Below are 72,089 nucleotides of genomic sequence, written 5' to 3'. Positions count from 1 at the left end.
GTCATTAGTTTTTACATTTTTATTTTCTGAACTGTACATTCACAGCGTATGTTTCGTTGTGTAATAGACATTAGGGGAAAACACCACTTTAGGAAACGTAGAGTGAGAATCTGACATTTGATTAGCACCATTTCTTACTTGAATTCTGCCTCCATTATACAGGCCCTTCCCGAGCTCCAATGCTGTAAATGAAATGGAGGCGTGTGGACCTTATTACATCTTCTTTCATTGTCACAATAAAATGCAGGTTGGAAAAAACTTTACTAAACTGACTGCATTCTTTAGACCTCCTCATCCTGCAGTTCATTAAAGATTCATTTTGTTGAGTCCTTACCAGAAACAACTGTCTGGATCATGACAGTTTCCACCCACCTAATGGCAGAGCTCTGTGACTTCCGAGTATGCTACCAGGTTGGTACTTTTACACTTTGTCTATCTTGTTTTTGCTTTAAAGATAAGACTTATCTGTAACAACATTTCTCTCCCTAGATTTTCCCTTTGAACCATAGGACTTCACCTTTACTTAAACCGATGACACAAGCAGCTAGTAACCATTTTTTGGTTTCTGCCTGACCTTGTAAGAAGTCTCTATTAAAGCCAATTCTCTGGCTGTTTCAACTAACTGTAGCTCTTTTTCTTTCTATGCTGGCATACCCACTTTCTCTACTTGTGGCACACAGTAGGTATGTATTTACGTAATTGGAAAAATCTAGATTTCTGAAGGCAAAGGGTTAAAGCCTCTTTGATTTCACTGCAATGATATACAGCCACTATTCTTTTTTTTGATCAGTGGCATTTGACCATTTTTTAATTAGGGTACTGAACATCACTGTCAGTACTAGAGGTTTTGTTTTTGTTTTTCTTGGATCTTTTTTGGCACATGTGAATTTTGTTTTGTATGAAATGACATGACTTTCTCTTGATCTCTGGTGATGCGTTTAAAATTAAAGGAACATCTGGTTTTGGTGTGTGGATAAGCCAGGATTATACTGTGATTGATGTATATTAGTTACTTGTACATTTTGTTTTGATCTTTACAAGAGTAAAACTACAAATAACAAGTTTTATATAATTAATTTAAATTTGTTACAGGTTTTCATGTTCAGGATAAACAATTTTTCAACCTTGGGTAAAAATACTTGGAATAGTTTAAGGTGACTGTTTCACTTTAGACCAACTGTTGTATGCTAATTTGTGTGTGTGTGTGTGTGTGTGTGTGTGTGTGTGTGTGTGAAGAGAGAGAGAGAAAAAACACTTTGAAATTGAATTAAAATATATACATTTAAAATTGGTTGTCTAATCTGCCTCAGGTTCAGTAAATAAATATTTTTTAAAAACAAACATGAAAAGGAATATAACAGATTTTCATCATTTGAATCTATCCTCAGAAAAACTTAACATGTATAAAAAAGTCTAATTCTTCTCATTTATTTTATCTTTAAATGGGTTTCTTAATGGGAATAAGGACCCCAGTCAAATAAAGTAAGGAAATTATTTTTAGAAAACCCATTTGTCTGTCTGAGAATTATGTATTTGTTTAGACCTAAAATATCTAAGCAAATTGTCTTTATGTTTCTAAATTCTCCCTTTATCATTAGCAATTGTCACAATTCCAGAGTTGTTAACAATTTGGCTGTGCTTTATGTAAGCCTTTTTATTTTAAGCTTATTTATGTCAGTTCCCCTGTGTCTAATTACACTGCAGAATTTATATATGCTTTCTTTTCTAATGTGTTTTTACAAACCAAAACTGAGTCCCTGATCACACACTATGCTTGAAATCTTTGAAGTCTACTCCTATACTTTTTAGTTGCATGAGTCAACTCATTCCATGCATTGATTACACCAATTTATTTCATTAAGCCAATCACTTGTTAGAGGAAATTCTCTTTTTTAAAAAAATATTTTTTATTGGGGAACAATGTGTTTTTCCAGGATCCATCAGCTCCAAGTCAAGTCGTTGTTTTCAATCTAGTTGTGGAGGGCGCAGCTCACTGGTGTATGTGGGAATTGGACCGGCATCCTTGTTGTTATGAGCACTGCACTCCAACCACTGAGCCAACCAGCTGCCCAGAAAATCCTCTTATAAAATTTTAACTTGGTCACTTTTCAATACTATGTCTCATTGGAGTAGAACCATTTACTCTTGTGACTTGTAAGCCCTGGAGAAATTTTGATGGGCAGAACAAACCTAAGATGAACAAAAGGTGTTAAAAAAGGACACAGGCAGACATCAGGCAGAGACAGTCCATCATGAATATTCCACAGCTAACCTCTAAGGTTTTCTAGAGAATTCCTAAATAACTCACATGGTTGCAAGCTTCTTCTAATCACCATTTACCTAAGAAAAGGAAAACAGCTCATTTTCCCCAAAATATGTTTTTGCTTCCACCTCTTTCCCATTTTCTTTATACAAATCCTGTTCTTTTTTTATTAGATAGACTCAATCTGTCAATTTATCTTCCTCGTATACAAATAAAATAGCACACTAATCATTCATTGTTTGAATTGTCCTTTGATTTTTCTTTGACCATCTTATTCTCCAGTAGCTAATTTATTAACATTCTGAGATACAAGGAATCTTTCTTTGGTGCCTGCTGTTTGTCACATTATAAGCACTTTACCTCAAAGCAAATTAGATGTTGCTTTGTACCTACTTGGCTTCAGGTCATGGCAGATAGGTACCACCATGACCGTGTATATACTCAGTTATGGAAAATATTAATTTTTCACCTTAGTTATAATTTTGTGGCCCTCTTGTAAAGAATTCATGGAAGGCCAGACACACACGTTTGGTGTTAATCCCCAGCACAATTTTAGAATAGATTACTATAATATGTGAATACCTGGTAAATTCTAATACTGGGTGGTTGACAATAAGAACCAGTAGAGGTTTATTAAGAAAAGTCATTTTAATTGTTGATTGGTTTAATAGACAAAAAAACGAGACATGCAGTAAAAGGCCAATTCAACGAAGGAATCCAACATGGTTTTTCATAATATTTTGATGGCAAAAGAAAGTAACACGGACCATTACATGCAGTTAATTGAACAACCCCCCCCCAAAAGTGTCAATTTTTCATTTAATTTAGATAAACATTTATTAAGTGTCTACTATGGATTGAGCACTGTGTCAGCTTGGGTGTACAGGAGGAGATTGCACCTTGCCCACATAAAAAAAAATGATGCAGAATAAATGCCTTGTTAGAAATCTTAACACAACAATATGTGAGCACAGAGGACAGGCATCAAATACAGCCTGGGTATAACCACTCAATGAACTATTAAATATGACGGTTAAGAAAATACATGATAATATTTAAAAAATGCTTATACTATATATGCAAAGGGAGAAAGTGGGATACAAAGTTATAGATAGCTTTTCATCTTAATTATGAAAATCGAACCAAAAAACGCATAGAAAAATACTAGAAGAAAATGCACCTAAATTTTAACAGTGGTTATCTCTGAGTGATGAGCTCTATTATTCTAAGAGTAATAGATTACACTTTCAGGTGGTACAAAGCCAACACTAGCAAGTCTCTAGTCAACTCTTTTTCCTAGAGGTCCTCAAAATTTATGAAAATATCTATAATGCTTAACAAAGCCTTTTTCTACAACACTGTGATTTATCAGACCAAATCAGCAATGGAAAGCATTCCTGTCTCATAATTTTAACCCAAGAGTAAACAGCAATCATTTATCCTTAAGAATGCCCAAACGGGTTTGAACAGGTCTATCTGTTTCTCTGTAGCAACTTTACATTCCAAGATAAAATCTCATCCAGATACTCAAAAGGAAATTCAAATTTTCTGCACTATGTGATAAATGGAGATGCCATGTTACCAAAATTATGTGAGGTAATCCAATATGAGTTAGTCCACTTGAGCATATTTAGGTTTCTTTGCCATTGGAGATGACCAATCCATCATCAATGACAACACTTTTAGGTGCCAACCCATTGCGTTTGTAATTTAGGGCGGGAACTCAATTCAACTTTAATGTTTCAATTATCTTTGTTTACCTGAACAAATATAAGGAAATGATCACATTTCCAGAAATGTTAATGCAGACCATCTAGGTGAACATGGTGACTTTTATTCTGATAATTAAGGAGAATAAGGAAACGGGGGAAGGGGCGTAAGGAAGAAACAAGTATAAGATCTGATCATCTTAATGCTCACCTTAGTTAGAACATCACAAATGAAACAATAAAAAGGAACATGAGTTTTAATGTTATAATTGTGATTTGTAAAGGAATTATAATAGACAGTCACATATTTTATAAATTAAAAGAGTAATTCATTTATTGGGGGCAAAAACCAAACAGAATGGTGTAAAGTGAGAAAAGTTTTAAAAAGGGGCCAGAATCACAAAGCCAGGGCTTCTTAAAGTGAATACCAGAATCCAGGTCTTCTAAGTCATGGTTCAGTATGCTTTCCACTAAATTCGTTATTCCATGATATAAGTATATTAATTACTCATCATTTAACTTTTCTGTACCTCAGTCTACTCATTTTTAAAATAAGGGGGTTGTAACAAATCTAAAGGTGGTCACTGGCATCCTAGGCCTATTTTTAATATTCTGCAAAAGAACAGTGATACTGCTATTTCACAATAGTGATACTGATTATTACAGGGTGTGTCACAACAGTTATTGAAGCACATGTGAGACACGCAGATTACGTGCTCTGCCTGGCAACAGTTCAGGGCAATAGCCAAAATTAAGCAGCAAAGTATAGTCAATGGAAACCACTGGACTGGATGGCTGTGTTGCTTTAACAGTGGCAGAAAGAGAGTTAATTCCCTGCTCACTCTTCTTGCTGTCTACCCCCTATCTGAAAAGCTAGGACTAGGAGATGAGTCAGAGTTTGAAGAGGGTTCGTGCCTTCATCTGGGAGTGATAGGTGAAGATCTCAACTGACTCATAAAAGACCATAATACAGATAAGAAGTCATCCTGGAAGGTAGAAGAAACAGACCTTAGGCCTCCAGGCCAAAGCAAAAGGCAGGGTTTGTGCTTAGTCTTAGGTTTTATTTCTATTTCCACGAACTCCCATATTTTTGTTTTGTTAGGCTTTAAGGCCTGAAACAGCATGTGACTTGTTTGTTAGGCTTCAAGGCCTAAAACAGCATGTGACAAAAGCTCATGCTGTTCCACACTTTGCTGTTGGGGGATTTGGCCATGAATATCTCCCTTTTTAATCTTTCATTAGAGATCTAAATTTATCATTGCCCCCATAAGCCTCGTGTTTCTTTTCTTTTCACTAACAAACGATTAACAGGAGATCTTAATCACAAGGTTGAAGTAACAATATCTTATTTAGGTTAAAGATATATCAATTCTGAGTTTAATCAAATTTTATGCAGTTTGATCCAGATAATTCGAATGATTCTTAAATTGAAATTTTGCTCTTCGGATCATTTACTATTCTTTCGGTGATGACAGATCCTTTGGAGGTCAGGAGCTTATATTTTGATGTTGGACACTGTTGTCAGGCACACTTTGCCCCCCTAAATTACGTGAATAGAGAAACTCAAACCTACTTGGTTATTTAAAAAACTATTTAAGGGCGCTAAACCCTTATTAAAAAGTCATTTATTAATAGTCAAATTCTGAGAGCATTGACAGCCTCAGGCAACAACATAAATGAATGAATCTCACAAACATAACATTAAATGAAAGAAATGAGACAAGAGTATATACTGTAATGATTCCATTTACATAAAATCAAAACAGGCAAAATTAATCTATGTTGATAGAAGCTGGGTAGTGTTTTCCTTTGGGGTGGAGAGGTGAGACAGTGATTGAGAAGAGGTGTGGGGGTATCTTCTGGGGTGCTTGTAATATTGTAATTCTTGACTTGGGTGTGATTACATATATGTGTTCACTTAGTGATGTCTTGTGTTGTAAATGTATAATTTGTGTACTTTTCTGCATGTGAATTATACCTCAAAATTTATTTTAAATTCTATATACTTTTTTAAACATTTATTTTTAATTACATGATAAACACATAAAGACATTCCTCCTGTTTTAAAAAAAACCTGGAATATTTCAGTTAAGTCCTTTTTGCTCCCTTTCAAATCTTGTACTCTCCCAAGAGGGTATCAGTTTATCTTTTTTTTTACATACATTTACATAACTAAGTAAGGACATATAGAAAATATTTAGTATCACTGTGTGTATTTTAATTTTACGTTCTGTGCTCTTTTAAAAACTATCTGGATTAGTAGACTTTGCGTTGCTTCTTTCAGTAATGCAGGGTATCAACAATATCTCACTAAGAAACCTCTAATAATCTTAACTAAAATGATATATATTATGTAATAGGCCCTATAGACATAAGTTTTTATCATATATATGTTATATTGGATATATGTTTACTTTTATATATATTATACATGATATAATTTTATTATAGTGGAACTCTATATTGTTTATGTCTAGGAGTGGAATTGCTGAGTCATATGGTAACTCTGTGTTTAACATTTTGAGGATCTGCCAAACTGCTTTTTAAAGTCACTGTATCATTTTACATTCCCACAAGCAATGTATGAAGGTCCCAATTTCTCCACATCCTGAACAGCACTTATTATTATCTGTCTTTTTGAATACAGCCATCCTAGTGAGTATGAAGTGGAGCCTCACTGCGGTTTTCATTTGCATTGACCTGATGATTTCTTTGAAGCTAATGATGCTAAGCTTCTTTTTATGTGCTTGTTGGCCATTTGTATATCTTCTTTGGAGAAATGTCTATTGACATCCTTTTCCCATTTTTAAACTGGGTTGTTTGTATTTTTTTAGTTGAATTTTTTATTGAATTTTAAGAGGTCTTGATACATGATAGATACACAGCCTTTATCAGGTATACAATTTGCAGATATTTCCTCCCATTCTGTGAATTATCTTTTTACTCACTTGATGGTGTCTTTTGCAGCACAAATGTTTTTAATTTTGGTGAAGTCCAATTTATCTATTTTTTTTTCTTTTGTTGTTTGTGCTTTAGTGTTACATCTAAGAAACCATTACCTAATCCAAAGTTGTGAAGATTTATCCCCTATATTTTCTTCTATGAGTTTTGCTCTTAAATTTACATCTTTGATCCATTTGGAGTTAATTTTTGTATTTGGTGAAGTGGGGAGAGAGGGAAGATTAACCCATTGAATGAGACATATCACAACTAAAATGCTAGCTAAAATTATAGCTTATACATACTTAAGTGCCTATGAGATTTGTTTTTTAATTTTAAAATTATTTAACTAACCTAGTTTCAAAACTATAATTCTTCTACTTGAAAGCAACTGCAGTGGCTAATTAGGTCAAAACCTATCAGATTTGAAAATGAGAATTTGTGGGTCAGGCAAACTGTACTTGATTGTTTTCTGGGCCAATCAGGCAAAAATCATTGATGGTTGCTTAAACTGTTAAGTGACAAGTTCATGGGGAACTCTGTAATAGATCATCCAATAATACCAAAATCCACTGAATAATCTTAACGTCACTTAACATTGGACACCCAGACATTATGTTCCTTCACATGTGATGCAGTAAAAATACAAACTACTGTTATGAAGTACTTTTGCCAAAATAATTGAACCTAAATCTAATCAAGCTTTTAGATCTGACTACAAACTTACAGAAAATATGGAGGTTAGAGGAACAAGAAAAACAACAGTGTGTGGGATACAGTCAGTCCAGAATGTAGGCAATTCTACAGGACAAGTGACCCAGTTTCTTTAACAACAACAACAAAAAAGTATAAAAAAGGCAGAGGGGGTCCTTTGATCCTTTTGAGCCTTGCTTTTGCTGGAGCCTTGCTTGAGCCATTCTCTGCTGCTTGGGTCTGCTCCTATTTCTTTGGAGTGTACTATCTCTTCTAATAAACTACTCTTTCACCACTTAAAAATGAAAAAAACAGAGGGAAGTGTTATAGACTAAAACAGTCTTAGAGACATATCAACCAAATGCACCGTGAGGAACTTGTTTACATCCTGATTGAACAATACCAACTATAAGAGGACATTTTTGAGACATTCGGGAAAAACTGAACATGGATTATTAGAAAAAAATAAGAACTTATTAATTTTGTTGGCTATAATAATGGTGTTGTGATTATGTTTTTAAAGTCTGTTAGGAACACATACAGAAGCATTTTAAACAGACAGAGTATGATGCCAGAGATTTGCTTTAAAATACTCTAGCAAACAAGAAGAACAAAACTGTATGAAGGGAAATAAATGAAAGAAAAACAGCAGAAAGCTGATGGCTGCTGAAGTTAGATGATGGGCTCCTGGGATTCATTTTACTATACTTTTATGTGTGTTTGAAAATTTCTACAAAAATAGTAAATTGATTATTACTTTAAAAATAATTTAAAACTATTAAAGTATAAAACACATATAAATTATTCAGAATTATTTTCCTCCAATCCTAAAACTGTACTTATGTATACAGGGAATGTAAAACCAAGCAAGAGGCGAAATAAAATTAGGAAATTGGATTGCAAAATATTCATTTAACTTTTAACTTTCATAATATTTTAATATTTATTCCCTTTGCCAAGCATAGATACCAAATCACAGATCACAGATCCCTACTTTTTTTATTTTGGCATAACAGTTTTACTCTTCCTAGGCTACATTTAAATCAGGACAATAGCAATATTTATAGTATTGAAAGATTTTCACGTGGTTCTGATGTCAATACAATATTAATTTTATATTTTCAAAAGCAAAGAATATCCGTATGATACTTCCTTTCTATAGTATCAAGTGTCATAACATTATTTATAAATGTCACCTAAAATTTAATTAACCATTAGGAAACAGACAAATGGAGAACATGGAACATTTCTACAGCCAAATGACATGAACTCTTCAAAAAGTCATGAAGAAATGTCATGAAGAAAAAAGTGGGAAGACTGTTCTAGATTAAGAGATTAAAGAGGCATAACAACAAAAACAATGTATGGAATATAAAAACTGTACCCTGATTGGATCTTGGTTGGGGGAAAAACAGCTATAAATACTTTAGGGAGGAAAAAGGCCTGGAAGTACACATTGTTCCCCAATAAAGTCCTGTTCCCCTTCCCCAATAAAATCTTTTTAAAAAAACCCCAAAACTTTAGGGACAACTGGGGAAATATGAATATGGACTGGGTAGTAGATGATAGTGAATTATTGCTAATTTTTCTTAGATATGATAACGATATTATGGTTTTGTAAGAGACTCCATTTAAAATGAGCATGCTGAAGAATTTAGGAGCAAAGTAACATGATTTCTAAAAAGCTTGCAAATGGATAAACTCACGTCCAACTAACTTGATTTAATAGTGCTAACATAAACATTTATCTTAGCAACATAAATGAGAATAACTTGGAAAATTTTTGATAATTGACAAGATAGAGAAGTACTTTTCTGGGAGAAGTGCAAAATTTTTGACAGTGACTTTCTAAAGCAAATAACTAAATAAAAGATGTGGATGTCTTCTCCCTGAGTTCTTCAAGTAGAGAATAAGGTATAATATATGTGGTAACATGATCAGTTTCTAAAATGAGGGAGCATCTTTGGAGTGAATTAAAGTTCTGCTCAAAACATTCCCAAGGAGCCACTGTGCTCATTAACTTCGTTAACTTCGAAGCAACATATACAAATAACTGCATTTTAAGGGAATTCAAGGAAATCATTCTTACCTATAAATTCTGGAGATAAATAAGTTAATTATTTTTATTATTTTACTTCAATTACTAGTGGACACTGTTTTCCTTCTCAACTCAAGTATGAGACATAGCTATGAGGAGGGGTGTATTTTAACAGCCATGGAATTATTCCATAACCCCGAAAACATACTCATCCCTTTCCATGAAAGCACAGAAGCTAAATCAGGGCCAAGTGAAATGCTAGAATCCCTCCAGGAGTCATCCTCACCTGGGATACTAACTGGGGCTTCAGGTTTTCATGACAGATCTGGAGTTTCCAAAAATCCTGAGTAAACAGTTTGGGCTTTGGAGTCAGGCACACTTGTGCCTAATCCTAGTTCTGATACATGATAAGTAAACTCGAGCAGGGATCTTAAATTTTTAAAAGAACATTGGTGAAGTTACAAAGTATAATTCCCATGTCTCAAATGTACAGTTTGATGATTTTTAGTAAATTTATATAGTTGTGCAGCCATCACCAAAATCTAGTTTTAGAACATCACCCAAAAAGTTCTCTCATGACTCTTTGCAGCCAAACGTGGCTCCCAGTTCCAGCAATCACTGATCTGCTTTCTGTATCTACAAATTTGCTTTTTCTAGAAATTTCATATAAATGGAATCATACAATACGCAGTATTTTGCATCTGGTATGTTTTTTAGGTTCATCCATGTTATAGCATGGATTGTTTCTTTTTTATTGCCGAATACTGTTTCGTTACGTGGATATACCACATAGTTTACTCATTCACAAATTGATGGACATTTGAATTGTTTACACTTTTTGCCTATTACAAGTAATGCTGCTATGAACATTTGTATACAAGTCTATGGATATATGTTTTCATTTCTCTTGGGTATGTACCTAGGAGTAGAATTGCTGGGTATGGTAATATTATATTTAACATTTTTAAAAACTGCCAAACTGTTTTCCACAATGGCTGCATCATTGTACATTCTCACCAGCAATGTATCAGAGTTCCAGTTGCTCCACATTTTTGCTAACATGTTATTTTCTGTTTATTATAGCCTTTCTAATGAGTATCTAGTGGTATCTTATTATGGTTTTAATTTGAATTTCCATAATGATTAATGATGTTGAGCATCTTTTCTTGTGCTTATTGGTCATTCATAAATATTCTTTGGTAAAATTTATGGTAAATATTCTTTTGGTAAATTTATTCTTTGGTACAATTTTGTCTATATAAATATTTTGCCCACTTTTAAAATAGGTATTGGTCTTATTATTATGTGTTCTTAATTTGTTATGGATACAAGTGTTTTGTTGGATATGTGACTTGCAAATGTTTTCTCTTAGTCTCTGGTTTGTCTTTTTATTTTCTTAATACATGAACTAAAGTTTTTAAATTTCTGTTGAGTCCAATTTATTGACTTTTTCTTTTATGGATCAGGATTATAGTGTCATGTGTAAGTAATCTTGGCTTAATGTCAAAAGATTTTTCTCATCTGTTCTTTCAGAATTTAGAGAGTTTCGGCTCTTTTATATTTAGGTCTATGATACATTTGAATTAATTTTTGTATATGGTTTGAGGTTAGGGTCAAAGTTCTTCACCATTCTCCTGCACTCCCCACATGGATAGCCAATTGTCCCAGCACTATTCGTTAAAAAGATTACCCTTCTTTCATTGAATTATTTTAGCACATATGTTGAAAATCAATTGACCAGGGTGAGGATGAGCACCTGGCCCTGGGAAAGTTGGAGAGGCTGGGCTGGGTGGGAGTCCATGGCCTGGGGAGACTCAGAGCTCCAGTTTTCAAAAGAGTAAAGTCAAGATGAAAAACCATTTGCTTTTCTGGGGAGTCCTGGCTATTTTTGTTAAGCCTGTTCTTGTGACAGCCCAAGATGAAGATGAAAGGACTGTTCTTGTTGACAACAAATGTACGTCTGTCCACATTACTTCTAGGATCATCCCTTCTGTAGAAGAGCCTAGTCAAGGCATTGGAGAGAAACATCAGAATTAATGTTCCTTTGAACAACAGAGAGAATATCTCTGATCCCACCTTACCACTGAGAACCAAATTTGTGTACCATTTGTCTGACCTCTGTAAAAAATGTGATCCTGCAGAAGTGGACCTGGGTAATCAAGTAGTTACTGTCACCCAGAGAAATATCTGTGATAAAGATAATGAGACCTGCTACATTTGTGACAGAAACAAGTGCTACACAAATGAGTGCTACAAAAGTGCTCTTTTGAATGGTGGTAAAACCATAATGGTGGAAACAGCCTTGACCCTGGATTCCTGCTATCCTGACTAGGTGACTGCACAGCTCCTTGTCTTGAAAGGCTCTCCATTTTGATCCAGAAAGTTAATATATTTACTACCAATGAACTTGAAACCACAATTTTTTTTGATAATGTAAAACTAACTTCCCCCCAAATAATTTAAATGGTAGTAGTTATTTTTAAACGGTAGCGGTAAATACTTCTTAACTATATGTTTATAGTCTAAGTATTGAATCTTTCTTTTATCATCCTTGCCTGAAGGAGTATACATCCTTAAGAATATAATTTCTAGCATGTAAAGAAAATACGTAAGGAGAGAAAATACAACTCAAGGTTAAAAAAAAAAAAAAGATCAATTGACCATAAGTCTAATAATTTATTTCTGCTCTACCTATGCTGTTCCATTGATCTGTATGTCTATCTATCCTGATGCCAATACCACACTGTCTTCATTAGTAAACCTTTATAATAAATTTTGAAATCAGGTGGTGGAGGCCCACCACCTTTACTTTTCTTTTTCAAAATTGTTTTGGCTATTCTGGTCCTTTTGCATTTCCATATAAGTTTTAGGATCAAACTTGTCAATTTAAACCTGCTGGGATTTTGATAGAGATTACATTGAATATATAGATCAATTTGGAGAGTATGATCATCTTAACAATGAGTGTTTAATCAATGATTATGGTATGTTTATTTACCTAGATCTTCTTTGATTTCTCTCAGCAATGTTTTGTAGTTTTCAGTATATAGATCTTCAATTATTTTATTAATGTATTCAGATTTTCTAACGCTCTTGTGAATGGAATTGTTTTCCTAATTTCATTTTCAGATTGTTCACTGATGGCATATTTAAATATACTGATTTCTTATGTAGATCTTATATCTTATGACCCTGCTAGATTTAATTATTGTTTTTAGACTTAATTTTTTTATTGGGGTGACAATTGTTAGTAAAATTACATAGATTTCAGGTGTGCAATTCTGTATTACATCATCTATAAATCCCATTGTGTGTTTACCCAGTTCTCCTTCCATCACCATATATTTGATCCCCCTTACCCTCATCTCCCACCCCCGCACCCCACTTACCCTCTGGTAACCACTAAACTATTGTCTATGAGTTTTTGTTTCTCATTTGTTTGTCTTGTTCTTTAGTTGTTTTTGGTTTGTCTACCATATATCAGTGAAATCATATTGTTCTCTGCGTTTTCTGTCTGAGTTATTTCGCTTAACATTATGCTCTCAAGATCCATCCATGTTGTAACAAATGTTCCTACATCATCTTTTCTTACCACCGAATAGTATTCCATAGTGTATATATACCACAACTTCTTTATCCATTCATCTATCGAAGGACATTTTGGTTGTTTCCACGTCTTGGCTACTGTGAACAAAGCTGCAATGAACATTGGAGCACAGGTGTCTTTATGGATAAATCTTTTCAGATTTTTTGGGTAAATACCCAGGAGAGGGATTGCTGGGTCATATGGTAATCCTATTCGTAATTTTTTGAGGAACCTCCACACTGCCTTCCATAACGGCTTCACCAGTCTACATTCCCACCAACAGTGTATGAGGGTTCCTTTTTCTCCACAGCCTCTCCAACACTTGTTACTATTTGTTTTGTTGATGAAAGCCATTCTGACTGGGGTGAGGTGATATCTCATTGTGGTTTTTATTTGCATTTCTCTGATGATTAGCGATGTTGAGCATTTTTTCATATGTCTATTTGCCATTTGTATATCCTCTTTGGAGAAATGTCTCTTCAGGTCGTCTGCCCATTTTACAATTGGGTTGTTTGTTTTTTTGTTGTTGAGTTTCATGAGTTCCTTCAAATTTTGGATATTAGCCCCTTATCGGAGGCACTGTTTGCAAAAATCTTCTCCCATTCAGTTGCTTGCCTCTTTATTTTGTCGATGGTTTCTTTTGCTGTGCAGAAGCTTTTAAGTTTCATATAGTCTCATTCGTTTATTTTATCTTTTACTTCCATTGCCTTTGGAGTCAAATTCATAAATTGCTCTTTGAACCCAAGGTCCATAAGTTTAGTACATATGTTTTCTCCTATGCAGTTTATCGTGTCAGGTCTTATGCTTAAGTCTTTGATCCATTTTGAATTAATTTTGGTACACGGTGACAGATAGCAGTCCAGTTTCATTCTTTTGCATGTGGCTATCCAATTCTCCCAGCACCATTTATTGAAGAGGCTGTCTTTTCTTCATTGTATGTTTTATCCTTATTTGTCAAAAATTATTTGTCCATATTTATGTGGTTTTATTTCTGTGTTCTCAATTCTATTCCATTGGTCCATATGTTTCAGCAGTTCTGTTTACTCCTTCAGGGATCCGCTCAGATAGGTGGGGCCAGGGGTGGGGTGAGTTGTGAGAGGTAGCCCAGAGCAATGGCGGTGACCACCGCCACAGCCGATCCTGCTTCCACCAGTCCCTCTCCTTTGCCAGAACTAGTTGGGTTGCGAATCTGTGTCTGCGGTCCACAGTTCTCAGAACAGCAAATATTCTGTTGTTTTGATCTGACACTGCTACTGTTCCGCTTCTAACACCGGACAGGTGGGGACGAGGTGAGCTCTGGGAGGGTGGGGAGGGGGTAGCTAGTCTCAGTGCCTAAGGCTTCCCTCGGCAGTGAGGGCTTAAACTACCGTTTTCAGCCTCTTCCCTCAGTCTTTTCTCCGAGGTCTCGGCCATGAGCGTTGGGTTCAGCCATGTTATATGCTGTCCCCTCAGCCCTGTGGGCCGTAAGCGGAGCCCTAGCAGTCCGAGTTCTTCCCTCTCCCGCAACTGCGGTAGTTCCGGGATGCAGCAAGCTCTGAGCACTGAGCTAGGTCTGCGTCCTGCGCCCATCCGGCTCCGTCTCCACACTTCTCCCTTCCCTCCTCCCCCGCTTGGCCAATTTGCCCACCTTTAGGTGAATTTGGTAGTGGGCCTCTTTGTCCTGACTGTCTGCTGTGCAGGGAGTCCTTTGTGGAGTTATAGTTGTTTGATTAGTTGTAAATTCCAGGAGAGATTTACAGAGGCTCACCTCATACCACCATTTTGATGACGTCTCTTATTCCAGACTTTATTTTTTAAAGCCCCCATTTTCTCATGTGTAAAATGGAAATATTTGCCTACCAATATTTTTGTGTGGAATAGTTTACATAAAATCTGAACAGAAGGCTAGAAATGAAGCCCTCCTCAAAAAAAAATTAAAAAATCAATCACTTAAAATGTGGGATCACATTATTTTGAGGAAAGTGAAATGACCAGAATGCACTTGGTCTAGAAGTTAGGAGACAGTCACCAATAGTATTACACCTGAATTTGCACATAATCAAAAGTTTTGCTGCATTTTTATTACTGTAGTTTGTTGGTATTTTCTATCATCTTGCGTGTATTGCTTTTATAGTCAGAAGAGAACAACAGAAGTCATTTCTTAAAAAGTAAAAATTAGTAATACATTTAATTTCATAAACACGGAAAGTAAAAATATATAGAAATTCATGAGTTCAATTTGCTGAGACCAACTATATGTACTCCCAGGAAAACCGCATAGTGCTAGGGGCCACAAAAGTCAGATGTATAATTTATGAACTTAATGCAGTTTAGCAGGGTGAGGTACCGCAATGAAACTGGTGTATGGAAGACATGTTCCCCTGAGGCCTCCTCTTCTACCCATCCTAACCTTCAAACTTCCAACTACAGCTATGGCAGATTTACTTTGATCTATTTTATATTTGGGGGTGCCATATAAAGTTAAATTTGAAGAAAGCATTTTATGCCTTTATAAAGGTTTGAAAGGACAAGGTTAAAACTGAGAGTCAGCCTAGTATTGTAATACTGGATGGGACGGGGGGGTTCTTGATCCAAGTTTTATTCTAGTCATATACAGCCATTTGGAAGGCACAATTTTAGTTCTTACCTCTCAAAAACAATGGCATTTTTTTCTAGATGAATTTTAATGTCATTTATCCAATAAATATTTGTTGAGTGCAATAAACACAATGTTATTCATATATCCATGGTAAAGTAATAACAAATAAAGGGAGTAAAAAGCATCTTAAGGGTTATCAGCAAAATCTTCAGACGTGTGACAACTGGGTCTTAGAGCATGAGTAGATGTCTCCCCATTGATTAAAACGAAAAAAGATAGGGGCATTAAAGATAGAACTGCATGTTTGAAAGTATGAAACATAGTGAGGAATAAAGTGAAGAAAGAAAATGGAGTCATGATGGTTAAGCTGCTAAATTACGAGAATCAAGTAGTCTGAGGCATGAGGAAATGCTTCTATTTTTGCTTTAACTAGCCTGAGGACTTAAACTTTTAAATTTCTCAGTTGTGTGTCAATGCCTGGATGTACATTCTTCCATAGATAACCATCTGAACAACTCAGGAAAGAATGTTCCATTATCCAGACCACCAGACACTTGGAAGATTATCATCCTAGACCAACCCAGAGGCTAAATATGCATGACTGATTGTTCTCAAGAATGTAATGTACTTTTTACTGTAAGAACTCACCTTTTCTTTCTCCTTTGGAACACTCTGGATATTAACTAGTTAGTTGTGTTTTCAGTTCGCAAACCCTAAGACCTTGAGCAACTTTTTGTCATTTATAGCCAAAGTCTCCTGACTTTTTGCGAGTTTGGTAGACAAAAGTTACCACTGAATGGATGCTTACTCGACACACATAATTGTATCCTCACAACAACCATATTATCCGCAGGCACAGATAAGGGGATGCCCAGATCACAAAACTCTTGAGTGGTAGGGTCAGATTTGAAACGGGGGGTTTATTTTAAAGCCAAGGTTCTGGGTTCAAGTAGGTATGTATTCTGAGAAAGTGTGAAGCAACAGGGTACTGAGAGAAGGTGTGTGATGAGGCTGGAAATGTAGGCATTTAAGGGCAATTTCATTTAAGGGCAATTTGAGCCAAGAAGGATTGGGCTGGAATTAGAAGTATCTGTATGACCGCATGATTTCAAATACGTGTGTGTATCCATTCCAGCTCTGTCGGCTGAAAAGGCCTAGAATCGAGAGCACTCAGAGCCATTTTCAATAGTGGGATTGGCAGGGACCTCCAGGTTTGCTCCGGTTCCAGGCTGCCTTCTCCGCCACATTCCACTGCCATCTCGCGACAGACCCGTTGTCCTGCCTGCGCCTTCCGCAGCCAGGTAAGAGTGTCCTCAACTCCTGAGACGACTCTTGGAAAAAGCTGCACAACCCACCAGCTCGGCTGCGTTAAACGCCGGAAACCATACGCAGAGAGCATCACTGGAGTAGGCAGCCACCGTGAGGGCGGGGGCGGAGCCGGAGCCGGAGCTGCGAGCCCGGACTTGGAGCTCCTCCGCTTCTTATTGGGGCTCACCGCCGCCAATCTCTGTCTCCTCTCCCTTACCCGCCTGTTCCGCGCAGGCCGTGGGCGGGACGGGGCCGGGAGGCGACTTCCGGTTGGGGAAGAGAACAGAGCCCAAGGAGGGGCTGAGAAGAGGGAGGAGGAGGAAGAGGAAAAGGCCGGGCGGCCGAGGCTGTAGGCGGCGGCTGTAGGTTGTGCGGCGGCAGCAGAGGCGGCTCTCTTCCGGGCGGACGATGGACAGCCAGGGCAGGAAGGTGGTGGTGTGCGACAACGGCACGGGGGTAAGCGGCGGGCAGGGAGGCCGCGATGGCCACAGGTCGGGGTGCGGATGTGCGGGGGACGCGCGGGCCCTCGGCGCCGGGGGCTGCACCCCTGGGCCTTCGGGCCACCGGGGCCGAGGGGCTCGGTGCAGCCCTTTGCCGCCTCCGCGGGCGTGGGTGCGGGCGGGCAGGGTCCGGCCTGGGCTCCCCGAGCCTGCCATCCCCATCAGCCTCCGGGTGAGGGCGGCGGGCGAGGCCGGCACTGGCTGCGGATCTCGCCCGCTGCTCGGCGGGGACGGGCTCCGCTTTCCTGCTGGGGCAATTTGGCTAAAGGGTCGGAGGGGTAAAAGACTACGTTTGTCTGTTCGAGAAGGGCTCCGTTCTCCAGGGTCGCGGGTGTATAAAAAGGGGAAAGACCCAGAGGCCTTCCTCTTCCTGTATAGATACTGAACGGGAGGCAGGAAACGGGTTTAAAGAAAAAAAAGGGAAGTGCTGTCAGTGCAAGCCTCAGCCCTTTGGCAGTTTTGAATTTTTTTTTTTTTTTTTGAAGAAAAGAGAGGCCAGGTCGACTGCTCATCATTTAGTTTTTGTTCTGCATGCCGGGATTTTGGCCCAGGTGCAGCCCCGCGGAGACCAGCATGTTCCATTGAATGATCTTGGGACATCTAGTCGGACCCGTCAAGGCCCAAATGTTAATTCTACTGATTGGGCTTGGGGGAAGTTAATCAGTTTTGGTACTTATTTTGGATGAGTTCCATAGTGATCATTTTCTCGTATATTATTATTACAGTGATGCCTCACCGTTTTGTAGTTGCATATTTGTGACTTTTCTTTCCCTTTCATAAACGTGATATATGAATTAAAATAGATTTCACTTGAACTTTTAAAACACTTTGGAAACTGGGTTGTGGGGGAGAGAGCTAATATTCACTGCCATAATACTTCCCCTGATTAAATTTGTTACAGACTTTTACAAGCAATAATTATACTAGTTTATCTCAAATGGACTTGAGTAATGAATGTTATCATATAATGGGACATCCTTACAAAATGGAGTACTTAAATTAAAAAAAACAGAGGCCCGTCTACTGCTATGGAAACATATCTAAGATTTATTGTTAAGTTTAAAAAATGATCTTATTTATGTTTGTGTTCTTTATTAAATATATTTATATGTCCACAAACCTGTATGTGTAAGTTTTGGGGGGATACTTGAGAAATGTGCATAGTGGTTATCTGTGAGACTACGGATAACGGAGTGAGGGAAGATGAAGACTTCATGACTCTTCCAAACTATTGGAAAAATGGTTTTTGTTTTTTAACAAAACATGTATTGTTAAACTATCTTGAAACTAATGAAACTATAAATAGTTATTACTTTTACAGTTAAAATTCAATTAAAGGTGCTTTTTAAAAGGTATTAGTCTCAAATTGACCTCTAAATAAAATTAAAGATTTGAAAATTGAATTTAAAACATTTTGTTTTGTGAATATGCCTGATATTCTTTTTAGAAATCTGAGCCATTTATATTTTAATGGATTCCTCCTTTTCGAAGGGTAATGAACCCTGTTTTTGTAATGAGTTTTGTGATACTGTTAGAATAGGAATGTTAACCATAAACTCATTTTTATGTTACTATTTCATCAACTTAGCTATGTTAGGAAGCTGATTGTATATTATTTGTCTTATTCTAATCCATAATTTAAGAATCTTGTTCCTTAAGACAAAAGATCAGTTGCTAGGGAATAAATGTGAAAAGTGTATTTAGTTCAAACAAAATTTTATATATTTGGTGTTAATTTCTTTTTAAAAATTATATTTGGATTTTGCATAGACATGATTGACTTCAGATTAAGAAACACTGATGTAATATGGAATGCTGTGATATTTCTGAAAATTTAGAGAATTAAGAACCACTTAGATTCTATATTTTGTTTCATAGTCTTCTTGATTTTATTGAGGTATCTGATTTTATTTAATCATACCTTTACAATATTTAATTAAATATTAAACAAGATATTCATATTTAATTTCTAAAAATTTGTGGGAATAGTTGTTACCCTAAAGCAGCTTGCCTCTTACACGTTTTAGGTTAAAATTATAAACAATTTGAGAAGTTGATTTTTTTCTTTTTAACTCCTCTGGCAGGCCTTAAGTTGAATAGTAGGTGAGTTTTTATGATCACGTGCTAGATGTTGGTCCTGCTCCTCTTTCTCACTATCCCCCAACTAGACCAGAGTCTCGTTCGGGCAGCCTAGAGGAGGAAAATGCATCCAATTCCAATAATTTGTTTGTTTCATCTTCATAACCAGTCAAACCTACGACCTACAGTAGAGCCACTGAACATGGCCAGATAGGTGAAAATCTGGAGATCTGCTTCGGTTCAGGTGCCTTTTAAGAGTTTTGCCCAGGCCCCTGGTGTATGTTCTGTCACCAAACTTGGGTGATTTCATCAGCAGTGAGCACCCACTACAGGGAAGACAACTGCCTCCTGTGTGACTGGTACAGTTTTTAAAGTCTAGTGATACAATGTAGCTTATAGTGCTAGGATAATTATATTTTCATTTATAATTCATGATTATGGCCTGCTTTATCAGGCTTATGCTAATTTATAAGTTGGATTTAGGAGCAATTGAAACAGAAATAAACCAAAAACAAACTTGGCTTTACCCTGCAAAATGTTTTGGAATAAATAGAGTAAGTATTTTGGTTATGTAAGATCAAAATAATTACTATGCAATTAAATTAACGCATCCGTTCCTTCAGATAAAATTAATGCAGGAAAAATACATATACAATCCCAAGTGAAGCTTAAATCCATTTATCTTTTTGAGAGGGGAATGGTACTTTTAGAGCAAATGTAGATGGACGTTTTCTTCATGTTTCTGGAGAGAACATTATACTTACTGTTCATGTTCTCACCAGTTGATGACTCAGTGGGAAGTAAGGGAACCAGTTTAAACCACAGTGCTATGAAGAGGAAACTATATATGGTAAAATCTATTTCTTAAACACAGCCTTATTGCACATCATGAGAGAACCAAGTCACCAAGTCTTAAAATGATTGGAGTGGGGGAGGAATTTCAAGGATTAAAATATACCAAAGAGAAAACATTTTCTTTGTATTTTATCACCTCATGGTTTAGATTTTTTTGAATACTGACTTCTTTTGCAAGAAAGGAAATGCCTGATTGTCCATTACTTTTATGTTATTGATAAATAGGTTATTTTAATTACATTCTTGTTATTATAGCTATTAATGCTTCACATTTGAAATAATGTGAAATAGTGCAATTATTGCCATTTTGACCGAAAGTCTGACACCGTGTAGGAATGTTAGCACTGGATTACTGTGGCAGCAAATGTTTCCAATAAACTACTACTTAAGCAGAATAAATAATTTCATTAATAAGTGAGTGATATCTTTAATTTGAATTAAAAGCCAAATTTCCCTTTTTTATAAAGCACAGAAGTAGTAGGTTTACAATTGTTTTTGTAATTATGAGGGGGTCTCAATTTTTGTCTTCTTACCTCAGGCACTTGGTAAATATTTTGTCCCTTAAAATATACTTGGAGAAGAATTTTAAGATATGAATTACCCATCTGAACAATTATAATCAGAAAACATTGAGTGATGTGATGGTTCACAGATTTGCCGTGCTACGTGTTTCTGAATGGCTGGCTCAGAATGAAAGGGGAGGTGAATCAAACTTTCTAGCCTCCTCCCTGTACCAGGACTTGACTTCTGCCCCATCCCAGGCAGGCTCTTCCTCCCACATTCAGCTTCTATTATGATTTCTCTAAATCATTTGTTTACATATTATATGCTGAAAATGACCCTTACAAACATATCAATTCTTTTTTTCAGTCATTCATTCTATAATTTCCCTTGATAACATTTATACTCACGTAAGTGAGCATTGGTAACCTGGAGTATGAACACTTTTGATCCATCCAGTGTCCATTCATATCTGTTCATTACTTTGAGGTAAACATAAGAACTTCATATCCACATGGTATTTACTTTCTATATTTGGAATATGTGTGTAAATTATGACTAATGCTGATGTTAGGCTGGGGATCCTGACAAATTTTATTTATGTCGAAATAGTCAGAAAGGTTGGGGTAGGAATGAGATTCTGTACCTTTCTGTATCATTTCAGTGCATATCAAGTGAGCTGGCTTTTGTCTTAAGGACAAAAGAGAGTGAATGATTTAGAGAAGTGTGAGAGGTTTTTGTTTTTTCTTTCTTTTAGTTTGATTATACTAGATGTTATTCTTTTCCTCTGTTGTAATTATCCACCTCTTTCCGGGTCACATTGATAAACTTTTTGAGAAGACGTTGTGGAAGAATGGGCTAGCGCTGCTGAATTCTGTTGAACATGTTTAGGGCAGGAAGTAGGTTCTGGATCTTCACTATCAAACACTATTCAAATGGAGAGGTAGGTGTGAGCAAGCAGGTTATTGTTGCATGTGGTATCATATCACACTAACTTCTGCCTTGAAAGGTAATCCAATAACAGTTGTGTTACGGTTTTAGAAATGCCTGGCTATACCTGAAAAATGCCCTGGCCTTGGTGGCTCAATGGTAAACTGACCAGCACTAGGTTTTGTGGGTTTGGAAGAAAACATATATGAGCAGTATGTTTTATGTAAGTTCTAAATTGTACACATGAGCGGAGAGGATAGGAATTCAGCTGGTATAGGGAATATGAAACTTCCCAATTTCAGACAGATTTTATTTTCATAAAAGTAGCATTAATCTGCTTAAGCCATAACTAACATTTTAAAAGCTATATAGTCTTTAAATTCTGGATAGTAGAATGTTCTAGGCTGTTTATAATTAAATGTGGTTCATCAACAAAATAAAAATTTTCTATTTTAGGAGGTTAGTCAAAAGTCAGTGAGTTTAAGATTGTTAAGTTTTATCACCATCAAACAAAACAGTTTTTTGTACGTAGTGGCTTTCTGTCAAGGGGCAGGTTAATAGTTTCTGCCCACTTTTGTGTTATTACTGTCACAGGTCACATTCAGATACTCCTTAATCCTCCTAAGAGAATGTATGGTGCCTGGAGATGTGGAACAATACATTTATTCTCAGCAGTAAACATATTCTCTATATTAAAATAATGATATCTTTCTGTGAAGTCAACAGCAAAACTTAGTATTTATAGATCAGTTATTTAATAGGCACTTACTATATGCCAGACACTGCTCTCGCCACTTGGGATTCATCAGTACACACAAAAATCCTTACACAGTGTATCCTTACATTGAATATAGGGGGAGGGTAAAGACTGTGATTACAGTGGTTACTTTTGTTTCTTATATAGCTTCCTCCTCCCACCCTGAAGTTTTTAATTGCCTTTTTCTTGCAATGTCTGCTCTTAAAAATAAGACTAAACAGACTATGTTATTGTTATAAGAATTTAAACACCCTTGGTTCTACTTTTGGTTTTACTGTAGTTGTTAAATTTCTTAGTATTATCAGTTTCTTGTGCATAACATTGGAGAGTCAGTGATATGCCCTCGTTGGAGAAGTACATGCTCTGAATATGAAATTGTGTTACCTCGTGTCGCTAAATACATTTATCTAAATATAAAAATGTAAATAGCTGAAAATGCCTGATAAATGTTTAGTTCAGGTACCACTTGATTTTTCCCATTTTGGAAAATGAGTTTGCTTAAGTGAATTGTCAGAGATGAATGAAAGCCTGCTTTAGGATTAAGCTTTAGTTCTGTTCATTTTCTAACATTTCTCTTTTAAAAATACTTAGCATTTGTTGAGTGAATTTGTCCATTCCCTTCAAATACTTCTTGTGTGACCACTGTGCCAGGACCTCTTCCAGGCATCAGGCTCCAGCATAAACTGCTCAGCTTAGCTCCCTGCTCTCCTGAGGCTTTCCCTGTAAGGGGTGGGCGTGAGGAGGGGGGTGGGAGAGGGGGTGAATGGGACTTAGCACAAAATAAGCAATTAACCGGTAATAAACATGAACTCCAGTAGTAGTCAATGCCGTAAAGGAAATGAAAGGAGATATGATAGACTGGATGACGACTTTGGGTAATTTGAAAGCACCAAAAGATGAAAAAAGTGTATAAAAGCAAAATGGTGTTTCTCAGATGCTGTTTTTAAATGGATATGGTAAATACCTTGACACTAACCCACTTTTACTATTCTCTTCCAGTTTGTGAAGTGTGGCTATGCAGGCTCTAACTTTCCAGAACACATCTTCCCAGCTTTGGTTGGAAGACCTATTATCAGATCAACCACCAAAGTGGGAAACATTGAAATCAAGGTAATATTTTATTTATTGATGAATAAGGATCAAAATCTATGATATGTTCTTTGAATTAAGTAGTTTTAAAATATAATACCATGAAAAGCAAAGGGGAAGGGCAGAGTTTCTTGTATTTTTAATTTATGTTAACACCTGAAGAAAGGCACAAAAAACAAAGTTAATTTCGTCGATTTTGTTTAAGTATGGCTTGATGCCATTACTCTCTGAATGGAGTAAAATACTTAATCAGATTTTTATATGAATGTGAATGCTGTGTTAGTGACTTCAAGTCCTATTACATAATATAATTTTTAAAAGAAATTAGCCTGGCATTTTTGTTTTTCAATTCCATATATTTGTCATTATGTATGTTAGTGTTCCTTTGGGACTTGAGACTTCTCCATGTTTTCATGGCCTGATCCCCCCCACTTATTTATGTAGCTAGTCAGGAAATCACAATAAGATGTAAATCTTATTGTTTCCTCTTCACTGATGTAATAACTGATGTCTATAATGTGCAGGAGGAAGCCGGACAAGTCTTTATTTGGCCTTGCATTATTTACCTTATTCATAAAGAGAGAGGAGGGAAGGTTGTCATCGCCTCTTCACCACACTTAACGTGAGAAACTCAACATTAAGTGTGATAGGTTTTTCTCCCAGTTATTAAAAGGATTGAAAAATCAAGTGGGAGTTATGATATTTTCGAAGAATAAAGAAACAGAACAATCGAAAGGACTGTGGTCACCAATTGACTTAAATTCTTCTGGTGGCCTAGGGATCAGGTTATACAAAATGCGATAGAATTTAGGGGCTCCTTAACTGAATTGTTGGTGAACAAGCTAGCATTGTTGGTCCTATCTGGATAGTCTTTGGCAAGGCTTCAATGAACTGTTAAGATTATGAGTCACTTGAAATAGGAGTTAAGGTGAACCTCTTTGGGACATTTGTTTGAGCTCTCTAGGAAGATGGTACTTGGAGATTTGCTACTTGGTAGCTCTCTGCTCTTGGCATTAGAGAGTTAAGTTACACACTGAATAAAAATACAAATTGAAACTGGGGTGCTGGGTTAATTTTTTCAAACACTTAAAATAGTGAATTGTTCTGGCCTCTGTTTTGTAATGTTACAAACAATCAAATGGGACACTAAATATGGGTGTTTTTACTCTAGAGTCTTTTCTTTTGGGAAACGTATGGGATTCCTTATTCTCTTTTTGTGAACTCCTTTCATTCTGATTAAATTCAATCTTAAATCAACTTTAACTTAAAATTTAGTTAAAAGTAAAAAAGATAAACTTTCTAAATGGAGTTGGAAGTCTTTTAGTCAGTATCAGGCTTTTAAAAAGAATGGCTTTTTTATATACTTTATGAATAGTAACATTTTTGAGGTATTAAGGTACATCACATATAGCCATTTTTATTCCAACATAGGCACGAATAATTACATATCTTTTAACTCCCACTTTCTTGCTTTTTAAGGCCAAGTGATAGAAATGAAACTAGTCAATATACTAATGAGACGTTTTTACTAAGGCATTCCCCCATAGCATTGCTTGTATGGTTTGTCATTCTGCGTTCTGTTGGCTCGGTTTTGTTCATTCTGTTCAGTCTTTTAAGTCTTTCAAGTTAAATTGTTCTTCCAGTAGAAAACAGTAAAAGAGACCTGTGTTAAATTGAACTTTACTGCTAGAACTTGGAAAAACAGCCCTTATCTTGCCCTCTGCTTACCCAACTAGACCGTTCCTGTTATCATTTATTTTCCTTAATTAAGGTCCTTAAATTCAGTAATGAATTAAAGAAAATTGACTTTTTGGAATTCCTGTGCCTAGGAGTTTCACTTATACTTTTTTGGTCTTGTTAGCTAAAATGTGGTAGACTTAAAAAAAATCCAAAAACAAAGCTAGAAATTTAAATTGTTTAATGAGTAAATTTTCATTCAGGAGTAATAACTGTCCATGTTAATTTGGCCCTAATTATTAACTCCGTAAAATGTAGTGGTACTGCATCTGACCTCGACCTAATTTGTCTCTATTGCTTGTATGTTTAGAAATTTCAGTAAGGATTTTATTTAGGCCTTTTCTGACTCTTACTTCTACCTTCTCTCTCTTCACCTTTCTTGACCTGTTGAAGTAGAATAACAAAAAGATGGTAAGTGAGGTTACACACATGCTCTCTGTTTGTTTTCCACTTTTGCTTGGTGGGACCGTAGTTGTTGTTTTGTGTCCCTTTAGTCCTGGGGAGGGGGGTAATTCCACATTTTAATTTTAAGTACTTTGATTTTTTTAACCTCTTTCATTGCTTCAATTTGGTAACCACTAATTAAGTTCTATACTTTCCTGATTGCATACAAACCAGAACTGATTACTAACATAGTTTTCAATTGTTTTCCTTGTGTTTCTTGTAGAAGAATGTTATAATTAAAATGGAATGTGGTGTGCATAATATTAGAAACCAAGTGGCTTTATAGAGAATGTGTGTGAGCCAGAAAATTGGGGTGAAGTTGTTACATTTGGATAAATTCACTTTATTGACCAATGTTAAATTGAACATTTCCTATCATAGCCTGTATATATATTTGTATCCAGTACCGTATCATGTGTTTTAAATCAACTGAATACAATTTTAATGTTAATGAACTATAGATAGTAAGAGGCGGGAGAATTTCCTATACCTTATTATCCTTATTGAAGAGCAGATTTTACAATATTATCTGAGGGTAAATAAGAAAAAGGTAAAAGTCTTTTAAGATTTTTCCATAAACAACAGATTTCCCCCCTAAATAAAAGCCATTGTGTGGCAACTTTTTCTTTTGAACTAGAAGCCTGCAGGGCGCGTCCCACGCTGTGGATTCTTTGATCCTATTTTTCTGTGATAACCTACGTGCTTTGATAGTAGGTATTTTCAAGTTTCTTCTTAATATTATTGGTAAGCAGCTTTGCTTACAAAGATGACTATCAGGCAATTCTAGTGATAAATACGTAGTAACAGGAACTTTGGAGTTTTCTTTTGAATAAACAAAAACATTTAAAAGTGGGAATTCCTATATTTATCCTAAATGAAAAATCAACCCTTTGTCTTAAAATCCTAGGGAGATTTAAGGAGTGTTCTTGTAGAGAACAGTGTAGGCTTAATTTAACAAATTTTTTTTTTATGGAATTTCCTGCTAGGAATTTAATGGTTTTACAGTATGTTTGCCCTATTTTCCAATCTGAGGTGACAATTGTTCAAAATGATTCTTGACAAACATACTCTATATTGCTTGCTTTTCATAAAATATAAATGCTTTCGAACAGCATCTCAGAACAGTTACTGTAATTTTTCATTCTTCCAGGTAATAGGTGGTGATTTAGGCTTGAGGACCAGTGGTGAGGCGGGTGGTAAAAGTCTGAGGCTTGATCTGATCGCTTGTAACTTGGTTCTGAGGGAGGAGGGCAAGCCACGTAAAGTACTTAGCATTTTGGGTTTTGGGAAGTTGAAATGCTCTAGGGAAGATTACATGTTTTAGGACTTTTTTAGTTAAAATTTTAGATATGGATAAATATAGGTAGGTTGAGCTACTCAAATTTTACACTAACGCACTAAGTTAATACTTGTTTTCTTCCATTGTAAGTGTCCTCTTTGTTCAGAGGGATGGTAAGCTACTCAGTGCCAGACGTTTCTTTCAGTTAGTCCTTTATAGTTTGTATGTCCGAGAAGTAGATACATGAAGTTTTTATTTTTAGTTGGCATTGGGTTAGGCATAAGTAAGCCTATATTCTTGCATGGAATGAAAAATAATTATTCTGATGAAATTTGTTGAAATGTGGTTGTGAATGTATATTAATTATATAAACCATCTAATTAATATATTACCTTCTACCATGCAAAGAAAGATATATTCTAGAGGAAAGTAACAATTGTGTATTAAATTAATTGATTAACGACCTAAAGTAATACAGATGGTGCCAAGAAAAGCATACACATTTTAAGAAAGGAAAACTGGATTAAAATTGTAATACTCAATATATACCGATAACAAAAGACGAATACAAGTCACGTTTGACTTCTGCAATTGCAAGAGGTGCTCAATGTGGTTACCATCAGCATCCAGACACTTCTGATTACAGCGAACTACTGCTTGAGCAACGTTGACCAAAGTGTCCACTTGTATACATTTTTTGGCACCCCTGGTATATGTACTTGCAAGTATAGATATCCCCCCCAACATTTTATTAATAGTGTTTAGAATATACAGCAAAGTTGAAAGAATTTTAATGTAAAACCCATCACCTAGATTGACATTAATATTTGCTATATTTGCTATATCATATCGATTCATCTATCCATCAGTCTATCTTATTTTTGATGTATTTCAAAGTATTAGTATATTTCTCCCTAAATAATTCGACATATGCATGTCATTAACTAGAGTTCACAAAGATAGATTGTTAGTTTTGCATTTTCCTATCAGATGATTCGGAGCAGTTAATATTTAAGAAATTTGAGTATTAAGTTATGCTAACTTAACTTTATAAAATTAGTTGGCAATGCAAGTTTTAGAGAACATTTTTAGCATCTGCTTTAACTTTGTTTTCCCTTTTTGTTGCTTCAGTGGATTTTGCAGAAGTCCTTTTTTATAAATACAGTCCTCGCTTTGGTTTTACATCTGATCTTTTTAAAAAATTGAAAGTTTTAAACTCATATATAACCTTCTTGTGTTATTTTTTTCTACTTTTCATTTCCCCATGTTTTAAACTTAAGGTATTGTAGCGAATAGTAGCTATTTCTGATGTTAGTTTTTAAAATTCATTAGTACATGTAGAAGTTAGGATTGTTGAATATCTTGACTAGCTGATTTCTAAAATAAGTTTAAGTTCTAGTACATCATTAGTCTTATACAAACATTAGCCTTATACATAATTTGACTTTTCAAGTGTGGGTCATCTTAAGTATGCTGTCATTGGAGACGAGTCTTGTGAGTATTCTGCTTCGTGTGTAGTAGCATAGTCTTACACTTTAAGATAAAAAATGTTGCTCATGAGATAATTTAAAGAATTTTCCCTGTGTCTTAATTTTATGTATCTACAAATTTTCATTCATCTTGGTGAGGCATATATAGAAACTTAGTTTCAATTCTAATTCAGACATATGTAGGTAGAAGTTTGTGAAATTTACAAGTTATGTGGTTCATATATGCATTACCATAAAGAATCATTTTTGGTTTTGCTCCTTTCATTATGCTTTATAATACTTAAAATTATCATTTTGATATTTACTACAAAGAAATGTGCTGCATGCATTGAGTCTTTTTCTACAAGTTTTTTCCCTCTGATGTGCTATTTCACATATCACAGGCCTTATTTTTTGAACATTTGAGCAAAAGAAACAGATGAAACCTCATACAAAACCCTCCAAAATATGAAAATGTGGGGTTTATTTGTGCTAATGCTCTTCTTTTGGAAACATATGTATTAAAGGTAAGGTCAATTTATTGATTTAAACCACATTGTACATAAAAATGTATTATTCATGATTAAATTCTGTAAGAGGCAGTGTTCTTAAAAGATTTATTAAAACTTGTGGAATGAAGACCTTTATTTGAAAATGCCAGAAAGATTAAAATTAATTATTCCCAAATTTTCTGAAATATGGGAATATAATTTTCTAAAGGTATTTTGTGCAAAAATTTGACTGATCTAAAGCTTTGATATTATAATTTTCTAGGATCTTATGGTTGGCGATGAGGCGAGTGAATTACGTTCAATGTTAGAAGTTAACTACCCTATGGAAAATGGCATAGTACGAAATTGGGATGACATGAAACACCTGTGGGATTATACATTTGGGCCAGAGAAACTTAACATAGATACCAGAAATTGTAAAATCTTACTCACAGAGCCTCCCATGAACCCAACCAAAAACAGAGAGAAGATTGTAGAGGTAAGTTTTTAGGTGGGATGTGTTTAGGTGGGATATGTGTTTCTGCTTTTTTTTTTTCTTTCTGAAATTGTTCTTTCATCTTATTGTTGTTAAAGGTAAAGGGAATACAAATAATTGTTGTTTTCTCCCAGATCCTATTTACTGAGCAGCTAACTATATGCTAATCATTATTTCTAAGTAGGCTATATCAGTGAATGCAACAAAATCCTGCTGCCATGGAGCTTATATTCTAGCAGGGAAAAACAGGCCCCCAAAAAAGTGACTTATGAGTTGAATGGTTTGTTAGAACATAATATACGCTAAAGGAAAAAATGAAGAGCAGGTTAACGGATGGGGAGTAGGGGAGGTTGCATTTGTACATAGGGTGTGGCAGTAGCCCTCTGCGAGAAGGTGATGGTTGTTAAAGACAGAGCAAGGGAGTCAGCTCAGACATATGGGGGAAGAGCATTCCTGGCAAGGGGAGGAGGCAGTGTAAAGGTCTTCAAATGAGTGCTAGCCTGGCATATTCATGCGTCAGCAAGGAAACCAGTGAGGGAGAGCGGCAGGAAATTAGGTCGGAGAAGTCAACCAGGCGAGGTCATTTAGGGCCTTGTAGGCTCTTACAGGGAATTAAATTTTGAGTAAAATGAAGGGCTAATACAAGGAAGGGACATGCTCAGATTTAGATTTCTGTGGCTGCTGTGTTGAGAGTAGACCATAAGGATGCAGAGGTGGAAGAGAGACCAGTTTGGAGACTTTTTTTAACTACCTGGGCAAGAAAATGATGGTTACGATTAGGGGTGGAACAACAGTGGAAGTAATGAGAAGTGGCCAGATTGTGAATCTATTCTGAAGAATTTTCTGATGCATTTAGATATGGGTAATAGAGGGATGAGTCAGGAATGACTCCAAAGATTTGGACTTGAGCAACTAGAGCATTGGGTTAGCATCATAAGTTGGTGGGAAAAGACTGAGATAAGTAGAACAGGATGGGGGCATGGATCAGGAGTTCAGGTCCTCATTAGACATCGAAGCAAAAATGTCAAGTAGATAGTTTTATATGTATATATATGATCAAGTTCCGGAGAAAAGTCTGAGGCTGGGGATATAAACTTGGGAATCATTAGGAGATAGATAATATCGTTCACCCAAGACGTGAGAGTGGACAGTGGTGAGAAGGCTAAGGACCTGGGGCATTGGAGGAGTTATGGAAAGGAGATTGAAAAAGTTGATGAGGTAAGCAGTCACTGAGAGCAAGAAGTCTATATTCTTAATAGTTTAGATAAGTAACTTTTCAAGGTTGTCTTTCATTTTGTTATATATGAGGTAGAAACTTTTAGTAACTGTACTTCAGTAGCCTTCCAGTTACTTCTTAATGTAAATATTTCATTTTATTCTATGACTGTTTAGATGTCGATAGAAATTTTGGAAGGGGTTTAGAAGAGATTGTTGTTAGACAATATTTTTAAAGTCTAGATTAAAACTATGTATTAGATGTTTTTTAAAAATTGAAATCATGATTTTCGGTACAGAATTCACATAATTCCTTATGGTTCATATTTTATTACTTTTTCCTTCTTAGTCACCCCTGAAGATGTGAAAGATGGACTTTATTGTATTAGTTCATATTTTAATTTTATTTTACACTTTGTAAATTATTTATAACCACTAATATTTTATGATGGATAAGTAGTCATTTGTAATTGCTGTTTGTTTTTAGCAACACATTACAAAATCAGAGTTTAAAGACATTTTTACATGAAACTAAAAGATGCTTACATACAGAAACCTCCTTAGGAAAGCAACATGATGTCAGAATGAAAACCAACTTTTCTTTCAGATAAAAAGTTAGGGAGATGACGTTATACGTGGATGTCTCTTCCATTATTTGACTAGGACACATAGTTTTTAACATGCAAAAATGAGGAGAATTGGTCTCACTGAAGTCTGAGGTCTCACCTTAGTTACTTTTAATACTCTGTTTTATACATGAGTGCAGATTTGGCTATAACTAATCATGCCCTCTTTAATCTCATGCAGAATGTTGTTTTAGTATTACAAATACTTATAATGGTCTTATAAATAAGAACAAGTTCTAACAGACTTTCAAGTTGATAAATGCAAGTATAGCATCACTCTTCCATTTTCATTCCTATGGAGGGGAATAAAGGATGGATGATGGACTAGAATACTAGTTACAGTATTTAGTTCCTAATTGATGAATATGTTTCAGAGTTACACAATTTCAGTTCTCTATAATTTCATTGTGGTCAGTTGTAAAATTCCTAGATATCTAGCTACTCAGTGGTAATCAGCCCTGCCAATCAAGGAATGCTCACCATAGATGACAGAAAAAATCCTGCAGGAGGTTCCCAGGCGACCTGGACTACAGGGAGTGAGCCTGGTTGGCGCCAGAGAGGGCGCGAGGAAACTCCTCCCTCCAGCTGAGAGTGGAGCTGCAGCCTTGGCTCAAGGCAGGAGGGCGGGCTCAGCAGCCAAGCAGTTCTGTATCTGCCAACACTCAGGAATTGCTGCGTTTATTTTTGTCTTCCTACCCTACTATTTTACTACATTTTTCTTTTTTTAAACTGCTGGAAGTAGAGCTATAGTCTTGGCCTAGAGAATGGGGGAGAGGGAAGGGAGGGTCAGTGGTTAAGCAGTTTCTATAGATTGTCTTTGAATTAGAAGATATTTTCCTTAAGGGACATCAATTAGGAAAGGCTTGTTCAAATGTACAAAGCTTTCTAATTAGCCCTTAACTAAAACACTCAAATCTTTGCTTTGTAGCACTTAAATGTTTGGGGACTTGGTATGTATGCAAAAATCTGTCCCCAAATTAGAGCTCTGACAGCAGAAGTTGAATAGAGGCAAGGAGAGCTAAAGAGAATGGAGGACTCTTGGGTGTCTTGATTCTATTTGGGCAAAAAGCATATAAATACTTATAATATTAACTTCTAAATACTAATACATATATTTTTTTCCTTTTCCGTTTTCAGGTGATGTTTGAAACTTACCAGTTTTCTGGAGTGTATGTAGCCATCCAGGCAGTTCTGACTTTGTATGCTCAAGGTAGGTGAAGCTTAACTTTTAAATAATCATTTCGGTAAACATTTATTAAGTATGTTTTATGTCGAAGAAATTTGGTTTTCCAATAAGTTGTAAATTCCAAAAAAGCATAGTATTTTTATGTATATTCAAATATTCATTCAAATATTTTCACAATTTCTAATAAAATATATTATTAGATAAAATATATAATTTTAAATAAATAAAATTTATAATTAAATAAAATACATAATTTTTATTTCCTAACTGAAGAGATTTCTCCATTTAAAAAAAAAAAGTAGGTTCCCTCTTTTGGGCTATTTTGAAGTAAAAAAATTATTTTTAGTGTTTTATTGGGGAGCAGTGTGTACTTCCAGGACTTTTTTCCAAGTCAAGTTGTTGTCTTTTCAATCTTAGTTGTGAATGGTGTCATTCAGCTTCAAGTTGTTGTCCTTTCAGTCTTAGTTGTGGAGGGCGCAGCTCAGCTCCAGGTCCAGTTGCCATTGCTAGTTGCAGGGGGCACAGCCCTCCATCCCTTGAGGGAGTTGAACCGGCAACTTTGTGGTTGAGAGGATGCGCTCCAACCAACTGAGCCATCTGGGAGGCAGCTCAGCTCAAGGTGCCGTGTTCAATCTTAGTTGCAGGGGGCGGAGCCCACCAACCCTTGCGGGACTCGAGGAGTTGAACCGGCAACCTTGTGGTTGAGAGCCCACTGGCCCATGGGGGAATCAAACCGGCATTCCTCGGAGTTAGGAGCATGGAGCTCTAACCACCTGAGCCACCGGGCCGGCCGAAGTAAAAATTTTTATGCAGTGGAGAGTAAACATGGAATTCGTCCTCAGAATTGACAGTCAAAAAAAAAAAAAAATCATGCTTGTCAAATACATAATAAACACAAAGAAGAAGGTACACATTTGGGAGTACCCTCCTAACTTTTGAGGTGTAGATTTAATGGAGGAGGCTGCTATGTTTTCTTGGTACTGCCATTAATAATTGTCTCCCTGTCGATTTTAAAATATTGGCCATATGGGAGAAGCTGTTTATATTCTGATGGTCTTATTGAAAACTTGGGGGACTGTGAGATCTGTTCCACAGAGTCTGATAAGCACTTGAAATGTAAAGATGATCTCCAGTCTAATGGGAAAAAGAGACATAATTTTGATTCAGCACATCAGAGAAAGTTTCTGAAGAAGGTGACACCTGAGCTAAGTCTCGAGCCTTAGCACTTAAGCAGTGTGTATGACACAGTACTTAGAAAACAAATTTTAATATTAAAGTGATCCATTAGATTTCTATATATGGATTATTAAAAGTCACCATGTAAAAATACATAGTGGGTTTTTTTTTTAACTGTCTTTAGTAGTATACTACATACACATAGATACTTAGAAAATGCTCAAGGGAACTAAAGTTTTAAAGCTTTATTCATTCACCAAGTATGACATGTGCCTTGCATCCTATTTAGTGTAAAGGATATGACAATGAGTAAGCTAGATGTGCTCTCCTTGCCCTTAAAACCTTTGCAATCCAGCTATGAGTAGTTTCTCCTTGGAAGAAAGAATCGAAAATTACTTGTTACTTTACAAGGAGTGCTTGTCTGCATCTAGGTAATTTTGTTTCATTTTTAAAAAAATGATAAATTTCAGAATTTATTTTAGAAAATACTTTGGGAAAAACACATATAAAACTTTTTCAATCTAAGCTTTGAAACTGGTGATAATAATAACAGTTCCATTTAGGAGGTGGGGATGGGACAGTTCTGCTGAAATGTGAATTTTTGTTTGAATTATATTTGAATAAAATTGACCTTAACAATTTTTTCTAGCAATATTCATAAACTTATTTCCATCCAGTAAGAAGATACCCTGTCTTATTTCCTGATATTTAGATGTTTTTATTTAATTATTGAATCCTAATTTGAGAAATGGTAGTCCAGTAATGTTAAACAAAAGAACTCAAGTAATAGTAAAATTCTCCTTTGAAACGAGGTGGGTAGTGCTACCAGTTAAAACAAAAAAGGAAGAAGCATTCAGAGCAGGGGTGTCCAAACTGCGGCCCGCGGACCAACTGCGGCCCACAATCCATTTTTAATTGGCCCGCAGCAAATTCCAAAAATATGTTTAGTTTACTTAAATAAAGCAGGTGAAGCAATACATACTTCACCTCAAGTGAGTGGCCCAGCTGTTTGTGTATTTTACCGCATATGGCCCTTGGTAAAATGTTGAAAAAAAGTTTGGACACCCCTGATTCAGAGTCACGGAAGGTTTTTCAATAAGAGAAATAAATGACGTGGTGATTTAGGAAGGTGTGTTCGGCTGCATGGTACAGCCATGTTGAGAGGAATAACTGAAAGTAAGGAATCTGGGCTGGAGACTAGAATGGTCAGGGAAAGTACAAAAGAAAAGGTAAGAACTACATTGAGCCTTAAAGAATCTTTAGGAATTGAAGTGGCAACAACATGTAATCCAGGGACAAAAGGGGTGTGGCACCGAAAATAGGTCACATGTGTACAGGAAAAGGCCAGTATGTAAGCTGGTGGAAAATAAAGTGACATTGGATGGGAAAGTCTATTTGGAAAATGAATGTAAATCCCTGCTGTAGTTGATATTACTGAGTATTTTTAAATTAATGACATGGATTCTTCTTTTGCAACAGAAAGTCTCTTATTTAAACGAATGAAGCATTAAAAGGCAGTGTATGATTTTTATGAAGCTTACAGTATCAATCAAGGAAAGATAAATTGTATCAGCTTTAAAAGAAAGTGGTTTGAATAAACGTATTCAAAGACAAATCATTATAGTTAGATACTATAGTGCATGCAAGTTGGTGTCAATAAAGAGGGAGAGAGCTGATTCAGGGATGGGAAAATGATAAAAGGATGTTTAAACAAGTTACAGATTATACATATTCTGTTTCTTTCTTTGTTTGGTTTTTGTTAAAAGCGTTCTATTAGAAAATGTGAGTTAGAAAAAATTTTTTGGGGGAGGGTTTCCCCCAAAATTAACCCTGGTGCAAAAGGCAAAACACTAACTTTTGCAGTCATTTATACTTTTAAATAAGGCAGCTTCTTTGCTGTTCTTTTATTATAAGGTTTAACTAACATTGTCTTTCTGGTTTCTGATGAATAATTGAGGTGATCCTTTGGCGACCCATGATTAATTGTTCTCAGATTTCTAGCTACCTGCTATCAACAAGAAGTTTTCCAAAATAGCACAGTTTTGACTATACTGTATGACAGAAATAATAACAAAGGACTATTTTCAACAGGTTCACTATCAAGTTGTGTAATACTCAACTTTCACAATGGTTTTCATAAATGTTATCCATGATAGTTTAGAAAATTTCGCTTCAAGGGACTTCAGGGATTGAGATTAACTTGGAAAGAAAAATAAAGAAGTACACTGAACTTTAAGAACATGTTGGTTTTTAGTCCTAGGTCTCAAGGTCTTTTTCTTCTGTCGCCTGGGGTAGCCCATGATTAGACTAAAAATCTCACAAGAGACGTTGAGAGAACACTGGCTTTAGTGTCAGTGTATGAGAAACATACTTCAAAACAAGCAAATAATAATAAAAAATGCTGGCTTCTAGACCATTCTGATCGGTGAAGTTCCTAGTTTGGTTTCAGTAGTAATATTTGAAATTTACTGGCTTTGATTTTTCTGAGTGGGCTTTCTATTTAAAACCTAATTCTTACCCAGGTTTATTGACCGGAGTAGTAGTGGATTCTGGAGATGGTGTAACTCACATCTGCCCAGTGTATGAAGGCTTTTCTCTCCCTCACCTTACCAGGAGACTGGATATTGCCGGGAGGGATATTACTAGATACCTAATCAAGGTAAGCAAAAGAAAATGTCATAGAAATTAGATTTTGTAGTTTGTGTTTACTGACTTAACACCAAGTGAATGTATCACTTTAGGATTCTAGCACATCTTCTGCACCAGTGGAGAAATGACCCAATTACCCAATTATTCGTGTAAAAATCCATATGAGATTTACACACATGATCTCTGGTATCCTAATGAGAATACATTATTGCATTACATAGTTATATTTGCTGTTCTCAAGGAAGGGATAGACAGATATTTCAAAGATGGAAGAGACCCTAAAACTGCCTTGAACAACGTAGGCAGCATTTTCTGCCATAAAACCTTTCTTTGAACAGATATACATTAAAGCTGTCATCTTGGTTAGGTTACCTGTTCTTGTCCTTTCCCACAAAATACAGTGATAGCAAATTAATGGTATTTGATTAAAAACAGGGCCCAGATGTACCTGACTTTAATATTTAATAGTTTTTATGGAACATATCTAATTTTTAGTGTTTGCTATTTTAAAGTGTACTTCTGACTATAATTAGTTATAATTTTCTTTAAAACATTGCTGGAGAAAGTATATGATGTTACTATTTGGAGGCATGTGCAATTTTAATGTTAAAATTTTAATGTTAAAGTTTAGAGTATTGTCTGTACCCGAATTCTGTAGTTAGTGTATCTTCTCTGGGTCAGTGGCTCTCAACCAGGGACGATACTGCACTGCAGGGACATTTTGCAATGTCTGGAGACATTTTTTGGATATTAAAACTACAGGAATGCTACTAAACATCCTACAATGAACAGACCCCACAACAAAGAATTGTAAAGTGCAAAATGTCATTGCTACTGCTGTTGAAAAACGTAGGATGATGTCTGTGCAACAAATTGGGTTGTATCGTCTTCACCTTTGACACTGGGTTCCTTTAGTCTCATTTAGAAGAATAATGAGATTAAGTTAGTGAGAGTTATAATATACTCTTTGTAGGCCAAAATTCTGCTCTAGGGTCACCACCAAAGTAATTTTCAGCAGCGTTCTTATGAACATATACACTAAGGATAGGGGATTTATTTTTTAGAGTTTTTATATAAAGAGTTCTGTTGTGTTTATGATGCATTTTTTTTTTCTTTCTATCAGCAGGTTGAATTCTCTTTTCATTCGTTTAACAAAGTCTATTGCCCATCTAGTGTATGTCAGACATTATACTACAAACTAGGGGTAAAGCTTTCTAAGACCTAGGGATATTATAAACATAGTATTAATTGAGCAAATTGTAGATTATAGGACTTTGGTACTAAAATAATATTTATTAATAGACTTGGTTGTTTATCAAAACTGTCTACATATTAATATTCAAACAGTACTCTTAAAAACTAGCTTGTTTTTCTAGCTCATTTTACCTGTTACTCGTAAACTGTTAATTCTGTAACTCTGTGAAACTGAAATATAAATGCTTCTATGACAAAGTAATGTCTGTTTCTGAAATATTCATTAAGAGCTAAGGATCCACTGTCTGTTGCATTTGTTACTGATGGGACATATTTAGTGAGCAGTAATAGCTTTTGCAGAGTTGAATTCATTCAGGTTAATTATGAATTTACTGTTTTGTTGTTTTCTATCAGCTGCTGCTGTTGCGAGGATACGCCTTCAACCATTCTGCTGATTTTGAAACAGTTCGCATGATTAAAGAAAAATTGTGTTACGTGGGCTATAATATTGAGCAAGAGCAGAAACTGGCCCTGGAAACAACAGTATTAGTTGAATCTTACACAGTAAGTATTTCCAGTGTATGATATGTATATGCTTTTAAAATGGACAACCATGATTATTGGTGTGTGCTTAAAGGTTTTCTTAGAATCCAGTATTTTTGTTTGGGGTGTTGTAATATGTATATGCATGACCTTTAATGTCTTTCTATATTAAGATTTTATGATTTTATCGCTTCTCGGCCTTTTGGCTAAGATCTAGTGAAGATTTTATGATTTAATTATTTTAGGGCACCATATGATGTGAAATAAAGCAAGAATCATAAATTGCTTTTTACCTTAGGATATAATTAGTTATGAGATGTAATTTTGAGATTCTTGTATCTGGAATTGCATTTTCAACATGTATTTTACAAAATGTTATTTCCCTGAAATGTTTATGGGTATTTCACAAAAATTAAAATGGGGTCACATTGTCGAATAAGTTTGGGAGTCAGTTTTGCTTTACTGCAGGACTTTCAGAGCCTTTGGTCTGCTGTGAGAGTACAGTATACCTGTTTCTAACCTTATTAGACTACAGGGCTCTTCAGCATTTCATGGGACTAATAGTCTTCTAAGAAACAATGGGAAGTGGTCATTCTAGAGTAGTATTACTTTAATTATTCAGTAGTTGGCAGTCTTTTCCTGACTTACGTTGAAAACAAACGTTAATTTGAAATTGTGACTAACGAGACTCAGAGCCTTGTTATAGCTTACACCAGGGGAGTTGATTCCACCTTAATTTGTGATGTATTGCTGTCTTAAGTCCGTCATCTGGGTATCACATCCTTCCAGACTTCATCTTTGGTCTAGTTTATTACTAACATGGAATTGAGTAATAGGCAATAAAGGCAAGTATCCTTAAACCATTTGATTTATGTAAGCTCTACATATTACAAATGTGTGCAAAATAAATTTTAAAATCATTTTAAAAATAATTATGCATTTTTATGAGTTACATTGTTTTATTTTTTAAAGATACTGATCCAAATAGGCAATAATCCACTACTTTGCAACTTAATAATCCCCAGATTTGCCCTAGGGATTGTTTCCCGAAATCTTGGTGACAGTTCTTCTAGATTTATAATTTTTCATACACCTGACTTTTTTGGAAGAAAGTGGCATGTGGCAAAGGATAAAGGAACTAAAACTGTAGGACATGTTTTATTAATGCCCTCCTTTCTCAAAGAATTTGAGGTAGATTACAAAAATGTATGTATCAATAACAACATTAAAAAACAGTAAACTGATGAGTAAGGGAAGAGGGACGTGACGAACAAATAAAGGATAAGATGTGATGCAAAGAAATGGAAACCATGCAGTCTTAGTAGTTCTTAGGGGTAGGTAGTTCCTAGGGTAGGTGGCTCCAGTGTGGCCAGTAGCCAGACTTGAGAGCACTCACACCATCAGAGAGGATGAAGTGTGAGGTAGAGAGATTTTGCTAAAAACAGTCTTCATGTGAAGTTTTTCTAGATATCTTGGGTGGTTTTTAAACTCACCTGATAGTTTTTGGGTTTTTTTTTTTAAGGGTAAATGTTTGGATCAGTATGTTTTTTTTTGTTTTTGTTTTTTTAGAAATGTGATATAATTTATAAAAACAATTCTGGAGTTTTTGAAAAGTATGGTTGCTCTGCACGTAGCTGTAAACAATTACAGCAAACATGAAGTAAATGTTTTAAAGAACTTGCTTTGTGGGACTTTGTTGTATCGGAAAGTTGATTTTGGAATCTAAATATAATTATTGTAATTATATTATTATAAATAAATATACTGTTAGAAATGTTAATGTAAAACTAACTCTGGTATCTCCTATAGAAATGTGTCATATACTGGCATATATAAGAATGCCTGTAACTTAGTTTAGTACAGTGAATTATGAGGTGGTTTAAGAGAGGACGTTTTTAACATTTCCTATTTAATTAAATATAAACATGATGCAACTTAAGAGTTTTCTGCACAAGGTCATGTTGTAACAGTATTTGACTTGTTTAAATCATATTTGCTTAAATTAAAATTAAATACAAAATAAAATTATATTTATCTGCTATCATTTAAAATTTAATAGGATACAACAGAACCAAAAATAGTCTAGATCAGTGTTGCATAAACATTTTGCAGATTAAATGATTTGACAGAAGTTTCTTCATATGATATAAAGTGTTTTGGTGGCAAAAATAATAAAGTTTCACAGAGTAATTATTTGGTGAAAGAAATTACTTAAAATTTATGCTACATGGTAAAAGTATCCATCAAATCACAAATGTGTTAGAGTGGTAAGAGAAGTAGCATTGATAACCAGTGATAATCAAATGCAGTGGTTGGTCAGCGCTGGCTGCCTGTTTATACTTAGAATACGCCCGGAGGACATCATGCACTCACTCGGGCATTGGTGATTTCTCCCAGAAATTCCTTGTATTTTGGGTCATGGCATACCATTTTTTTTGTTTGTTTGTTTTAGAGGAACAGGACTTTATTGGGGAACAGTGTGTACTTCCAGGACTTTTTTTTCCAAGTCAAGTTGTTGTCCTTTCAATCTTAGTTGTAGAGGCTGCTGTTCAGCTTCAAGTTGTCCTTTCAGTCTTAGTTATGGAGGGCACAGCTTGCCACAGTTGCCAGGTCCAGTTGCTGTTGCTAGTTGCGGGGGGCGCAGCCCACCATCCCTTGTGGGACTCAAGGAATTGAACTAGCAACCTTGTGGTTGAGAGTCCACTGGCCCATGTGGGAATCGAACCGGCAGCCTTCAGAGTTAGGAGCATGGAGCTCTAACCACCTGAGCCACTGGGCCGGCCCCATGGCATACTGTTTTTAAAAGCAGAACAGAGTATGATAATAAAAAACAATGATCTAAATGTACCCTACCTTTTTTCCTTCAAAAATGTATTTTGGGAGAAATATGTTGCTGATAATCATTTTGGTTATAGAATAGATAAGTTTAAAGGTACTACGTAGTGTTCTACGTAACACTGGAAAAATTTTAAATCGATTGCTGACTAATACCTTGTTATTCTTGGTTTCTAGCTCCCAGATGGCCGCATTATCAAAGTTGGGGGAGAGAGATTTGAAGCACCAGAAGCTTTATTCCAGCCTCACTTGATCAATGTTGAGGGCGTGGGTGTTGCTGAATTGCTTTTTAACACAATCCAGGCTGCTGACATTGATACCAGGTAAGTCTGTTATCTTACTCATGTTTTTGAATAGATAAGGCAAAATAGGTTTTTGATAGGGTGCCACTGGATGTTCGATAGCATTATGTCATTGTGTTTCAGCCACTTTAAATTTTTTATTTTGGAATAATTTAAAACTTAAAGAAAAGTTGCTAGAATAATAAAGAGAACTCATGTATACTCTGAATCCAGTTTCCCATTTTACTAATTTGAATGTTCTACATATCTGCTTTATTATCCCCTGTCTTTTTCTTGAGCTATTTGAGAGTAGGTCAAATGCATATATCCTCTTTACTCCTTCATATTCACTTTGTATTTCCTAAAATTGAAGATAATTCTCTTGTATAGCTGCAACACTTATCAAGTTTAGGAGATTGATTACTGATAAATACTTTTATCTACCATCCATATTTCAATTTTCATCCACTGTCTTAATAATGTCCTTCATACAGGTTTTCTTTTCTTTAGTACAGGATCAAATCTAGGATCAGACGTTGTATTGAGTTGGCATATCTCTTAGTCACCTTTTATCTGTTACCATTCCTCAACTTTTCGTGATATTGACATCTTTGCAGAGTACAGGCCAGTTATTTTAGAGAATTTTTCTCAAGCTGGCTTTGAATGTTTCTCATGATTAGATTCAGGTTACGCATTTTTGGCTAAAATACTACATATGTGAAATGTCTTCCTCAGGGATCACATCCAGATGTGATGTGTGTTTGCTCCTTAGTGGTGATGTTAGTGTCAAGCTCTTCATGCGGTTTCCTGTTTGCTCCACTGTATGGTTGTTCTGTAAGTGATTTGTGGGAAAGTACTTTTGAGACTATAAATCTTATGTTCCTTGTCAAGCTTTGCACCCCACCCCTTTTAGCATGTATTGATGATTCTTGTCTAAATCCATTTTTATTGTGATGGTGGTTAAAAGGTGATTTTCTAAATCCATCATTCCTCCTTACTTATATAAGTCAGCATTCTAGCAAAAGGAAGTGCTTTCATTTTACTTTGTTTTGTTTATTACCAGTATGGATTCATGACCTTTTTTCCCAGTGGGTTACAATTTATTAGTCTTTATTTATTTTGAAGCTCAACTTATTCCTGATTTGGCCAATGAGAGTCCCTTCAGACAGGCTCCTATGTCCTTTGATGTGCCCCCATATTTTTTTGAGCCCATTGCATTTTGTGGCACCAGATATCCCTGGCTCAGTTTTAATTTTGTTGTTTGAATAGGTAGAACATTAGCAGTATAGTCAAAACTACGTTAAAGAGTATACTTAGGAGTATTACTCTCCCCACCGCTTGTCTTCCACTCTCGTCCTCCTCTCTCTGATGAGTAGATCGTCTCATTACTTTCAGGTTTATCCCTTCTGTGGTTTTTATTTCCTCTTACACAAAAAGTAGTATAAACATACCATAAATACTCTTTTACACTTTGCTTTTTGTTTTGTTTGCTTTAATATATCCTAAACAATCCTATGCCATTTCTTAGGAATTGTCTTCATTCTTTTTTCCAGTTGCATTCTTTTTTTCAACAGATACACATCGTGGTTTATTCAGTGACTCATTATTTAGGTAGATTCCAATATTTGTGTTGACAAATAATGCTGTAGTTGATAACCCTGTGTACACTGTATTTTTGTATTATTGGGTATGTATGTTCTGAAAATATTTCTAGAGGGGGAATTTTGGGGTCGAAGGGTAAATGGATGTAGTTTTGTTAATCACCCAATTCCCCTCTAATGAGGTTGTATCATTTCTGATTCCCACCAGTAATATATGAAGGCACCTGTGTCCCCACAGCTTGTTCACAGAGTTTGTCAACTTCTTTACTTCTATGCTAGTTTGATAAGTGAGGAATGATATCTCAGTGTAGTTTTAATTTACATTTCTCTTAAGAGTGAAGTTGAACATACTTTTCTATGTTTAGGGCCATTTTTATATCTTTTCTGATGAATTGTCTGTTCATGGCTTTTGCCTGTTCTTCTATAGAATTTTTTGTAATTTTTCCCCCTCAATTTTTAAAATTCTTTGTATATTAGCTCTCTGTTATCTGTTGCAGATATTTTCTCCCAATTTACTATTTGTCTCTTGCTTATGGTGTTTTTAGCCATACAAAAATTTTTGTTTAGTTGTATAAAAGATTTATAATCTTTTATGGCGTCTAGAGTTTGAGTCATAGTTAGAAAGCCCTCCTCTACACCTAGGTTATTGAGGAATTCAGAAGCATTTTGTAAAGCAAACGTTTGCTTACTTGTTTTCATAACCCTGAATTAAATACTGACCTAATTTTTTTGAGTAGCTGGAGAGAAGGATAATAATGGAAATTAATAAAAATAGCAATTGGCTCATAACAAGCTATAAATTTAATGGAAGATGATCAAAAAATCTCATCTAGACATCTTAATTATAAGTTCCCATAACAAATTAGATGTTATTGTTCCCATAACAAATCATTAGGTAGATGATTTTTCCTTTGATTTAATGAGCATTAATGCATTAATAGCACAATTGTATTTAAAAGTACATTCTTTTTGATGGTGATTAAAGTTTTGGCATTACTAAAGCACTTGAGTCAAGTTCAGTAGCCTCTCCACAGACCTGGCATAGCAAAGGAGCACAGCTCCAATTTTGTTTGTGTGTGTGTGTGCTACATATTGAAAGCTCATGGGTACATGTCACATAGAGCCATATTTAAATGCTTGGCCTATCTGCACTCACAGGCATACTTCTGCAATTAAAACAAAAACCACTGTTCTTCTAGAAGCTAGAATTACGATGGCCTGAGCCATTGAGAACCTGGAAGTAAGCAAAAACCTGGAGGCCAGTTTGAATGAGGCCCAAATGGATGTCCCTTAGCTCCTGAACTTCTGTAGGAGAGTTCCTTAGACCCTCCCTCAGATGATACTGCTTTTACTACATATGTAGTTATTTTAGATTTGATTGTTTGGTATCATAACCAGCAGCATATTTAAGGAAGGAGGAGAGAACTGTAAGAAACAAACACATCAATCTAAGCAGAAATAACAGCGAAAGCCTCAAGGCAAAGGAACAAAAGGGAAAACTACAGAAGGCAAATGGAAGAATTCGAAAGCACTGGAGTCTTAGTAGAATACGGTTAATTAGAGTAAACAGCCACATCTCAGAGGTTGCGGGAAAGCCCTGTGATAACAGCCCACATACTGGAAGTGTGGATTTATTAAAAGACTCAGTTACATCTGCAAGAACGTGTGTCCTGTGGTTTCGAAGGATTTTCATCATCATAGCGTTTTATATGTAAAGAGGGGTTGTTATCAATAACAATAGTAATAGCAAACATTAAGCCTGGCGATTTACATGTGAAATTTTATTTAATTCCCAGCAACCCCCTGAGGCTGACATAAAGAACAGAAACTCTGAAACCCCAAATGAGTACCTGTTGTGGTGTGTCTTTCTAGATCTGAATTCTATAAGCACATTGTGCTTTCTGGAGGATCTACTATGTATCCTGGGCTGCCATCACGATTGGAGCGAGAACTTAAACAGCTGTACTTAGAACGAGTTTTAAAGGGAGATGTGGAAAAACTTTCTGTAAGTATCAACCAGTAATCCAATTGTTTTGAACATACTTTTAAACCCTGTAAAGTAGCTTAGCTTGTGAATCTTGACACCCACCAGAGGGCGCAAGAAGTCTTCCTAAACAAATGCCTAAGGCAGTCAAATACAGCCTTGAAGAGACAGGAAGAAGTAAATGATTCAAGGTAGTAACGCTTTGTCCCAGAACGGTCAGACTGTGGCCGCCTCTGTCTATATTCAGTGGATGAAGACGACTAAGTCCAGGGCCAGACGTTCTGGTTCATCTGTGATGAACAGCCTAGAATCGAGGTGCCTCAGTACATAGGAAGAACCTGCTCTACTGTGGAGGGAGAAATGCACCACTTGGTGGGGTTGTTTTTTTAATCTACTTTTTGAATATGTGATCAGCCTTTAATGCTACTCTCGGACTGTCTCATATTTCTGATTCTAGGTTCTGGCTATGTCTTGCATATGTCTTATCTCCCCAATCAGATTGTAAAACATCATGTCTCCAGTTCTTTTGCATCCCCATCAACTATCATAGCTTTCGAAAAGACTTTAATTGGTAGTTGTTGACATGTAGAATAAAAAGAAAATTTTAAGCTAGTATCTAAGATTGATGGTTGTTTGACATTGATTTTTTTTTTCCTACAAACTAGACTATGTGAAGTACACTATATAGTATGCATTCAACCAAGAACATTAAGTCTGGTGTGGTGAATAGACTGTTGGGGGGGTGGGGGCAGGAGAAGAAAGGTGGATGTGGAAAGACGGCTTCACAGGCTCTGAGGAGGGAGCAGGTGGTAGAGGTTTGTAAACTAGAGGAGGAAGAGTGAAACGATTGTCTTGGAGAGGAGAAGAGAGAGAGGAGAGAAATATAATGTGATTGCCGAGTCGCACTAAAGGGCCCAATGAGGTAAGTGATACACTTAAAGTAAGATGCTGAGTTTCTCTCCTGTAGTGTTCAGGTGCTTGAGGGAAGGAACAAGGAGAGAGTTGATCACCTGAGTTGGATTTTTGTCAAGTGAGTGTGTGAGGGAGAGGACAGTCACTAAGGATAATGTCGGGAAATGATGGCGCATGCATACACATGCAGTAAGAGCAGGTACAAGCAGGAATCCCCTGGGGATCTGTAGGTGACTTGGGCAAGGCGTGGTGGATGGAGTGGCCCATAGACATTTCAGAGGGGCTGTGAGGTGTAGGGAGGAGGCAGAGAGTAGCCCCAGTGAAGAATAAGAAAAATTCCTGTACCCAGTCCTCCCGGGTTAGGAAGGTACAGTGAGAGAAGCAGCCGCCAGCTGCTTTGGGGCCTGCCCGAGCCCTCCCTTAGAGCAGGGGTGGCCCACCGCAGCTCTCTGCCCAAACCTGCTGTTTTTTATAAGTAGCCAGGACCATTCTTTTACAGTGTTAACCTATTGTCACATACTATCTGTGGCTGCCAGAGAGACCTGCAAAGCCTCAAGTATTTATTGTCTGGCTCTTTACAGAAAGAGTTTGCTGACCCCTGCCTGAGGGCCAAACAGTAATTTGAACAATTAAACCAACAGATTAGCCTCAGAATTGATTAATAAGTAACTGGTGTTTTTATATGTCATCCTACAGTTCATTTATATGACATAAAGACAGTTACAGAATGACATAGTTACTTGGAGTCTTTTCTTTCTGCAGGATTTGTGACACTGTAAATAAAACTGCACCTCATTTTAAGGTTTCTCTTTTCGGTGTTGACTACCAAACAGATTGAGGTGTGTCCTTGTTAGACAGTTAATCCTGGTCATAGAGCATAACACTTTTCCCACTTCTCTTTCATTTTGGTTACTGTGTTCATTTTTTCCAATATCCCCGTGATTTATTTTGACCATATTTGGTCTTTTTGAGACTATTTCATTTGCATTTGAGACAGCAGAAAGTAAGATTTGCTTATAAGAAAAGAACTTCAGTTTTACTCTATTTCATGGGACTACAATCATGAGACCTTGAAGAAACCATAGAAGTCCTTTTATCCAAGCTTCGTTTGACAATCAGCTGAGTGACTGACCCATGCGGTCATCCACCCTTTTGATGGGAAAAGCTGCCACAATCTGAACTGTGGTATTTGGGCTTCCCACAGGGTGATCGTGGAATTTATCGTTCAAATCAGAACACTTTTGATGGGTGCTGTTATGAATAATGATGGGGTGACAGGTGTAAATTACGACTGTTCTAAGCACACTGGGGGCGGATGTGTGATATCCTAGCTATGAGCTTTGGGCAAATTCTAGAATGTCTCTATACGTCAGATACCAAATCCTGCTGTCCTACTTACATCACAGGACTTTTGTGAGAATGCAATAAGAGAATATATGAAAAAGTCATTTTTAGAATGCAGAAAACACTATGCACATGTGACGTTTTATCATCTCTTTCTCCTTTAGAAATTTAAGATTCGCATTGAAGACCCACCCCGCAGAAAGCACATGGTGTTCCTGGGTGGTGCAGTTCTAGCAGATATCATGAAAGACAAAGACAACTTCTGGATGACCCGACAAGAATACCAAGAAAAGGGTGTCCGTGTGCTGGAGAAACTTGGTGTGACTGTTCGATAAACTCCCAAATTTGTTCCCATCACACCCCTAATGCTTTCTTTTTTCCTTTATTGCCAATCTTTGAACTCATTCAATTCCAGGACATGGAAGAGACCTCTCTGTGACCTTTGACTGGAAAGGTCAGGTTTTATTCTAGTGTCTTGGGGAAGCTTTATTAAATTTTTGTTAATGTGGGTATATCTTGACTGTTTAATTCAGCCACTTCCCTACATACAGAGGAGAGGGCAAAGGGTCCTGTCTGCTGCTTTGTTTCTTCTAAGTAGGCATTGAGATCATTCCTGTCGGCTTCCTATTTTCACTTGACTGCTCTAACGCTGCTAGTTTTAGCACACTAGGTGGTATGCCTTTATTAGCATAAGAAAAAAACTTAACAGGAACTTTTACATATTATTGGGGAGGGGGTGGTAAGGGCTGGGCGGGCAGCTGCTGAACCATTGGTGGCATTTCCTCTAGTGTGGCTCTTGCAGTGGTTACTGGTACAGATGTAAGTACCTTAAAGCTCTGGTATTAACATTTTAGGGAAATGTTAGGCTCAGAACTAAGGTGTTTGGGGTGGGGTTTTGCCTAGGGGTGGGGGGGGTGGTCTTTTGATTTTTATTTTTGAGTTTTTCTGCTTGGGGGTACTACATAAGATGAACTTTATTTACAATACTTTGATTTGGCAGGTTTTCTTCTTTTGGTCTGCCTGGAACTGTTTCCATATGATATAAAAAACAAGTATAGTATCCCATTACTATGTGGCTTAGGGACTTGTTTTTTAAAAAACAACCATGTTATCTGGGACTAGACTCCTTAGAAATCTATCAATGGAAAAGTAACATTTAAAAAATGCTTTTAGAAATTCAAATTACAGATTAAAAAAATGTGCTTAAGAGCTGGTATTTTCTAAGTACGTTTGTTTATACCAGAAGCATTAAGGTAACCCGGTGCCAAGTACCATTTTTGCAAATTATTCTTTTATAAGCAACTGACCAGTGCTTATTTAATAAAAACAGGTAGCTACATATAAATAATTACTGGCAGTAGGTTATAATTGTTGGGTTAAAAATAACATTGAAATATGGGACTTGTTGCCAGTTGAGTAATTTTCATTAGTTTTTTGTTTGTTTTGATTTGAAACCTGCAAGTGGAATGAAATTTGACTATTTAAAATGTTGCCTCCCCCCAAAATAATCAAGATTTAAATTTGTATCTGTACTGAAAAATTAATCATAACTACTAAATCTCAGCCATCTTACACTTGAAGGAAGAGTTGTTGGTGATTTGTGAATGTTAGCAGACTTTCCTGCCTGTGTCAGAAAATCAAATTTATGAATCCTGTCAGAATTGCTTGATATCTGAAAAAATATCAACTAGTATTCAGGCTTGAATTCTTTCTAAATTTTAAAAATAAAGTAATAAATTGTATCATGCTAAGTAAAAATGCAGATTCTGGGAAAATGGTTTTTGGATTTTCTTTTTATTTCAAAACATTCTTTACTGGTAGTGAAAGAAGAAAGCTTTGCTTTGAAAGGAGAAGCTTATTTTTGGGGCTGACTGCAATTGGAGAAATTACTGGTTTTAGAATCTCTTTAGTGAGAAAACTTTAAAATCAGTTAATATGAAATAAGCAGCAAAAGAAGGTTAGTTTTAATTATGCAGCTTCTGTTAATATTAAGTGTTTTTTCTCTGTTTTACCTCAATTTGAACAAATGAAAGAAGTTTGCATGCTGGACATGCTTTGTACGTGTGCATAGCCTATGAATAACATCTACTAGATTTTAGGGACGTAGATGTCGGTCACTCTGGAATTCTGAAGTATTCCTAAATCACGTTCTCAGAAATCCCCCCGGCGTTTTGAGTCCTGGCCTTGCTAAAAGACAGTGTAGGACCAGTACCTACTAGCTGTTCATTTCGGGTAAATGGATTGACCCTTGGCCTTCGGTCATGATTTTAAAATATGGGGGTAGAAAACAACAAACAATGGGATGAGCGCTTAAATAAATCAAGGAGAGTATCATCTGTCCCTTGACTGTAGAATTTGGTTTTAATTTCATGATCTGCTAGCAAACATGACATTAAAATGGTGTATTAATATATATATAGTATAATTTTTAAATTCCATTTTATAATTTTCCTAGCCTAAGGTGAACTAATGCATTTAGTAATTTGGGGGGTAGGAGAAGTATTGTGTTTAATTGGAGTTGTCTGGTATGAGTTCCTAAGAAATTTTTTTTCTTTTTAAAAGAGATCTGATATTTAGCTCTTGAAAACCAGTGTCATTAAATTTCCAGTAATAATTAAAATTCTCTCCTTTTAAAATTAGAATTGCCAATGCCTTGACCTTTGAGAAAGGTTTCTTAGAAATGGTTCCTACATTTAAACTTTTTTCTTGAAGACGTGATATTGGATGTTAACTTTACACAGTTCTGAGCACTGTTAATAATATCTGGAAAGTATTTTGAGAGATCAAGGAAAGTTAAACGTTCTGAATGTAATGAATACACTTTTTGATTCAGAAAATAAAATAAGATTTTTCAAAGTAAGTTTGAATTTTGTCTTTGTTTTCCTCTTAATAATTTTTAGTTTCATTTTCTTATTTTTATTTTCATTTTTGCTAATGCAAGATGGGTCGACAACTTTATGCTAGTTATTAGGCAGAGTTCAGTTCAGTGTTCTATTGTTTGACCGAAATACCTCTTTGTTTCTGGTATGAATTTTAAATACATAAAGGGGGAAAAAAGAGCAAATTAGAGCTACCGCTGTATTAGAGATTTCTTTTCCTCAAGCAGATTGTTTTGTTTCCAGGCTTTCATAGTAGTGGGAATGGTAGCTATACCTGTATGGACTGTGCCTCTTTTCAAAGATATTTTAGCTTATTTGCAGACTTTCAGGCATATTACTTTTAATAAAACAACTAAATAAGGATGAAAATTTATTAAACTGACCCTTTCTTGGCTTTTATACTTGCCTTTGAGGTTGGGTGCTGGGGAGCAGACTTGTGTTTGTTTTTCCCTCAGGAACTTATATGCTTGAACCTCTCTTCTCCCTTCATGGCCAGAGTCCCCCAGGACCTCCTGAAGTTTGCCTCTGGTGTCTTTGATCCAGTCTCTTCTTAGTTGCCAGAAGTATAGTGTGATAGCTATCTCCACGTTAACAGAAAAAGAAAATACTGGGCATTGCAGAAAGTGTCCTTGTGAATGGAATGAAAGTCTAATTCTTTTTTCTTCACCCACAAACTTTGACCACTATACAACTGAGTGCATTTATTCACTGTACTAATTTTAGAACCATCAAAGAAGTTGTCCAACTAAAGTGAACCATAAACTCAAGGATCGATTTTAGCTCAGTATTTAACATGCTATCTACCCTTGGGCTAATTGGTCAAACTGCCCACAGTACCTGGGGTATTTGTAGGCTTGTTATTTTTTCTCCAGGTCAAATTCTGCGACCTATTAAAAGATTGAAAATGCTTCATCAGACGTAAGTGGAGGAAGAGGAGGAGAAAGCATATTTGTACTTATTATAAGTATCCCAATTTATAACGTCGTGCAGATGTAAAATATCCAACTGGGTAGGGGGAATCCAAATGATTTCTCTTTGAAAGAACGGAGTTCCTGTCCCGTGTCATATCTACATTCAGTTCCTTCCACCTACCAGAGTATAAAAAGACAGGACTCTGCAAATAATTTTCCTTGAAATAGAATAATTAAGAATAATTAGTATTTTAACTGTGTTTGTGTTGACCAGTTGAAACGTTTGAGTTTGGAAAGTGCAGAAACTAATCACAACAATAATACAGTATAGTTTTCAAGTCCAAGGTAGATTCCCGATGGCCTTTTTCTATTAACATCAAGTTGAGCTTCTGCCTGATGAATGCTTTTTCTTAAGGTTAGTAAAAAGAAACCTAGTGAGCCCCTTTGCCCTTCCTTGAATAGAGGCATGTAAAAAGAAGGTCCCAATTCTGAAGAATAAGAATTCTATGCATAAAAAGATTAATTATAAGTATTTGAATTTTTATATTTTGATACTTAATGTAAATATTTGAAATACCAATATCAAATAAAGGTTGACATTTTAAGCAATTCAGGAAATTCTGAAGTTAAAAGCTGCCACAATATTTCGTCTTTTTGTTAAATGAGTACCTTGACTTGCAGGGGTTGGGTTTTTTTTTTTTTTTTTAGACATAAAGTGTGTACACAAAAAATTGCAAAGCCAATTTTTTTTTTTTTTTAGGAAACCAAATCTAAGGATTTCCTGAGTGAGAATTCTATTAACTGCTTTTAAATTGTTATATTTCGTGGAAACTTAGTGTTTGAAGAGTAAGAAATTTGGGGCTTAACTAAGGCTCAAATGTCAAAAGTAAGTTGATAATACACATTTGACCCTTTGATTTGAAACCTTGAATCTACCTACAAAGAGTGTGTGTGTTTTCATTCATAGACCTGCATTTTTAAACATTTATTGGGGTGACAATTGTTAGTAAAGTTACATAGATTTCAGGTGTACAATTCTGTCTTACATCATCTATAAATCCCATTGTGTGTTCAGCACCCAGAGTCAGTTCTCCTTCCATCACCATATATTTGATTCCCCTTACCCTCATCTCCCACCACCACGCCCCTTACCCTCTGGTAACCACTAAACTATTGTCTGTGTCATAGACCTACATTTGAAGGATTCTGGCATTAAATTTAAAAATTATTGAAAATGAATGTTGGGGCAGCCGGGTGGCTCAGTTGGTTAGAGTGCAAGCTCTGAACATCAGGGTAGCCGGTTCAATTCCGACATGGGCCGGTGAGCTGCGCCCTCCACAACTAGACTGAGGACAATGAGCTTGAGCTGATGGGCCCTGGAGAAATACAGTGCCCCAATATTCCCCAATAAAATTTATTAAAAAAAAAAAATGAATGTAGGTTTGGAACCTAAGATTAATGACTGGTACAACTCAAATGACCTTGATCAAGTCGGCCATTTTGTTTGTTTTGTCTTTATTTAGCATTTTAGGTGGAATTTAGTATGTTAAGTATCCTATAGGAAATTGATGTAGCTTGAGTATAATTACCTAAATTTTTTTTTTAAGACTTTGTTGGGGAAGGGGAACAGGACTTTATTGGGGGAACGGTGTGTATTTCCAGGCCTTTTTTTTTTTTTTTCCAAGTCAAGTTGTTGTGTCCTTTCAATCTTAGCTGTGGAGGGTGCCGTTCAGCTTCAAGTTGTTGTCCTTTCAGTCTTAGTTGTGGAGGGCGCAGCTCAGCTCCAGGTCGTTGCCATTGCTAATTGCAGGAGGCGCAGCCCACCATCCCTTGCGGGAGTCGAACTGGCAACCTTGTGGTTGAGAGGATGCGCTCCAACCAACTGAGCCATCCAGGAGCTCAGTGGCAGCTCAGCTCAAGGTGCCATGTTCAATCTTAGTTTCAGGGGGCCGAGCCCACCATCCCTTGTGGGATTCGAGGAGTTGAACCGGCAACCTTGTGGTTGAGAGCCCACTGGCCCATGTGGGAATCGAACCGGCAGCCTTCGGAGTTAGGAGCATGGAGCTCTAACCACCTGAGCCACCGGGCCGGCCAAATTACCTAAATTTTTAAAACTCGAATTATTTGTCCCTGTGTCTCTCAGGATGAAGTCAGAATCACACGGTGTGTTTCAAAAGTGTAGGTTCCTGAGCCCCTCTCTGGACCCACCGAATTTCACTGGGGCCTGAGGGATTGCCTGTTCTCCAGCTGCACTGACGGTCCTGCCCCCGCCAAAGCTCTCTCTCGCCTGCTCTATGGTATTAACAGGCCAAGCGGACTCCAACGTGGGAGCCCCTCCCCCGGGCCCACACCTGCCTGCCCTCCCCTCGCTCTTCTGAAAATTTGTGGAGCTTTTTTAGCAAATAGGTTCAGATGTGCAATGGGGACGGCCCGTGTGCCCTCCACCCCCCACTCCACGCCCACCATGCAAGTCCGGCAGTTCAGGTGGGTGATATTACCCTTTACTCAAAATGCAGATTCTTCTGGGAAGGTTAAAGCACCAGCAGTCATTTACACGTCTGTGTGAATGAAAAGGAAGTCCAGTGACTCCCAAATGACACCTAGTGAAGATTAGCAGCCCTGTGATTTGAGAGCACGTTTAGCTTATGGAGTGCCCTGGGGACACAGGCAGACTCCCAAGGAAAAGTAGCGGTTATTAGAGCAAGTCACGTTTTAGGGACCTGTGTAGATGGGGGTTGGGTGCTGGGAATGGTGAAATAACCAGAGCAAACTAATTTGAAAATCGTTTTTAAAGATGTTTTCTCCTCACTTCTGCCGTGCACGGTTTCCAGCGCCCTGAACTCAAGCTAGTACAGCTCATGAGACAATTCAGCTGCTTGGTAGATTAAAATGATTTGTAGTCTGGCCAAAGATCCCACCTACTAGAAGTAGCTTTACTTCTGGAGAGGAAATATCTGTGTTTCAAGTTCCATGCAACTGACATACAAATGAACTCTTGGATGCCACTTGGAGACCACCTATATATAGTCCCTTCAAGTTTTGATTTTTAAAAATATAAAACCCAGTTGGTTCCAAAATTTGGAAGTTTGGAATTTTTAAAAAATTTTAGTTGATAGAAGAGAGAAACAAAAGCTTATCCCCTGCATTTACTCTTAGAATAAGGAGAGCAGGAGGGAGAGGGCGTGCAGCTACTATATATTAAAATTAAGTAACCAGCTGCAGGTGAGCACATGAACCAGGGAAAAGAAAAGAAGTAACCAGCTGCATATAAGGCGAGTGGTTAGCTTTCTCGTGCAGGAACTCTCTCTAAGAAGAAGTTTGATGGAGCCTTTGGGTGAGTAGGAAATAACTTGTATCTTCTGAACCTAATTCTACAGCCCATACAAATAAGCGTCAGAATTCCCTCTAATCGGAGCGTGTGTAGTTGATGCTGGATGCATTTTCTTGCTGTTTTATTCGCCTGCATATTTCATTCCTACTGTTTTTGCTGTGAAAGCTTTTCTTAAATTTTCAGTTCCACTCTAGAGCACACAGCAAATATCCTCCAGCCTTTTAAGCACTACCTCTGAGGGTATCGTTAGCGGAAAACATTTATCAGATGTTTAGAAGCCTCATTTGTTCTGAAGGTTTGCCCTGAAATTTGTCACAAAGTGGAAGTGTTTACTTGTTCATAATGACCAATTGTCATTTTACTGATTGCTATAAGTAAATTTCTTCTGACTTAAAAATTGACTGAAAAATCACAAGGTCCCATAAAGTAGAATGCTGTTTATAATGTGGATTTTGGGGGTATCACTGTTTGCTATTTGTCTTTTCTCAAACACACAGGTGAAGGTGGTGCTAAGGAAAACTATCTTCTGACTTTAAGCTATTTTAAAATGGTGTGACAATTTCATGTTTATTTCTTTAGTTTTGGTTCATTCTACGAATTTCAAAGAATTAGCTGGAAATTACATTTTTTTCCATATCCTATATGTACATTCTTTTATGCCTTCCATATTTTTTCTGTGCATACCATTCAAAAGAAGCTAAGATGTGTGGTGTGAGCCAACAAAAACCCTCTCTTTGGTGCTTTAAAAACAATAAGAAAGGCTTCCTTGAGTTTTCTGAATGAAAGTTTTCTTTGTTTTGTTGCATTTGTGGGTCTTTTGAACAATATGTGAGGGGAAAGATTTATGGAATGCAATTCCCATGTTTTAAAAGTCTAAAGAGGTAGGAATTAAGGTGCTGGCTCCCACCCCCAATCCCTCCGTCAAATCACTGAGACTGGAGAACCCTTGAATATGGCCCAGGTCACAAAAACCTTTGCTGTCCCCAGGCTCCCTGCAATGCCATGATACAATGAAATACTAAAGGGCACCTCAAACTCTTAGAAAGCAAGATTTGCTAACTGGCAGCCTAAACCAAATGGTAGCTCGCACCACCAGCTGATCTTACGTAGAACCTGGGACCGAGGGAGGGACTTTTCCCACTAAATTTCAGTCCAGTTATTACTTTCAAGAACGTATCCTGTTTTCTTCCTGCTTGGGGCTTGTCTGCTAAAATAATTAGCTGTGAGGCAGACAGGGAAAGAACTGCACCTGCAAAGGCAGGGTTAAGTTGACAGGAGACCAACCCCTCCCTTGACTCACAGCTGCCCACCCTGCGAGGAGCAGAGCTTGCCAAGAATATCCACACTGATTTATGGGGGAGAAATGAGGAAACCATTTACCCCAGATATCTTGGATTTGTGACAATATTGGTGTAAACTATTTCCAGTTAGACCACGAGAGAATTCCAAGTCTCCGAGGTATTCCCTTTCGCCCACCTTCACCCCCCTTCCTCTCCTAGCACTTCTAGCAGCCTCAGGCCAGGGGTTCTCAAACTTCAGGGGTGCCTAAGAATCTTGTGGGGAGCTCGTTACAACACTGATACCTGGACCCCACTTCCAGAAATTGAGGTGACACTCTTCTAAGGGGTCCTTTGCACTTGGAAAAACAAAAATCAGAAACCAGGGGAATTTTGCACAGAATTAAGCTACAGCCTAAAGGATTAAAACCTGGGTATATTTTCCCAAAGCTTTCTCTCAATTGGGAGTTTTCTAAGAGAATGAAAATGAAGGCTTTCCCGCTTATAACTTAGCGACTAGAGATTCTTGGACTCTTGGTTTCTCTGGCCCCTCTTCCCCTCTTCCCCTCTCACCCCCCCCCACCTCATTCTTACTGTATACCTTGAGAAAATCAGTTTCCTTTATTACTGAGTTAATTTAACTCACAAAGGAAAGTGTTGCCAGTACCATCTGTTTCAAATGGGCCTTCGTTTTAAGTCCCTTTTGGAAAAGGAGTGCATTTTCCTGCGTGGTGTACTACTGCCTTTCAGAGAACAAGAATGCATCTGAAACAAGTGTTCACTGAACTTCTAAAGTTCCTTGACTTTCTGTGAGCGGAGCCCATAGGGGTACCTCAGGCTCCGCATTACGTAAAGGAGCCACATAGAAGCAATAACAATGCTGACGACACAACAGAAAGCTGCCGTGGTCACCCGCTAAGTACCAGGCACTGTACCTTGAGCACTTTACCAGCATTCTCATGTAATTCAAACAGGAGCTACTAGCTTCACTTGCTAGAGGAGAAGACAGACTGCAGGGTACAGTAATCAGAACAAGGACTCACAGCCTGGAAGCTGTAGCACCAGAGTGGAACTCAAACATCTCTGTGCTATGTGACTTTGCTTCAACACCCTATGAAGGTGCTGTCTGTGGTCATTCAAGTCATGTTGTTCTCGCTCCCTTTCTGCCTCTTCCCTCACCCCGTTCTGTCTCTCAAAGCCTTAGCTCAGAGGCCCTGGGAGAAACACTTGTCTTTTACGTGCCTTAATTTAACTCAGGCAGATATGAGTAGGGTGCCCCCAGCCTGGAGTGGACGACGTCCCAAGTGCCATTAAAGAGAGAAGTGCTTTGAGATGAAGTGTCCCACAAGAGCTTGCTCTTCTGTTTATACCCTGTTTCCCTGAAAATAAGATCCAGCCGGACAATCAGCTCTAACGCATCTTTTGGAGCAAAATTAATATAAGAGTTGGTCTTATTTTACTATAAGACCGGGTCTTATATAATGTCATAGTATATGATAATATAATACTGGGTCTTATATTAATTTTTGCTCCAAAAGATGCATTACCGCTGATTGGTTTGCTACTGTGGTTCCCCGGAAATAAGACCTACAGTAGCAAACCATTCCCATGAAGAAAATTAAGAGGAAGCTTAATCCCAAGGCTCTGAATTTAGATCAGAACTTGACAAATTAGTCAGTGGAGTTTTCAAAATCGGCACCCACAACAGGAAAGCAAGAGATGGAAAGACTGTCTGTTGATAAAGTTGCAGTGGCCCCTGGAGTCCAAATGGCCCTTAGGAAGAGCCCTTGGGGGAGGGGAAACATTTGAATCACTTCAGTCTGCTAAGAAGAACTTGCCCTGTGTGGAATGCTCTGAGACTGGCAGTGCAGGAGCAAGTTCTGAGTGACTGGAATCGATGGGGGCAACCTAATGGCCGGCTGCAGAGGCTAAAACGTGCCAGAGGGCGTTGCCTTTTAGGAGATGGTGACTCTGCTCCCATGCAGAGCAGCCGGGTCACTTAAGCAGCAGCTAAATTCCTGTCTGAATTCAAGGCTGTTTCCCAGCTCTCCAAGCCGTGAATAGCAGTGTTGTTTAAGACAGTCATTATTGCTCACATCCCGCTTTAGCCAGGAGCAGAGGGAGGAGCCTGGCCCTGGGTCCCCAGTCGTTGCTGCAGGAGGACACAATTAGTGGTTAGCCTATCTCTAAAAGCCCTGGGGAACAAAGGGTAGGAAGGAAGGAAGGAAGTTGTGTAGGATAAACAAAACAAAGCAAGACCCAAAAAAAGCCGCAGAAAGTACTTCAGATGTGCAAGGATCTGTAATTCACATACTCCTGGGATAGTTGAGGGTTAGGACCTGGGTTAAATGTTTTCACATGAAATGGAAAGACCAGGGAAAAAGTAATCGGAAGGGTGGAGTGCCTGGCTTGGTCTAAAGAGGTCTTGGAAACAGATTCCTCTTATGTTTCTGGATGTTTACACACATCAAGGCCTATACGTAAATTGTTTAAAAATACATCTCGCAAGTTTGGCCATAAGGTCATCCACATTGCCAGTTTGCCTTTAGTTTTCCGTGGCAGGATTAAATGGGTTTTCTGATCTTGTTGAAAAGAATTCATCCCTTTTTTAAAAAAGCTGTGCTATAAAAGAAGCAAATATACAGATAAAAACTATGAAATGATCTCTTGAGTGTTCATCGAAACCCATTCCAAACGCAGGCGTCTCTGGCAGACAGTATTTTAGGGTGACTGGGCTGTCGCTGGGTGACTGTCACAATTCAGTGTTTTCACAGCAGCAAAGCAGACATCCCCCGAGATTGTTACTGGGTGCTACACCTCAGAGATGGGTTGTTTTCAACATCTTCTTAATGGCCCTTTGCATAGAACCAAACAAACACCTCTAAAAAGTAGGAGTGGTGGGCATGTTAATAGGCTGCTAAATTGTCTCAATATAAAGTGGGCCAAGGATTACAAAGCGAAATGCTATGCTGCGGTTGGAAGTGTCAGCCTCGTGCAGCTGTTCTGGTGAGGGGCTTGAGGGCCAGCTCGTGTGGGAGCCAACATTTTTGCAAGTTTTGTACATGTATATGTGTTAAGTTCATTTGAAGATGATCTCTCAAGTTGAACTTGACAGTGAATCAACAAACAAAAACAAAGTAACAAAAATCAACTCACACCAATGGTAGTTGCAGTTTGTGCAAAATAAGCACATTTGAAATTTTGTATGTGTTAAATCAGCTTTGTAGGAAACACATCGTTTTTTTCCTCACTGGATAACATTATGTTATCTTGTGTTAGTTACAACTGTTTGACGGTAAGGCTCGTAAGGCTCGTGTGTAAACTCAGGGGTCCCATTGTTTAAAGATCTCAAGCTGTATGTCCTAGATGAAATGGTGACGGGGGTAAAGCAAGTTCCCCAGACATTCAAGAGAACTTGAAAGGGACCGAACGTCTGCAGTGTGTTGGTCTCTCCTTCCATTTTTAGAATGGCTCTCAAAATTGGTCTGAAACCAGTGACATTTAAAATCACTTGTATTTGCATAAAAGTCTCCGGAGTCTTGAATTTGAAGAAGTTGAGAGTTCTGGGGGGTTCTAAGCTGGGGTAGTGTAATATTTTCCCAAGGGAATCTGTGAAACATGAGCCCCAGAAAAATGCCTTACAAGCCAAGCGTGCTCTGCCGTCCAATGAGTCAGGAAAATGCTGCATAAATGTCCCTTGCAGCATGTTAAAGTCTCCGAGATGTCCCGCAGGAAGGAAGCTGAGTGGACTTCATCCAGTGCAAAGTCTCTCTATCTCTCTCTCTCTTAGTCATTGCCACCTTCCCTCCCTCCTTTCCTCTCTCTGGCCACCACCTACCAGTACTATGCAAAGTACGCGCTGGGAAACGCTGGTCCTAGCCCCTAACATAGCCACAGTAGCCGCGGCCAAGTCTTGCATTTCTAGGCCCTTTTCCTGCTCTGTCAACAGCAGGTTTCAAGGTGCTTGGAAGAGTTGATCACTTCCAGTCTCTTTCTCAAAGCGTCACTTTAGAATTGAGTTTTGAGGATTTTACAGATGTTTTGGTGCATATTCAGAGGAAGCCTTAGAATGCCAGGAGAATAGCAGATACGTGAGAGAAGATGGTGACTGACACAGCGGAGTGAGGCATGCAAAGAAAACCTAGACCCTGGGGCTTTCCTGGGTTGACTGTTCCCACTGGCGCTGTATTAGTGGACGCTGGTCGGAATGCTTGTGGCCACCAAGAATCTTTTGCACTCTCGTCCCATAGTTAGGGGCTTTTCTACATCCTAAGTGCTGCCTTCTCGAGGCAGAAGTCATTAACTCACCCTCCCAGCAGTTCTTGCAGCGAGGCCTTTCCTGGCCAGGGGGCAGCAGAGGCCTGGACTTACGGGCACAGTCAGACAGGGCACGGGGATCCAGGGCCACTGTCAGAGGTGTGGGCAGCAGAGGCTACGTCCCGAAGGGGCTGTGGTGGGAGTTCCTGCCTGGATGGTCTTCACCTGGGCTCTGGCCTTCCGGGCCCTTCTGTGATCTCCCAAGTATCCCTGAGTTATTTCTTCTCTTTTCTGCTTAAACCATCCAGGGCAGGTTGTGTTGTTTGTAGCGAAATGCCTGAGTAACAGGGATAGCCTGCCCAAAAATGACTAGGATGCAGTTCTGTTTTAAAACATGCTTAGCAAGGAAGGACACTCGAGGTAGTTCTAAAGCATGTTGTTCAGTGATGCCGCATCCGTTTGTTCTCCCAGATGTATAATAAGAGCTCTGTATACTACGTATAACCAAGGACAGCTCAGTATTTGTCAAATGAAAGACAACTTCCTTGTTCAACTGACAGGCCCCAGTCAGTCCCCTCCATCTGGTAAAGCAAGAATCTGACTTAAGATTTTCATAAGAGCAGAAGGTCAGAAGAAAAGCAGAGAACATACTCCGCCATATCCTGCTGAGTTGTTCTGGTTTTTTGTTTTTTGGTTTTTTTCACCCTACAAATATGGTAAGAGTAATAAAATCCCAAATTTCCAGGAAATTTGGAGGAATTTATAAATGGTAATGGCATCAGACCAATTTGCCATAGGGTTTTTCTCCTTTTCTTAGAGGAGTTGGGTGAGGGTAGAGTGGGGAGTGGGTTGTGAAGGATGAGAATTTTATTTGTGCCTTCTCCCAAATCAAGAAGTGTTAGACACCAAGAAAGCCACTTTGGAAGTGTTTTCTTTGAGGTCAGAAAACTGGAATTATTTAATGAAATGAAAACAGATTTTTAATTCCCTATCTGCGATGGGGCTTTGCTTTCTGCTGGCTGCTGTAAGGAAAATTACAACAATATTTGTTTTTTCCTGAACCATCTGAGAGTAGCTTGACACATCCATGCCCCCATCTCTTACTACCTCACTGTAGATTTCCTAAGAACAGGGTATTCTCTTACATAGCCAAAGTACAGTTATCACATTCAAGCAGTTTAATACTGTTTCAATATTTTTTTTCTATTCTGTACTCCATATTCCAGTTAACGGGGGGCCCCATAGCCCCCAATCAGGCCCCAAAGCATTTCCCCCACTCCAGGGCAGAATCAGTCCAGCACCACATACAACAGTGCAATGTCGTGTGTCTCTTGTGTTCTTGATTCTGGAAGCGTCCTCAGCCTTTCTTTGTCTTTTATGATATTGAAACATTTGAAGAACAGAGATCCAGTTATCTCATAAAACGTTCCTCAATTTGGGCTCCTCAGATGTTTCCTTGTGACTGACTAGGTTCAGGTTCTGCAGCCGCAGCCAGAAGATAGAAGTGATGTTGGGTGAGGTCCATCACTTATTCCACTTTGATCACCTGGTGAATGTGTGGTCAGGTTTCTGCACTGCCTAGGTACCATTTTCTTCTTGCAACGAATAATAATCTGCAGGGTGATATACCTGTCTTTTAAGGGACTGTGACAAACCATGTTAATGGGTGAGGCTGCAGAGCACAGTGGTGAGAACTGGCTTGAATCCCCACTGTGCCATTTACCAGCTAGGTGACCGCGGGCAAGTTACCTAACCTCTCAGATCCACCTTTTCTCATCTGTAAAATGGGATAATAATAAAACCCTTCCAGTGCTGTTGAGAGGGTAAATATATGAGGTGCTTGGTGCATAGGAGGCATTCCACAAATGTGAGGGCACTTGTCATTCCTCATAACTTTTAAAAGTTACTTTGAGGGTGGTGATCTGTGGATCTCTTACTGTTGTTTCCAGTACTATGAAAGGATAGGAAAGGCATGTAAGTCATACAATGCAACACATATGGCATGAGGCAGGACAAACCAGAGTGCTGTGGAGACTCAGTGGGAAAAGTGGGGTGGTCTCACTGGAAATGGCAAGAGCAGGGGGTGGAGGGAGCAACACAATGGCCGTCTTGAGGTGCCTGGTCATGCTCATCTTGAGAGTCAGCTGTAGGGAAAATGACCCACGCGACACAGATTAGGAGACTGACCTGGGCTCGAGGACTCCAGCTTTGTAACATCAAGGAGTCAGGGATCTCAGACTAGTGGCCAACGGCAGGCGCAGGGCAGAATCTGTTCTACCTCCCGCTCACTCTGTCCCCGGGGAAAACCACCAACCTTTTCTCTCAGCCTCCATTTCCTCATCTGAAGAAAGGGTTTTGACCAAAGCCATAGTTCTCAGTCCACGCTGGGTGTTAGAATCATATAGGGGAATTTTAAGAAAATGCCTGTTCCTGGGACCATCCTGGGACCAGACCAAGTGAATCAGAACCCAGACATCGGAATTTTTCAGAAGTTCCCCAGGTGATTCTATTGTAAGTCATATTTGAGAACCACATGCCTAGATAATCCTAAATGTTCTTCCAAGCCTTCAGTTTCTATGGGTCCATGAATGGGATATTCTGAGGAACTGAATTTTCTGGTGAACTTAGAATTCACCACCAGAAATTCCTTCTTGTTTCTATTCCTATTTTTGAAAGCATTTCTAAAGTGAATAAGTCAAAATTATCTTGAAGTTCCTTCCAACCTTAATGTTTCTATGACCGCATGAGAAGGATATTCTGAGGAACTGGGTTTTTTGGGTGAATTTAGAATTCCACCAAAAATTTTCGATTTTTATTCCTATTTTGGAAAACTTTTCAATTATACAATTTTCTGCCTAGGGAAACAGGGACAATAACTTCATAACATGGGGGGGACCACTCCGTGCCCTCTCCCTAGCCACAGCAGACATTACTAATTGATCATGATACTGACCTCTGACTTGCCTTTAAAATCCTTTTCAATCCTAGTCAGCCTTGACCAATCAATCAATCGACAATTGAGGTGAAACCTATTTGCCATTCTGGCTATGGTGAATTTAGCTCAATATTTCTTTCAAATAGGTCATCTTTCAGGGCATCAAAGGCAAGACTCCAAACAGCCCTTCCTCCACCCCAACTCCAAGTGTATAGGACTGTAGAACAAGAGGTATAGATGGCTGTGCTGGATGTAGACTGAGTCTGGATAAAGTTTGGGTATAAATGCATACAAATTTTTATGAACGTATGCTTTGCTGCCATTTACTTCTCTTTGCTTAAATTGAATACAGGGAAGCCAGTTCTGGGGAAATAGCATAGCACAGTGAGAGCCAGGGTTCAAATCCTGATTCTGACACTCACTAGTTGGTCATTTTGGACAAGTTACCCAAACTCTCCTCTCCATGCCTCAGTTTTCTCCTCTATAAAATGTGGCTAGTAATAGTATCTACCTAACAGAGTTGTTGTGAAGTTTGAATGAAATAACAGACCCAAGGTGTGGTATACACAGGGAACTCTGAACAAATGCTTTACCTTGTTAATACCATTCACGGAGGGTTTCATTAACTGAGTATAAATCAAAATTGCATAGAAATGTTAGAGGTGGTAGAGATCATGGAAATAGCTATTGTGTCCCAGCACCGGCTTGTGGGAGGGGCATATTAATCTGTGTCCATCCAAAGTGGGTGTTGTCAATGTGGTCTTGGATGACAGCAGCCCACATCTGGGATGTGGTCATGTAAGCTTGGGATCCTCAACAGGAGCTGTGATGCCTCCGAGGGGACATTTTGGAAATTGATAAATGTGGTTTTTGGTTGACACTCCCACTGGCATTTAGGGATGGGGAGGAAGATAGATGTCCTGCAATGTGTGGGAGAGTCACATCTTGCGAAGAATTGTCTCACGTCCCACCCGACTTTCAAATGTTCCCCAGACTAAACTCACTCACATGTATAAATGTAAATCAGCAGTACTTAGAACATAATAATCCTGAAAATAAGTTCTAAGAAGTTAGTTGAAAAGCCCAGTCATTTAGAAGACCATTCCACAGAAAGACATTTAAGTGGAAGAAAGATCTTATCTGCAAATTACTGAGTAATTTACTCATGTTGTATAGGCTGCCAGCTCTATGCATTAAGCATTCTAACTACAAGTATTCCTGAAAAGGTTTCAGTGCAATAGGGCAGTTACTATGCAATGAAACCAAATGAAAACATATAACAGAGATTTGAGATTTCTTTGAATAGACCATGAACCAAATATAAATGAGCAAACTCATGAAATGCAAGGATTTTCAGTGAATTTCATTAATGTTGTTTTGAAAAATATTGTTACAATATTGCCATTCTATATACACATTAGTTTTATAGCACAATGATAAGAAATCTAGCTTGTGAGAATTACACCTTATAATTCTTTATTTTCCAGTTGCCTGTTACTTCTCGGCATTATTTTGATCCCTTCCTCAGTGGTCTTCCCCTGCACTTGGCCTCTTTCAATCCATCCTCTCACAGGATACAGCCCCGAGTTCTTTTTATGTACCAGATACCTCATCACTAGAGCAATACCCCAGGTCATAAAATGGGAAACAACCCTGATGCTGGACTTACAAGTAAGTCCCAGCTCATTTATGACTTTTGAGTCTGTAGCTTGTCTTAGTGCATTCTCTATTTTAATTACGTTATTTCATTCTTTTTCTTATATTTAGGTAAATGCTCTCTGTTATTACTTAGTCAAACACTGGTTTTTACCCTAATGTCCATCCATACCTCTGCCCTTCCATTTTTCTGTTCTTGTCCAAACAGCTTCTGATCTTCTTACTTCTCTTAGATCCAGACCTCTTCGTTTACTAGTAGGTGCAGGCAGCTGGCTGCTTCATTCTGGCCTCCAGGGCAACCACGCTTGAGCATTTCTATTTTGAAATACATGATATTTTATTATACATTATTATCTTTTCACTTTTCCTTTATGTTAGAGGAGTGGTTCTCACGGGGAGGGGCAGGGGTGAATTGGCCCCTCTCCCCCAGGGGACAATTGGCAATATCTGGAGACATTTTTGGTTGAAACATCTGGAGGCCAGGTGCTACTGGCATCCAGAGGGTAGAGGCCTGAGATTCTGCTCCACGTCCTACAATACACAGGATGGCCAGTGGGCCCCCTGAGAGTTCTGTGGCACCACATCCATAGCTCTGAGGTTAAAAATCCTGTGTTAGAGTTAGGGTAGTACATTATTCTTTTCATTTTTTTATTTTTTTAAATAGCTTTTCTTTTTTTTTTTAATTTTATTGGGGAAGGGGAACAGGACTTTATTGGGGAACAGTGTGTACTTCCAGGCCTTTCTTCCAAGTCAAGTTATTGTCCTTTCAGTCTTAGTTGTGGAGGGCGCCTCTCAGCTCCAGGTCCAGTTGCCATTGTTAGTTGCAGGGGGCACAGCCCACCATCCCTTGTGGGAGTTGAACCGGCAACCTTTTGGTTGAGAGGACGCGCTCCAACCAACTGAGCCATCCAGGAGGCAGCTCAGCTCAAGGTGCCATGTTCAATTTTAGTTGCAGGGGGCGCTGCCCACCATCCCTTGTGGGACTCGAGGAATCGAACTGGCAACCTTGTGGTTGAGAGCCCACTGGCCCATGTGGGAATCGAACCAGCAGCCTTCGGAGTTAGGAGCCTGGAGCTCTAACTGCCTGAGTCACCGGGCCCCCCACATTATTTTTTTTTAATGTGTATAAATAGCTTATATACTCCATGAATTTCATTAGAGATAGTCGAAGGGGTTTACCAAATATTTATAATACAAATGAGCTATAAACCACTGGCATAAATCAAAATCACTGGTAGTAGTGTGGGTAGACACTGGATTCCCCACTTCCACCCTAGCTCTTGAACTAATTATGTAAATAGAAAATGACTTTAGAAAAGTTTTCTGCCCCTTAATCTCATGGGGAAGCCAGAGGTCAAAAGTGAAACTGGAGCATATCTCACTCGCTGAGCATCTATCCATCCTTCCAGCTGTATTTCTGGAACTCTGTCACCAAGCCTCCTCGTTGCAGATAATGGTGATTCAGTACCCAGTGAATTCAGTCTTCTCCCCACCTATTTGATGGTGAGTTTTTAGGGAACACTCGAGAGGGCCTAAGTCACCCACAGAATTTGGTAGGAACAATTCTCTTCAGCCAGCTCCCAGCTCTGGGTCTCCATCACAATCCCCAATCTAGAGGAACACAGCTGCAAGAAGCCTTCCTCCCTGTGTCACAAATAGCCTGAGAAGAATGTCTCAGAATTATTTAAAGGCCTGGCACTTAGTGTGGCTATTATGTGGGAGAAGTGAGTTTGTATATAGTACCATTTAGCACATTCCTTCTCAAGATTAGGAAATCTTCACTACAAATGGCGTCAAACAAATGGAATGGAACATTCCAGAGTCTACAAAGCAACATAGGGGTGAGCGGAGTTTGGAGGAGATTCTTGTTCTCTCTGATTCAGTCACGTGGCAGCATTGGACCCTGGTTCTACCACGTACCATGCTGGATGGCTCTCGACACAGCCTTGTTCTGCACCCCGATAAGTGTCCTCTCTGGAAAAAGGATAGGAATCGAAGCACCCAGCAGAGGTCTGACACACACAAGCTGCACCATGAGCTGCTTGAGTTTAGTAAGTCCCCTCAAGGTTGTAGAGCGTAGGGCAAGGCAGGCCCTGCCCATGTCAGAACCAGAGCTTGCTCTAAATGAGTTACAGCCACAGCAGCTTGGTTAGCAATGGGGAAGGGGCCTAGGCATTAAGCCAGCTGCATTTGGAGCCACCTGGCGGCTACTTACTCAATGAGGGACCAGTCTGGGATCCTCAAACCTTAAGAGGTACCCCTTGGTCATTTATGAGCACTTGCTATGTATGGGCTGGATTATATATGCGTAATCTCATTTTATTCTCACAACAGTCCAAAATATAGGTGCTGTTGTGACGTTTAGTGGACAAGGAAACTGAGGCCCAGAGCAGTGAAGTGATTTGCTCAGGGTCACGATGGCAGGGACCATGGGGACGAGGCAGGACTGAGACCAGACATAGCTCTTACCTATCGCCTTTGCACCTGGTCAGGGGAAATCAGTGCCAAAAGCCGACTCATTCACCCCTGGGAGGGAAGGCTTTGTGAAGCCAGCTAGCCCTTGTTGGGGACCCCCAGCTCCCGGAGCCTTGCGCTGGCTCCTCTCAGCCCAGCGCCGGGCCCCCCAAACCTTGGCTCCCAGCGACCACATCTGCTTGGTGGAGAAATGGGTGGGTCCTACAGAGCAGATTTATTGTGTCTCCAGCGCCTTGGGCTCCATCCCAGCTGCGCAGAATTGGAGCGATGACAAGGAGAAATGTGTTTGGCTCCGGGCTCAGTCACTGAGGCTTTATTTAGCACCTGCAGTCATAAAAAATAACGCTGCAGCGTGCAAGGCAGTGCGTGGGCCTGCGGGCAGATACAGAGGAGGTGCGGGCACTTGCTCTCCAGCGGCTTGCAATCTAGTTACGGAACAGGGGTGGCTCCCAGAGGATCTCAGCGAAGGAACAAGGTGGGGCATCTCTGTGACGAGGAAGCTGACAGGCCAAGTACTCTGAGGTCACACAGCTCCAGAGAAACAACGACAGCTGCAGATTCTGGGACACTTACTCGAGCTCTTATTTATTTATTTATTTATTTATTTATTTATTTACTTATTTATTTATTTATTTTTAAACAGGTGAAAAAAATAAAATTTCCAAATAAAGCTAAGCAAAAGAGGAGAAAAAAACACCCCCCTCAATTCCCCCCACCCCGAGATAATAACCATCACACCCCTCGTGGGGGAGGCCTCCCGCTTTCTCTCTCCCTGCAGATGGACACGTGTATGTCCGCCGCGTGAGTCCTTACTTTGCAGAGCTGGACCAAGCCCATACTGTTCAGGATCCTCGTCTCCTTTGCAATGGCCCCCGTGAGGGGGCTGCCCAAGGACAGGGAAGAGGGGGCGCTTCCGGGAGGAAGCCCTCCCCACAGGGACTAGGTGAGGGTGACACCTGGAAGGAAAAAGATGAGCTGGGTGAGATGTGTGCGGCAGGACCTGGAGATGCTAGAGGGAGCCGGTTCAGGTCTCGGGGAGAGCAGAGGAGGCAGAATGGAGGAGGGGATGTCCTTGGGAGCTGCTCCCAGGAGAGATGGACGGAACTGGCCAGCATGGTGTTGTGGAAAGGAAAGGCCCCTCTCTGGGTGCATTAGGTGACCAAAACACCCGACTTTCTCCCAGCTTCCCACACACCTTTTCAGAAGGCACTTCAGCCAGGAAGAAAGAATGAAACCAGTATTGCCCAAAATGTGCCCCAGGAAATACCAATTCCACAAAAGCGTTCTCCAGGAAAAGGGTAAAAAAGAGTTTGAGAAATGAGACCTATTGTCACCATGCACAGGAGCTCCCCTATAGCCCTGAGGGGACAGCAGATCTTAACCCAGGTCTCCCAATGCAATTTCTCAGAATGGTTCTTACCATCTGTGGAATTTCCCTCTTACTTCAAGCCCAAAGATGTTGGAGAAGACATGACAAAGCCACTGGGCTGGGAGTCTCCCCTCTCAAGGCAGCTTCCTTACAACCAGCGGAAAAACCAACCCGCCCACAGGTGTCAGGTGCTCACACCCCAGTCCCCACAGGGCCTTGAAAAGGCAGAGGTCAATGATCTCAAGGTCTTCTCCAGCTCCAACTTTCTGTTTCAGAAATTCATGCCAATCGAATTTCACTTGAGAGAATACCTAGGGGGTATGGTGGCCTAGGGAGTCAAATTTGTTGATTAAATTCAGTCATTTACTCAAAAAATACTTCTCGAGTTCCTCTAACGTGCCAGGTACTGTTCTAGACATTGGGGATTTAGGAGTGAATATGATAAGATCTTTTCTCCTATTTAATGGGGGAAAAAGACTGTAGACAAATTACAGTATCATATGTCATCTAAGGGCAAAGAGGAGAAATAAAGTAGCATAAGCAAAGAGTACGGAATGGGGAGACTGAGATGGATGCAATTTTAGATCAAGAATTGGGAAGACTTTTCTAAAGTGGTGACATCTGAGCAGAGACCTGAAGGAAGCAAGGATGAAGCCCCGCGGAGATCTCTGTGCAGAGCATTTCAGGTGGAGGGAACAGCAAGTGCATTTCAGGTGGAGGGAACAGTAAGTCCAAAGGTCCTGAGGTAAGAACATGTTTGAGTCTCAGCAAGGAGGCCAGTGTGGCTTAAAGGAGTAAAAGAGAGGGAGAGTTTAAGAGATGAGGTCAGAGAGATAGTGTGGGCCAGATCTTGTAGGACTGTGAAGGTCACAGTAAGACTTTGGATTTTATTCGGAGTGAGATAGGAAACCACTGGAGGGATTAAGCAAGGGCGTGACGTGATACAGGGGAGAATTTCTGCTTTCTCAAGGAGATGAACTATTTTCCAAATGGTGAGAACCCACTCTCTGCCTTTGAAAATAATGGCACTTATGAAAAGTAACTGAGTTTCCATTTGATGACCGAAGATCTTGCAAGGCCTCAGGATTGGTCGTTCATTCATTATATACTGTGTTTCTCCAAAAATAAGACCCAGCCAGACCATCAGCTCTAATGCATCTTTTGGAGCAAAAATTAATATAAGACCCAGTCTTATTTTACTATAAGACCAGGTATAATATATAATGTAATGTAATATAATATAATATAACATAACATAACATAATACAATAATATAAGACCGGGTCTTATATTAATTTTTGCTCCGAAAGAGACATTAGAGTTGATGGTCTGGCTAGGTCTTATTTTCGGGGAAACAGGGTACCTACTGAGCATCTACTACGTGCCAAGTTCTGTGCTGGGCACCAGGGATACAAATGTAGTTGATAGGACTTTGAGCTCCCAACGTTTGATACAAAAGAAAAATCACACTTTGTCCCGCTAAGTAAATAGGACTCTAAGCTCCAGCTTGTCATGGTGGCAAGGCGTTCCATCTCAGTCGTATTTCAGCAGGCAATGTCCTCCCTTCCCTCTGTGGTTCCACATGAATCCAGTAACTCACGGGTGCCTGGGAGGGGAAGAGTCTCTGGTCTCCAGTGTCATGGATGATACCACGATGCTGAAAAGCGAGCAGCTCCATCCACCTACCAACCAGGGCTTCCACGAGCCTTCCCTTGGCTCTAGGATCACAGCCACTAAGACCTCAGTCTCCCTGGTAGCTGCTTACTACTCTCAGTGACGAGGTCGTTATGGAGGCCGCATGGACGCATAAGGCACCGTCACCCTTCCTCAGGCCTTTTATAACTTTTGGTCCAACAGACAAGTAAAGCACTGTTTGTGGTTGGTGAGGCGGGGCTCTGTCTAGTGGGATAGACTCCAGAGTTGTTTTCCTTCTATGGGATGAGCCAGAGGAAGCTACGTAACCCATGTTCTTAAGTTCTTGTTTTAGTATAATGTTCAGATTTTAATAGGATTAATAAACGTATTCATTCATTTTCAGTTCTATGTAACAAGGTGTGCAATAGGCTGCTTCTATTCTTGTGAGAGATACTAAATGTACTATGGCTGTAGAACAGAAATGGGTCTATTTTTTCTTTTCTTTTCTTTTCTTTTTTTTTTTTTTGAAGTAGGACTACTAGGGATCACCTAGCTGAGATGAGAAACCTGGTTTTGTCCCTTAATCTTTTTAAGTTACTTGATCTCTCCAAGCCCCATCTCTTTGTTTTATAATCCAGAGAATATTTATCACATATCACAGTCTTTCACTAGAAACAAGAACCGGTTGAATAGAATTTCATTTGTCTCTCCTTGTATGTTCCACTTTGCTTCATTCTCTAGCTACTCAAGGGAAATTTCTCTCTCCTTCAACTCTCTTCCTTCTTCACTCTTTGCCCCTCATTCGCCCCCCTTTTTTATTCATTAACCAGTTTATTAGGGGTATAATAAAGGGTACAGATGGACAGCCAGATGAAGAGGTACATAGGGAGAGGTCCCAAAGTATAGGAGCTTTTGTCCCCATGGAATTGGGTGCACCATGCTCCCCGTATGTGGATGCATTCACCAACCCAGAAGTTTGTGTGGTTTTTTTTTAAATCACTTGAAACTGGGTGATGGGAATCAGGCTGGGGTAGGAGAGTACTGGGTTCCACAACCTCATCTGGACCCTCCACTCAGCCTGGGAGGCCCCCAGGTCCCCTTTGTTCAGGAGACAGGTGTGCCACAGTGACCTGTCACAACGGAGGTTTGTCCTCTCTCGTGGACAAGACTCTGTAAAGGTGGACGTCAGCTGGCGTCAGCCCTGCAGCACTAATGAACTTTAGGAAGTACTTAGCTGAAAAGGGCACGAATAGGGTAATTGAATTGGTGTCTCACACATAATGGCTTCGAGAGTCTTTTCTCCCTCATTGGGTAAGAAGAGCCCTTTCCCTTACATCCTCCGTAAAAGCTCAAGGAGAAAAGGATGTTCACCCAGCTATATATCAACCCTGTCTATTGAGTAGGAGTTTTGGGAAACCAGAGAGACAAGCACACTTTTTAAGAAGGCTTTGGGGACTGTTAATAGCAGGCTGAGCAGGGCACAGGAAGAGGCTACGAATGAGTATTTTCCACAGGCTGCTGCCAGGTGATAAAATATTAAAACCAATACCAACACTTGCTCTTCAAGGATTGGTCTTAATGATTCTGTCAGATAGCTGGGCCCTGTGGTCAAATGGACAGTGAGCTTTGGGCTTCATCAAAAATAGCTTAATGGGTGCCATGAATGGATGCCAAGAATGCTTAATAGGTGCCAGGCCCTGTGCTAAACTCTTACACATTATCTCATTTAATCCTCACCACAGCCCAGTGAGGACTGCTGTAGTATTGTCTCCATTTTACAGATGAAAAAACTGAGGCTTGCCCAAACCAAGATCACACAGCTATGATGTGGCGAGGCTCTGCCGGAAACCTAGGATTGGGATTCCAAAGCAGTGCTTCCTTCTTTCACTTCTCTGATAAAAAAAACGTAAAGGGAAACAATACATTCTGATATGGTAAAGTTTACAATGAAAAGGAACTCTCTGTTTCACCAGACCCCAGTTCAGTTGCAGCCACCATTACTGGTTGCCTGCCAGCTATATAGAACACACACACAGATGTATACATGTTTGTGTGTCTGCATGTGTGTGTCCGGAG

The 72,089-nt window shown here is 38.4% G+C and overlaps 1 protein-coding gene and 1 pseudogene across 2 annotated transcripts; both read left to right on the top strand.

Annotated features, from left to right (window-relative positions):
* The first annotated feature begins 11,491 nt into the window (after window positions 1-11,491).
* On the top strand, window positions 11,492-11,975 carry LOC308505862 (immunoglobulin J chain-like; annotated as a pseudogene). The gene has a single exon. The product of its transcript is annotated as an immunoglobulin J chain-like (transcript).
* Window positions 11,976-17,376: 5,401 nt separating this feature from the next.
* ACTR2 (actin related protein 2) lies at window positions 17,377-50,148 on the top strand. Its single transcript, XM_081069401.1, has 9 exons — window positions 17,377-17,571; window positions 23,737-23,847; window positions 29,530-29,745; window positions 32,721-32,793; window positions 36,468-36,604; window positions 38,203-38,352; window positions 41,344-41,489; window positions 44,921-45,053; window positions 47,453-50,148. The coding sequence occupies exons 1-9, from the start codon at window positions 17,524-17,526 to the stop codon at window positions 47,621-47,623; spliced, it is 1,185 nt and encodes a 394-aa protein (XP_080925527.1). The 5' UTR covers window positions 17,377-17,523; the 3' UTR covers window positions 47,624-50,148.
* Window positions 50,149-72,089: the final 21,941 nt, after the last annotated feature.

This window comes from Rhinolophus hipposideros, assembly GCF_964194185.1.
Source record: "Rhinolophus hipposideros genome assembly, chromosome: 12".
NCBI lineage: Eukaryota > Metazoa > Chordata > Mammalia > Chiroptera > Rhinolophidae > Rhinolophus > Rhinolophus hipposideros.
This window is presented reverse-complemented; position numbering and strand designations above follow the sequence as displayed.

Bases quoted from the DNA above. Each gene is read 5' to 3' on its own strand.
- ACTR2 (XM_081069401.1), top strand. From the start codon at position 17,524: ATGGACAGCCAGGGCAGGAAGGTGGTGGTGTGCGACAACGGCACGGGG. The intron at 32,794-36,467 runs GTAGGTGAAGCT...ATTCTTACCCAG, and splicing joins TCTGACTTTGTATGCTCAAG to GTTTATTGACCGGAGTAGTA. The intron at 38,353-41,343 runs GTAAGTATTTCC...CTTGGTTTCTAG, and splicing joins TATTAGTTGAATCTTACACA to CTCCCAGATGGCCGCATTAT.